The sequence below is a fragment of the Telmatherina bonti genome, assembly GCF_933228915.1.
Source record: "Telmatherina bonti genome assembly, chromosome: 2".
Taxonomy (NCBI): Eukaryota; Metazoa; Chordata; class Actinopteri; order Atheriniformes; family Telmatherinidae; genus Telmatherina; species Telmatherina bonti.
In genome coordinates this window covers 16,569,821-16,624,894 of record NC_136620.1, presented here as the reverse complement: position 1 = coordinate 16,624,894, position 55,074 = coordinate 16,569,821, and the positions used below count along the sequence as shown (strand labels likewise).

Genomic DNA, 55,074 nt, shown 5'->3' with positions numbered 1-55,074 from the left:
ATTTAGAATAAACATCACCTTCAATGGACCATAGGAGAAGACTGTAGACATGTACACATTTTGCAGTCGCTGCACTCGAGGCCACTCATATGTTCATGTCTTCAAGTATTTTGGTCATTGATGACCACCGTACAGTCACAACTTATAATACTCGTCTTTATCACTAGAAGTCAGTAATTCTATATATTGGACCTTTAAAACTGACGAGTCCAAATATGGTATTTTTGTGTCTTCATTGATCAACTTCATTGTACGCCTGTGTTCCTTCCTGTTGAATCCCAGACGTCCTGGTAGTTGGAGTCTCTTGTTCACGATGCTAAAAACCTTTTCTATTGCAAGTCATTCAGAAAGAGGTCTGATATCATCAGTAGTACCTTCATCCAGATGAAGTTCTCCAAGGACGCATATCTTTCCATCACAGTCCACCTCTGGATCTGGTGGTGGACTGTGACTCTTGGTCGTCCAGAGTCCATGCATCTGTCTCCGTCTTGTCACGATGCTTCCTGTCATTGTCCTCTCCACCTGGGATTTCCTCAGACTCTCCGAGTCTAGAAATATGGTTCAGATATATTTAAAAAATGACATATATAAGTTTTTGTTGTGGGGAAAGTTTTACCTAACTTTTTGGAGACGGTGTTTGTACATTAAGATGGAAACATCACTGTTTGGTGACTGACAAGTTTGTTGGGTTTGAAGTGAATCGTGTTCTTCATCTGTTCTTTGTTATAGCATGTTTGAAACTCTATTGATCGGAACTGATTTGTTTCCACTTCTGTGGTTCATGGAAGCAGCTTAGCTGAGTTTCCTAAACATGATTTTGCTTTTTTCTATTTTTGCGCAGCACCTCCTGACAGAGTTCCTGCAGTTTTCCTTTTAAAAACGTGTGTGCCCCTGCAGAAGTTCCTTCATCAATCAGATCCCAGTTTCCTTCTTTTATTGATGAGTTTCTGTAACTATAACTATAAGATCTGATAACCTGCTGAATCATTGCTATATTAAAACTGAGTGAGCTTTTTTTTTTAGCAGAGAAAGAGATGAAGCTCTCTTGTGGACCAAACATGATCACTGGTGGAGATTCTGATGAGGGATGTAAAAAGGACAGCCATCCTGCAGGATTCAGACATAAACTTGCCTCTTCACACCTGAAATTAAATGGATCTCCTCAAAAGGTTGTTCATCTCTGCACAAGACTGTTAATGAGCCTTTAATGTGCTGAATCAAGAAACATCTAAAACCTGCAGGACTGTAGTCCTCAAGGACCAGAGTGTGATATCTGGGGTGTAGACTACAAGCAGGTAAACAGAGGTGTGATAACATGATTTTTTTTTAATGCTGATCAAAATGTATTAGTTTTTTGTTTTGGTTCTTTTTTATTATAAGATGTGATGTTTTTGTCATGTGCCTGTGTTCACAGTTTAAAGGTTTTGTGTGTTCTCAGCTCCCAGAGGTTGTTATTCAGGTAGAGGAAAGGATTTTGGCTGTTTTAAAAGGTTTCAAGGTTTAAATTGTACTTTCACTCACTGAAAACTGTGACTTTGACATGTTTTGGTGTGTTGGCCTGAAGAATTTAACACTGCTCTGTGAGACAGCCTAAAGCCTCCACAGGCCAGACAGAACACATACAAACAGACATTAATGCAGACATATAGTCACATACGCTGACATGCTGCATGTCTGCAAAGACATTTTCACTCATGTAACAACGGAGAACTTGTACCACAGCGAGACTAACAGATCCAGGTCGCCCATGTTCCTCAGTCAGTGGTGACTCATGGATCTGTCACATCTCAGAAACATCTGAGCCAATCAGACTTCTCAGATGATGGAAGGAGCTGAAGGGAGGACATAGAGGGCGTGCATTTTAATTATCTTTTACCAAATCTGGAGTCGGCAGAAAATCCAACATGTCAAAGTGTTTGAGATGCAAAATATAGTTTTTAATGAGGAAATCATTGTTATTGATCAGCTGAACATCAACGTAACCTTCTAGTGAAACAGAAACCTGTCACATGCCTAATGTTTTCCTTTTTTTAGAGACACAAACATGATGTAAATTGTGTCATTCTGACACTGTTTTGCTGTGATCTCTACACATGTAAACTTCCAAATAAACATGGTTTTTATGTTTTAATTCTTTTCTCTGAGTCTGATTGAAAGTCAACTGAAAACTATGACAAAAATCTGAATGTCTGACTTGTCATCACTGATTCAACAAGGTGTTGGAAACATTGCTCCTTGTCCACATGACAGCATCACACAGTTGCTGCAGAGATGTCTGCTGCACAATCATGATGAGAATCTCAAAGGTTTTCGGTTGGACTGAGATCTGGTGACTGCAGCAGTACGCCGCATTCATCGTCTTGGTGGAGAAAACTGTTGGGGATGATCTGAGCTTTGGGACATGTTGATGTATCCATCATGAAGATGCTACACTGTGGTCAGAATGGGATGGACTTAGAGCTGTGGTGGTTAAATCATGTCATGTTGGTACCAAGGGGCCCAAAGTGGGCCGAGAAAATGTCCCCCACACCATCACATAGCATGGTGGACTGGTGGTGAGCACTGCGGCCTCGGTTAATTGGACTGGACAGGACAGGAGACCACCAGCAGCCTGAAGCGTTGTTCTAAGACAGGATGGATTCATGCTCTCATGTCGTTTCCACCATATTCTGAGCAGACTGTCTGAATGTGGAGCTGAAATAGAGACTCATCTGACCAGGCAAAGTTTCAGCATCTTCCATTGTCAAATTGTTGTGAATCTGCAGACGGTAGCATCAGTTTCCAGGCCTTAGCTGGCAGGAGTGGCACCCGGTGTGGTCTCTGCTGCTGGAGACCATCTGCTACAAGGTTTGATGTGTTGTGTGTTCAGAGATGCTATTCTGACCAACTCTGGATCAGTAATTATTTGATTAACTGTTGCTTTTCTATCATCTCCAACCGGTCTGCCAACTCCTCTGACATCGAGACATTTGGGTCTGATGCTGCTCACTGGATGTTTTCTCTTCTTCGGACCAGTCTCTGAACTCCATAGATGACTTTGTGTGAAAATCTCAGGTCAGCAGTTTCTGAAATACTCAAACCACCAACCATCCTGCTTTCAACGTCACTTAAAACCACTTTCTTCCTCATTCTGATGCTCAGTTTGAACTTCAACAAGTCATCTTGGCCATGTTTACATGACTAAGTACTGAGTGGCTGCCATGTGCTTGGCCGATTAGATCTTTGTGTTTAGAGGAAGCAGGACAGGTGGACCTGAAGCGGACAGTGAACAATTTGCAATGTGTCTTCGTTTTAATTATTGGATGTGAACACAAATCTTTTAATACCAAGTTTCTTCCATTTTTCTGTTGTGATTTTAGTGTAACTGTTTATAGCTGTCCACAACAGATCAGTCTTTTTTTTTGTTTGTTTGTTTATATTCAGACTTCCTCATGTCAATAATAAATTGCTGTTCTCAGACACATTTTACACATCCACAGTAAAATGTCACACCTTATGGCACTCCATCAATTTCATAGCAGGTCGTGTTGTGGTAAAAACAGCAAAGCTCAAAATTCACAAGGCTGAAATGGAAAAGAAATCACTGATACATGTTTCCATTTTTACAGTAGTATCACAGGATTGTCTTTAGATTTAGGCCAACTGCATTTGTATACAAGAGGAAACCTACAGAGAAGAGTAAAAATGTTTTAATTTACATGTTTGTCAGACAGCCTGCCACATGAAACAGCTGAAATTATCATCTATTGAATGTGTAATCCTGTTTTCATTACTTTATAAAACATTCCTCTGATCACATTAGTGTTTCTGGTGTTCATGTAGCAGAAACTGAAATCTTCAAGCATCTACTGCAGCTGTTTGAGTCATTTTCCTTCTTTAATCATCAGGTGTTGACCACAACTCAGTTTGTCTGATCCCAGAATCATCGGCCATGAACAGAGCACCAACCACAGTAGTTTATGAACAGAACAGAAAACATTTTCTATCAGTTCCTCTCTGCTTTTTAACCTAACCTTCTTTCTCTGCTCCAAGTCCAATGTGGATACAATTAAAGCAATATAAAAAAACATTCCGGTTTAATCAACGCTGCATTCTCTGGATGATCGACGTTCATGAAGGAAGACGTTTAGCAGCAGTTTCACGGCCAGCTGCAGGAAAAGTTGCAGGATAATAATGTTAAATCCAAAGATGGTTCAGACAAACCACACAGCTGAATAAAAACCTTGCAGACTTTATTATTACTATTAACAAACTGTCCAATTTTCATCTGTACAGAGCAACAAAAAGGAGAGAAAAAAAAATCGGGAGCTCAGGAGATTTAAACAGAAGTTTCAGATTTCATCACAATATTAAAAACCAAACATTCTCACCATCTGGACAACAAAAAGGGCGAAGACGCAGTCAGAGGTCCATCAGCTTCGACTGTTGACACACATCACACACTCAAACACACACACTCCTCTGCTGGGAGTGCAGGGATTCTGGGATGTTCTGTACAGGAGGATCCCATAGCGGGACGGTGATTAGGCACATTTATAAAAAAAAAATTTTAAAAAAGAAGAAGCAGAAGAAAAAGGTCTGACTTACAAGCATGGAGGGCAGCGCTCACCACAGCAAGCTTTAACAGTTAGAAAAGTAACGGTACATAGTTTACAGCATCACTCAGTATGATACACATGTACACACCTTCGGCAGGCGACAGTGTGACGATTCAAACTGAATCATCTCCCACAGAAACGTTGAAATGTTTGGTTTATAAAGTAAAAATACTACAAACGATGAAATGTATGACTCAAATGAGGCCATTTTTTTTGTTCGTTTTATCCCCCTTTTCTTAAATAACTAAAAACCAGCCTCAGAGGTGCTGAAAACTCCTCGCCTGGTTTAAGGTCACACAAAAGAAAGCTTGGTTAACTTCCTGGAGGAACCTGAACCTCCTCCTCCTCTCCTACTCAGCTGCAAGCAAAACACTCTGCTGAAGAAAAGGCAGCGAGAGAGAACATTCAAATCAAAGAGAAACAAAAAGTTGACCATTAGTAAACAAATAAATAAGGCGATGACAAAACAATATATATATATGTATTCAAAGATATAAAAATGTGCAATGATTCCAGTTTAATCTTTACACAAAAAACGTTCACATCTTTAGAACCGTTTTTACTTTATTTGTTTTTCCTGCATCACCTTTTTCTGTACCAACCCAACCCCTCCACCAGCCAAACAACAAACAGCAAAGACGGAGGCTGACCCGTCCACGCCGCAACATGGAAACATGAAGACAACTTGTTTTTTGTTTTTTGTGGGAATGGTGACGGCCGCCAACGGTGGCGCTGCGCGCGGAGGCGCTGCTGTTGTCCTGTTGGTGAGCTGGCCCAGACCGAGTCAGAACCAAACTCACTGGGTCAGCTGGGACATGAAGATCTTTAACACGTGTGCGTGTTGTAGGGCAGGGGGGCTGGCTTGTTGGCACTGTCTGCTTGGCAGTCTCCATGGCAACAGAAACATCACACATTTCAGCAAAGAAGAACAAACTGACCCCCTGAAACTTTGGAGAAGAAGTTGGTGGGTAGATACAGCTTGGATCACACTCTCTCTCTCTCTCTCTCGCGCACACACGCATGCGTGTGCGCACACACACACACACACACACACACACACACACACCATTAAAATACTGGAGTCATTTAACTGCTCTATACATGGACATTTCCCCCATCCCACTTTCTACACATTTACACTGAAGTCTCTATTCTCCTCCAGGAACCACTACCTGCCCACTACACACACCCATTTTCTCAACCAAACCACTACACCCCCCCCCCTCCCCAAAGTTAATCATGTGGGTGGGGGGTGGAAGGGTTAAAGTAATACTGCATCTTTAACTCAACACCTCATTTCAACTCAGAGGAGAAAACAGACAATAAAGGCGATGGCAGTGGGCGGAGATAACTGAAGGACAGGTGGTCACAGCAGGCGAGTCACTGGTCATGCTCACGTTCACCTGTGGGATTGTGGGTAATGTCATTTCCATGAGAAAGTCCCCACGGTGACGTGGAGCAATGAAGATCTGAAGTGGTTTTAGACGATGTGGACGTGGTTTCTATGGCACTTCAGACGAAGCATCAGGGGGGATTTTAAGATGAGGGAGTCTTTTCAGTGGTGGTCGTTTCTCCGGTGGCTCCATCCTGGCCCCAAACGTGGGGGTGTGTGTGCGTTGGCGGTGGGGGTCTACCTGTTCTTCAGCTCCTGAGTGACCCGCTTGGTAAAGCGTCCACAGAACATCCCCACAAGAAAGAGCAGCGCCACACCAGCACTAATCACAGTCAGGATGTAGTTCTTGGACGGTGATGTCATCACCTGCATGGCGAGGTCTGAGAAGCCGTCAGCGGGAGCCACCTGGAAAAGACCAATGAGGGGAGCGGCTTTAGAAGAAATCTACATTCTACATGTTTACTTCGTGGTGGAAAGGTCCCGAAAGTGTGTTACATCTTCTTGTTTCTTGTTCTTGAGACCCCAAGAAGAATTGGCTGATCTTTTTTCTTCTGGGGCTCTGAGAAGTATTGTGCGATTGGTCAGACATTTGAGGTGGGCGTGGTTAACACAGAAAAGCATGAATCCGACAGTTGCTGCTTCCGCATATTTTCTGTTGCAGTGATCCCTCCCCGCTGCTGACCAAGCTTCTCGTGGAGGATGACTGGAACAGATGAAAAATATTTTTTTCTTCACGTGGACAAGTTTAACTTTAGCTTTTATCACATGGCGTTCTAGCGGCCCAACAGAATGAATCCGTCCCAGGCCTTAGCTGGCTCTGTGATCCAAGACTCATCCCCCCATGCATTGACGTGTTCTTCCCACTCTCTTTTCTGATAGGTCCACTGCAAACCAGTGTTTGGGCAGGGATCAGGAAACACTTCTTCTAGTCCAGTTTGTCCCTTTCCAGCCCTGTACAACAAGCATCTGTTCGCAACCTCAGTCCTACATCCAGCTGGCAAGGAGTAGGAAGTGGTCCTCAACAACAACATGGAATAATCTGATCAGACTTATAAAATGTTTAAAGTTCCCTGGAACCACTTTTTTTTAGATATCTACAACTCATGCTTCCAAGCTACCCAGAGGGTCCCGCAAATGTGCAAAAATTTCTTAAGCTACATGCGTTTGGAAAAGACTTTATTTTTCTAATTTATAACACAGTGAGGACAACAAAATCGAGTGTATTTGGTCCACTTTAAAAAGGACCGTTGGTCTGATTCCCGGGGATGGTACGATTCAGTGGGAAGAGCTAAAGAAGCAGACGCTGGTCTGCTTGCTAGCCAGGGATCTCAGTTCACTTGCAAACAAACTACTCCAATTCTACCAACTGCAATAAAGCATCAAGAAAAAGAAAGAAGCGATGCAGATCACCGTTTGCGTAGGAGGAACAATGAAGCCGACAGCACGTGTTCATAAGAACGATATGCTCAACAAACCACAGTAGAATATGGAAACTAAGTCCTCCAGGAGAAGCTGGGAACAGATCCTGCAGACGTTTGTTCTCGGAGGCAGCGCCTCCTGAACTGGGGTAAAAGATTCCAGGGTGGTGTGAAAACAGCTACCCCCCCCCTTCTCCGGTCTCATGTACCTTTGCAGCGTAGCTCCACATTTCAATCCGATCCTGAAGTCTCTTCTTACACTCTGGCTGCAGACGGACACGTTTGTCCTGCAGAGCCTCCATCAGACACGACATCTCTGGAGAACAGCAGCACACGCAACTTCATCCACATGTTACAGAATATATATAAAATACAAGAAGATTATGATTTTATTCAATTCAAGATATTATTTCAATTGTCAGAATTATTTTTATCATTATAGATATTAGCATCACCATCATTTATTATTATTACTTTTTTTTATCTTCTTGTATTGTTCATCCTTTTTATTATAATAAATAAAATAAATTCTCCTTTTCTATGAAGGAAACGTCTTTCTACATAGTTCAGACAGATTTTACCCCAATTCTGTTAATAAATTAATTTTTACTTCTTTTAAAAGATTAACTGGCTTAATAATTTTTCATGTGGCTTCATCAGTATTAATTTCTCCACTTGCTTTGGTTTACTTAACACAACTTTTAGATTTTTTTTATTGATGAACAGAAGAAACTACTGGATTAAAAATAATGATTTTATTTTACTGTTTGCATTACAGACTCTGTAGACAGAAACCTGCTTGTTTTTCTCTCTAAACCAGTCTGATGAGAACAAGATCTGACTGTCCTATAAAAAGATGAAACCAATGAGTGACATGATTTGTGTAAGAGTGTGTTTGTGGACTCACGGCGGCCTTTTCCTGGTGGGATGGCAGCACAGTGGTGTTTGATGTCCAGAGCGCAGGCTGTGTGGAGGACTGGGTCGACAAAGATGTCTGCTTTGCTCTCCTTCAGCATATTCAGCACCTCCTGCAGGAAGGAGGATGAAGAGGAGATATTAGAGAGAGATATGTCCAGAAGAAAATCCATCTATTGTCCATAAGTGACCAGTAAAGGCATCGTTTGCTCTTATCTGGGACAATCAAGCGGCACTTTGAAGATCACAGCCTTGGATTTCTCAAGTGCTTTTAATACAATTTAGCTGCTCTGTTATGCGAGAAGCTCCATAAATCCCAGGTGGATACCTCCACAGGCACCTGGGTTTACGACTACGCAACAAAACAGTCCACTGTTCATGAGACTGATAGTTTGTACATATTAAACAGCAATCCTGGAGCACTTCAGCAAACTGTATTCTGAGTCCTGTCATCTGCAGAAATACTCTGAGGACTCTGCAGCTGTGAGGTGTATCAGTGATGGACAAGAAGGACACTGCTCAGTGAGCTAATGTGGAAACAACCACCTCATCTTGAATACCAACAAAACTAAGGAGGTTAATGTTGACTTTAGGAGGAACAAGAGTAAACAAAACACTGTCTGCATCCAGGAAGAAAAGGTGGAGGTGGTGGAGGAATACAAGTACTTCAGAGTTCAGATAGACGACAGACTAAACTGCAAATAGAACAGACCAGTCTACTTCTCAAGGAAGCCGAGATCATTCAATTTCCACACTGAAATGTTGCAAATCTTCTGTAGGCCTTGTGGAACGTGCAATCAGCTTCGCAGCCATTTGTTGAGGGAGCAGCATCAGAGTCAGAGACAAGACACTGGGCCAGATAATGGAGTAGACTGGTTCTGTGGTGGGATAACTCTGAAGCCACAAAAGAATGCTGCACAAGCTAGTAGAGATAACTAATGACTCCTCACATCCTCCACACAACACAGTGAAGTAACAGCGGTGTTTAACGTAAGGCTTTATCGTGTCCAATGCAATACAGAAAGGTACAGAGATGGTTCCTGCCAGCAGCATCTCCCTCCAGAACAAGGCAATATCATCTTCTAATTAATCATTATTGTTTTTAATCTTAAAAAGAGCGAGAAACCCATCATAAAACGCATTTTCCTCTGGAATTAATAAAGCATTTTTCATTTCATTTACCTTCTTACAGCTTTCTTGTTTGATCTTCAGCAGGTTGACTTTCAGACACTCCTCCACCTGGCCCGTCTGCTCCTGAGCTGCTGCTTCCTCTGGACAAAGGCTGGAAATCTACAAACACATGATGATGAAGAACGGGTGAGCCGTCAGAGGGGCCCCCTGCTGGCCAAATCCTCCCACTGCAGTGAAAACCAGTAAAAGTTAAAGAACGAAGCTGGGAACCTCCTGTGTGCAGTGGATCTGCAGCTGAGGGTCCAGTCGGTAGTCCAGAGCCGACTCCTGCAGGATGACCCGTATCTGATCCTCACAGTCAGGAGACAAACGCTGAAACACACACACATTTCAGCCTTTTAGGATTTCATACACACTCAGACACAACTTTAAACTCCTGACAGATGTTACACTTGCTTGCTGCCTAACCAGAAACCCCCCCCAGAAGGCATCTGTGTGAAGGAAGCAGCCTTCTCTGTGCCATGCATGCTGCTGCCTCTGGTTATTGATGGATTATTGAGTGTTTTATTGATCTAAGTTGGCGTAGACTGTGGTTCTGACCTGGTCTGCATATTTGAGCTTGAGGCAGGAGATGACCTGACCCTCCAGCTCGGTCTCCGGTGTGGCCTTGTTCAGTACGGACTGACAGAACTTTGGGATGTCGGCTTTACAGGCCTTCCTCAGAACCGGGTTCAACCTGTAGTCTGGAGACACAAACATCCTTTTCCACTTCCAGCTCTGCAGTAAGAACTGGGACCAGAGGAAAACAGTGGATTAGGACTCGCAGTCTGAGCTGGGTTACCTGTGTTCTGGGTGATCTGTCTCTTGGTGATCATCTGTTTGCATTTAGGATCCATCAGCTCGCTGTTCTTGTTCTGTTTCAGACACTGAAGAACGTTTTTCCCCTCCGAATCTGTACAGAAGCGCTAAACACAGAAACGGTGTTATGTTATCCTGCTATATAAAACCACTCGCGTCTCATTTCGTATCTGAAGTTGAGAAGTACTGCTGGAAATATCAGGAGGCACTTCTTTCCTACAACGTGGTCTCACCCGGATCATGTGCTTGCAGACTCTCATCAGCTGATAGTCCAGTTCAGGATCTGCCATCTCTACCTCCTGTAGCTTGAAGATCCTTTGGTGGCAACGCGGTGTCAGCTGCCGCTTGTTCTCCTTCAAACACTCGATAACCTGCAGAAAGAGGGGGATGTGTTACTAGTCCAGCTGGCTGAGTCCAGCTCCAGCTTAAACCTGTTGGTCTAACTGGAACCAGTCTTTGTCCCAGTTTATATGCATAAATTTATAAACACAAAGGATGTGAATTTAATAACAACTTACAACTCAATACAACGCCGATTTTTGGGGTGACGATTTGATTCAGAAGGGATTCAAACAGATTTTTGATTCATAATCATAACATTTAAGTAACAAAAGGCACTCATTTCCCAAGTAACTTCATTCTTCTATGAGTTCGAAAGAACTGAGAAATTATTCGGGCCGATTAGATTTAAATCGTGACGTGAACAAAACTTTTTATGCTCATCATTTTTTTTTATTTCAATTAGGAAAAAACAACAAAGTAGCCAGACTATCATAGTGCTGCTATAATGCCAAAGAAAACAAGTCAAAAGATCAAAATGACAAAAAATCTTAAAGTGGATTATTTTAATTTATTTTAAACAAAAAATATTTTTCAAAAAAACTTTTAAAATTGTGCAGCGAAAAATCCCAATTTTTCTATTTTTTTGACTCAGTTCTCCACTTCTCAGTTCCTTATCACAATACACTATACACATTTACACTCTTCTGCTCTTTGGAACATTTAAATAGAAATGATTTGAGCAGAGTTTTAAGGATTTTATGGTTTATAAATGAAACTGGATTTGATGGAGGAGTCATTCAGTTCTAAACCACATTAGTTGAATGAGTTATTTTGGGTTTGAAAGCTTGGATCTTCATGGACAGATATGTTACCACATGTTTGCTCCTCATCAACTGAGATGTAAAAATCTGGTCCCTGGAAACCAGAACACACAGACTACCCTGTTTAACAACTGCAGACATTTCCAGCACTGCCTTGCATCCCACCGGAGGTCACATAATTTGTCTTGTTTGTGAGATGAGGGGGATGAACGCTGCTGACCTGAGCATTTCCAAAGGCCACATTCTGACACAGCTTGTTGATATCCTGCTTGCAGGAGTCATAGAGTTCTGGTTCCAGACGGATGTCCTCAGACTGCACACAAACACAACACAGGAATCAAAAACTTATTTAATTCATTATAAAATTATCATTTTTAAGGAAATCTGCTTTGTTTTTTCTTTTAAACATGATGACTGCTGTCAAATAACCCGACGCTTCACGTCTGGATGATGGCTGACTCTGGACTGACTGAATGGAATAGTGTGTCCCTGAACATACCATCTCTACTTCTTCCACTCGCAGCTGTTTACGACATTTGACGGACACTCTCTGCTCTTTGGCATCCTGCAGCGTGTCGTTCCTCACTGTGGTGCTGAGGCAGATGACAACGTCCACCCTAGAAGACAGAAAGTTAGGTTCAGGGAACAAATCAGATCACTGGGGAGAGCTTCACAGTTTAACGGATCCAGACTAATTCAGTGGAAATAATCAAAGATCCAGTGAAACAGCAGGACAGTCCTGGAGCTTCACTTCTAATTTCGTTTTGAATAAAAGCTAAAACTGAAGGATCCCAGGAAAATTCTGCTGAAGATCTTCACTATATCAGGTTATACTGTAAAGGGCAGAGAGGGCTCTTGATTAAAACGGGGCTTCTTCACTTCTGGAGGACCAGATTTACAAGTTTGCTTTATTGGAGCTGTGTTCTTGTTGTTTAAATATTGACTTCATGAAAAAAAAAAGAAATTCTGTAAAATCTTTAACTGTTCTGTCAGCAGAGTTTTCCTGGTTGGAAACTAGAGACACAAATCTGCACCATCAGGTCGGATTTATTCACATTTATGACTGAAACTTGTTTTAAAGAATATTTGAAATTCTAAAGTGCTTTTCCACCATAATTCATTTAGGTTTCCTAAAACGCAGTTTTAATTGGAAAAATAAGTTAACATTTAAAGCGTCTTCATTTTCCCTCCAAACGCTTCCAGATCAGGACATGCTGATAAATAATGTTCCACTGCCATATTTAGAACAAAAGCAACAAACTGTGGATTTTCATTCAGATCTGTAGATTCGTCCAGCTGGAGTTAAAATAAGTCTTCAAATTTTCAAGCATCTTGTTTAACAACTTCTGCTCTTAATTTACCCATCCTGCAGCAAACTGTGCCATCACACCCAGACTTCTGTTTTGCTTTGTCTTTATCATCGACGTCTCGGCCAGAACATCAGCAGCAGCACGAGGAGGTCCTTATGCTCTTAGCTATGAGCAAAAGCTCCAATTCAGCCTTTAAATCCCTCAGTGTCTTTTCAACATGATCTTTCTGGCTTCTTGCTGATGTTAGCACGTTTCGTCCTACATCCCAAACATCTCTTTTTTTGGTGGGCTGCAATTCATGGGCAGAAATCCCAGTAAAACATTTTCCCCATAATACTGACAGAATTTCACAGGCTTGACTTTCTCCTTTAGATCTGGACTCTGTTTTCAGCATCGATGCTACGATTCAGCCACGTTTCAGGTTCGTACTCTAATCAGTGATTGACGGGTGATGTTATCTGGCAAGTCTAAAATCCTGGTATGTAGATGATCTGGACTGGATTTAATGAAACAAACTGAACACTGAGTGTAAATTATTATTTATGCGCTCATATCTATAATCATTAATATTTATGACATGATTATCAAATTCTACATGAATACATTTTTTGTTATTTTTCCGTTTTCTTTACATGCATGCATTTGAGAAGCAGTGTTTTCCAAGTATCTTGAGACTTGTAGAGATTATCTACAAAGTGAAAGGGAAAGAGGTGTTTCTTCTCTGACTGGCTCTAATTAGCGGCTGTGCACCGTGTTGAGTGTTGGTTTGTGACCAGCTCATATCAGGCATCTTGTGATGAAGAACAACACAGATTAGGAAATTGTTCATATGTGGGTGTGATTGGTTATCTCTGGTTTAAAACATTTTCATTGCTCCTGAACCAAACAAAGAAGAAAATCTTAATGAAATGAATGGATATCAAACCTCTGTAGCTCCTTTTCTGTGTGACATCACCTGAACTGGGAATCATTGTCCTCCAGGAGTTTTTGTCAGCCTGTTACGCAGAGGATAAGAGGCTGACAAAAACAGTGAAGATGTCCATGAAATGGACCAAGAGGTTAATATAATAATTTTAGGATCATTCTAAGTAGCCTGTTCAAAATGTTATAATAATCAATCTAAATATAAAACACCCACAAGTACAACTTGCTGTGAACTGATTCCAGATCACAAGACCAGAACGATGGACAAAGGAAAACAGTCTCCAGTATTTAGACTGAAAAAAAGGCGGCTGGCAGTTAACGTTGTAATTCAGTCCACAGTCTGGAGTGCAGGAGCGGTGGGAAATGCCCAGAAACACCAGAAAAACACAGCAAACAAACTTCAGAGCTGACCTCTGCACAGAGACCATGGAGCTAGAATATCCAGATTTAGTTTTTTCTTACTTCTTCTTTATGTTGGGACACAGTTTAAGGACGTCCTCCTTGCAAGCTGTCTTGAACTTGAAGGAGAAGCGGAAATCTTTGATTTGGATCTGTGGACATCGAGAAGAACAGCAGATGTTGGTCATCAGCCGATTCAGTTAACGCGTCATCATGACACTGAGGAGGGCAGAAGAACTGTAGCTGCATCTTCCTGCTGAGATGAATCACCATGGAAACACATAAGTCGCTCACCAGCTGGAAGTGTGTGACTCCCACTGCACACTTCTCATTCATCTCTTTCTGGTGTTTGTTCTGGACCAAACACTCCATCAGATCCCCGGTGTCGATCTGATTGTCAGCCACCTCCTGGCAGATGCAAAAACAGAAGAAATGCTTCTCAGTGATTCTGCTTCCTACAGATGCAATCTGCATTAAATCTAAAGTCCTGTCCAGGATCAATACTGGCACGCAGACCCCTCCATTATTCACGCCATATTTTTGTCATAAACACATGGAGCATTTACTAAATGGATATTATTTGTTATTTGATAACCTGATCATTACTGCTACTCCAGAACAACTTTTTATATGCAGTATTATGTTTTAATAAAAAATTAAAGAACGGCTTCTAAAACACCAAATATTATAAATAGAAATGTAAAGTTAGAGGCCCATGGTGACCCAGTGCTGTCAACTAAAAAACAATGAGTCTCACAGCTGCTTTTAAATAGTTTTGTTATTGTTTTGTTTTCATTTTCATAGCTAAATTAGTAAGAATTACATATTAACATATTATCATCACTATGGAAATATACAACAATGTGAAGATGGTGAATTAATGGAGGGTACAATTATGGTGAAACCAGGTGAAATGCTAGAAGAGACAATCTACACTTGTACATCTTCCAGTAATTTTAACAGTGTACTTACGTGGCAGTAGCCCTGAATCACGGGTTCACAAGCTCGCATCAGCAGCGCTTCAATCTGAATATCCTGAGAAGGAACACAGAACCGCCAAGTTTAAAGAAAATGTCCAGTTTAAGTGCAAAAATGGCCGAGTGGCTCCAAACCTGGATGTCAGGACAACTGAAGAGGGATTTTTTTTTTTTTTTGGTCATATCCCGAAGCCCAGTAAACAGTTAAAAACCCATTCTCACTCTACGATTAAAAAACTTCAGGTGACTTTTTATCAGGTCACAATTAAAGGTCAGAAACAGAATTAGAAGTTAGTTCATGTTTTCTCACTTCAAATCATTGACATTTCATTAAAGGCCCACTCCGATGAAAATATTTTTCATCTTGTTTACATGTTCATGTGGAATTTTTCCTGATGCTAGAGGACATATGAGAAAACTAAGCTCAAAATTACGTTTCAGAATATTTCAGCATTCAAATAACTGTAAACCAATGGCAGACCGTAAAAGGTAAGCTCAGGTAGACGGGCTTTCACACGTCACATAACCACGAAGCCACAAGCTCCTGCACCCTCAGATAATGAGGAGGAGCGAAGACAATGACGGACCAACATGTATGTGCTGCAGTGGTCGCAATGCTAAGTAGAAAGATACAGACATTAACTTTCATAATCTACCAAAACTTTGCTTTGAAAGAGCAATGAATCATGCTTCTTGGTCACAGTAATGTAAGTTTCACTAACTAGCAGCAGCAAAAAAAAAAAAAAAAAAAGGTCTTTACGAGCAAGTCAAGTGTGAAGCCGGATGCCTGGCTTTCAGTGACAGAGCATGTCCAAAAACGAACATTAGCAGACTGACTGGCCTGAAAGTCAAGACTTCACAAAAATAACATGATTACCATCCGGATGCATCCACTTGTGGACTAGCATATCCATGAAGCCCTTCGTCTTCCTCCTCCAGGCTGCGTTTGGCTAAAAGCTGAATGGCTGGACAGCTCCTATATTAACAGTCATTGTTGTTGTACCAGTCATATTGGGGTTTTTTTTTTTGGGGGGGGGGGGGGGGGGGGGGGGAGGATGCAAGAACTACTTGTGCTTTGCAGTAGCAGAGTCCTGGAAAATGGCACAGGTTTTGTGATTTTAGCTAAAAACTTCACTGAGAGCCTTTTACATAGCTTAAAAAAAAAAAAAAAAAAAAGGGAGCATCGGAATGGGCTTTTAAGTTTATCATTCAGAGGTTTAACTTCATTCAATTTTCAGTGGTGAAAAAATAATCTAAATTGACACTTGGGCCACGTTTACAACCCCCCCCCAAAAAAAGTTAAATCCATTTTAAAAGAGATGAAAAATTTCCACGTCAAACACCTAATTTCAAATTGATTAATTCCACTATAACGTAAACGTTCATTTTGCTCTAAGTTAATTCTGGTTGTTCTGCGCATGTTCAGTCGCGATGATTTGCATATTCCACACAGTCTTTTTCCTCCCATCTCTAGTACTCTATCCTCACTTCCTAATTCAGCTGCAGGAAAAACTGAAGTAGTATGCTCGTGTCGAGCCGGTGCATCAAAATTAAAATCAAATTCGAAGGGAAAATGGCTCTTTTTATGTGGTCTTCCTTGGAACGACCAAAAATAATATGAAGCAGGAAGTGATGGTTTTTTTTTTATTTTCAGTATACTTTATGTAGGTCACGTCCGTGAACTGTCCTATCAGAACCTTTCCTAACCCCCAGATCTAAAGTGCAACTAAGTAAAAGTGAATATGTTTTCCATGTAAACCTAAATTTAGATTTACTATTTCTGTTTAAACTCAAAGTGAATACTTTCATTCAGAATCATTTAATCCAGAACAATCAATTCAGAATTAAACAGCATCATGTAACCGTGGCCCTGGTGACACAGTCCATAAGAATTCCCATGATTCACCTCCGACTCCAGCTCTGTCAGGTTTCCCACCACGTCTCTGCAGTCAGACACCAGGACATCCAGATGGTCCTGCAGACACTCCAACTCCTGGCCAGTCTCTGTTTTCTCGCTGCACCACTTCCCCAGGTCGGTCATGCAGCGCCTCTGCAGCTCCGGGTCCAGCTTCACGTCCAGCGCCCTCTGGTGGAGGATCCTCTGTACCTCCACTTTACAGTCACGTGAGAGCTGTCAGGATAGGAGGTTTGGAAATCAGCTGACTGAGGAAAAAATTTCCAGGTAGCGTGGAGACAGGTGATTTTACCTGTCAGAGACTTGAGGAAAGAATTCCATTTTAAAAAAAAAAAAAAAAAAAAGGAACAAAACTGATTGAAATGTAACAGACTGACATGATAGCAATCTTCGCTTAAGATGCTGATGTTTCTTTCCTTGTATCTGATCTGAGCCGTTTGCCCCCATCTCTCTCATGTTTTACTGTCAAGCTGATGTATTTTGTTGACAAAATGCTTCACAGCTAGCAGCTGGTCAACCTTCTTTAACCCTCATAACTCCACGCATCGTTTAATATTTCAGCATGTTTAATATTAAAAGAGACGTGTAGATGCTCATCCTTTTTTATACCAGTAAACATTCATACATTTTTTTTTTTAAGGAAATCCTAAGTTGTCAGATTATGAAGCTAAAATGATGTAAAATTAATATATTACTGGCAGCACAAGTAAACCAAAACGACAAAACACAACCTGTTACCAACAGTACTTTCTAGAAATAACATCAATGAGCCTTTTTCATCTGCATATCATTCTCTCAAGTCTTGGCTTTTATGAGAAAGAATATTGGCAGTGCAATACACAATTTAAGTTATCCGATTGTTGCAAAACTTTAAAAGATTTATTATAGTTTCCGGGTGAAGATAGAAGTCTCTCAGCAATATAGCAGAAGTGGCTATTTTTTATGATAAAATGTGATAAATAATGGTTTCGTGGCTCACTCATAGTGTATTCACTGGTGGCGTCTAGTTGAGTTTTAAGGGTTAAAATGACTCAGTTGCTGACTGACAGTTAAATTTCCTCATTTTAAACAGACTTATTTGTGTTATGATGCTGTTCACCACAAAGAGGAATGATGCTGCACAACCTTTACATTTTCTCTCACGGTTTTTCCAGAGCAAAAACTGAAATCTGAAATGCATTTCTCACATTTGATCCAAATTAAACATTATTTGCATTTACGTTTCACTTTAAATGACAGAAATAAGACATTTTGATCCGAAAGCTTAATTTCTTAACGCTGATCGATCAGGACAACCACATTTTCCTTCATTGCAGCTTCTTGATTCTTCAGCAACTCACTTCAGAAAATTACAAACCAGCTCCCACATGCATTAGCCACACAAGAATTAATGGACAATCACTGCTCTTCCATACAACCAGAGATCATCATCATCATTGATCCGGTAACACGACATACTCACAGTCAGACCTGGTTTTCTGGTTCAGATGCCCGCTGCGAGCTACGAGAAGATTTACCGTTAGTGTTTGGACTTTTTTTTTTTTTAACCCAACTAGAAGTCCAGGGAGTTCAGGACACATTCAAATCAACTTTCAGTCGAGGAAAATAAAGAGCAATCGCAGCAGCGAGAACAGTGTGAGCAGATACAGTGTATGAACAGAGAGCAAAGGGAGGTGATCTGTGAAAAGCAATGAAGATATAAAATAAGTTTTGTAAACTACGTCTCCATAAACAACCACTTTAGTGACAAGTTGGCTCTCAGGAGGAGAAACAGACACAGAATGAACATTTTAACACAGCTGATGGTGGAAACTACTAATGTTTCACCACCGAGGGGAAGAGAGAAGAAGCCTAAAAAGTTTAAAGTTTAAGTTTAAAAAGGAGGGTTTGTGAACTTCTTGAGTGAAATTGGTCTGATGTGAACAAATGTGCACGTGTTAAAACAACTGAATTAGTTCTTTTGTAAATGTGACAAAAACCCAACAAAATAATGAATAATTAATGAATTGACAAAGAATAAGAGTCAGGGTTTTTCTTAAGTGTTATTTATCTGAGGCTGCAGAAATGTGCACGTATAGAAATATAAAAAAGAAGGGAAAAAAAAGGACGAGAGAACAAACCAACTGCATGTTTATGTGTTTATGTGAATTAATTTGAGATCAGGTGGGAAGTCTGAGACAACAGAAGAAGCTCACCCTGCGTCCCTGCTCCACAGAGCGATAGGCATGGCGGTACAGGCACGAGAAAATGGCGCCCGGCGGCATCATCTCACTGGTCTCGTTCCAGCCGTGAGTGTGGCAGAGTCGGGCTGCATCACCCTGACATTTCTTATAGAGGATGGGGTCCAACCTGGAGGACAACACGAGGAGAACTTTACTGAGAATCCTAAGCACTGTGGCAGGGCTCTTTGACTTCATCAAATATGACATTTGACCCCACATGTCAGTCGATGGTTGTCATCGACAGCAATGACAGTTTCTGATGCAATCCTAGGTTTGAAACTGACTGAAAATGAAACAGAGCTCATCTTACTTCCAGTCTCTGGCAATGAAGTACTGCAGCTCCAGCAGCCTGTGTTCACAGTCCACCACCATCTTCTCAGTGTACAGATGCTCCATCAGACATGACAGGATCCTAGACAAACACAGTATGAGCTCATTTCTGCTAACCATGCATTGAAAAACTCTCACCTTTAACACTAGTTCAGTTTTCTTTTTCTCTACAGAGATGCAGTCTTAAGAAGAATAAAATGTAGACACTGGTTATGGAGGGACCCGTCTACAAACCGCACAAAGTGGAAGAGCATCATGGCCGTCCGCCTGGTGAAAAGCATAATGGAAACTCACATGGGATCTCCACTGCGGATGTGTTTGCAGGCAGTTTGGATGACAGATTCGCAAGCTTCATTGAGTGCACGGTCTATCCGATAGTCTGCTCCGGGATCAGCTTCCTGAATCAGCACCTGAAGCTGAGGAAAGGAAAAAACAGAGATACAACATAAACACATGATAAACTAAAAGCTGCTTCTGGTGGAGGAAATGTGAGACATTTAGGAGGGATTTAACTGAGGCTGGTAGTTAGAGACCATGAAGAAAAGTCTCTGAAGGATCAGCTCCAACAAAACCTGCGATCAACCTAAACTCTGGCTGATGAACAATGTTTCTGTCTGATGAGACAAACTAAGAATGTTATTTAGTCCTAAAACGTCCTGAAAAGCCTTCAGTCGACTCAAAAAGGCCTCAGGAAGCAGACCAACCTCTCTACTTTTCACATCAGCATTTAAACTTTTCTTTCTGCTAAATCTTATAGTTACGTCTAGTGACCCTGATCCATCTCTTTAGCACAGCTGCTACAGGACAAGGCTGCTGGGGGATGTCCATAGACTGTATCTAAAGAGATGGACGTAGCCTCCGTGACGTCACCCGTAGGTTTCTGAAGAGCTGAATTGAAGCTCGGTGAGTGGTTCCTACCGTCGCCATGTTGGCACCGTCATGCGCGTCGTCTTGCCCGGAAAAAACAAATATGGGCAAAGAGATGGAGCTGGGGGGGAGGGGGGGGGCTGTGAGCGTCATGGTGGATGATTGACATCGAGCGAACTCCGAGCTTTCTGTAGCAAAGAGCTAACCCCGAGATAACGGAGCTACCCAGCTAACGGAGGTAAACAGGCTAAAGCTAAGTCACGTTGTTAACCGGCTAAAAACTGCAGTTGTTCGACATTCTTCTGACTTGAAGCCGGAGTTTGGTACCTGTCAATCAAAAGAACACGCCCCTAAATACGCCGAATTTTGACATTAAATTACTTTTTAACGGGCGAGTTAGAAAAAAATTCACTCCCCCCCACAGCTGTCATGAAGGTAAACCTGACCTATAAACCGAAACTGGATTTTTGAACCAGGCTGTAAACATGTTTATTTCTGCTGTGAAGTTGGCCTTTTTAACATGAGAGTCTAATGGGATTTGCTCTATTTTAGAGCCATCCCCTAGCGGATGAACAGGGAACTGCAGTTTTATGCACTTCGCATAGGCTTCACTTTTTACCGCCGGAGGTTGCTACTTGGGGATGTCCCATGATGCACCGTGCTCCTGTCTGCTCTCTTTGCTGTCCATGTAAAAATATCTGACGTTGTGGTCAACTTGTGTTTCTTTCCTCCTTCCTCAGACGGTATCCCTGGTCTTTGAATAATGCTGCTTGTTGACCCCTCTTTCATTTCCTCCCCAACTGGAACAGACAGATGGTCATCTGTCCTCGTTCTGATACCACTTTTCCTTCCTGGCTCTGGTTCTGATTGAAGTTTTCCTTGCTCTGTCTCCCCATGCAGACAGACGCTCCACATCGTCTAATGTGGATCATATAGGTGATTTTTTTAACTGGATTATAACTGGGATACACTGAAGTGTTATTTATTCCCAACTTACGGCTTTCTGGCAGTTGGGCTCCACAGCTTCCATGTCACCTCGTCCAACCCTCATCAGACAGTGCAGTGTCCGTCCTTTTCTGTGTAAGCCGGAGCAGTGAGTCTCTATCTCAGTGCGACAGTGCAGCACGATCTCCGGACTCAGGGAGAAATCCTCCATCAGCATCCGTCTGTAATCCATCATCTCACCCTGACACTCGCCACTGACCAAACGGCCTGAAACACACACATGCACGCACACACAGTTAACTCAGTTAACAAGCAGCTGTGGTGTCTTCCTTTTATAAAACTGAAAACAGACTGAAGTTCACCTCGATGCACGGCAGACTCCAGACACAGCAGTAGGTAGGACAGTCGAGCCTCTCGAGCTCGAGGCATGCTGGAGTCCACGCTGCAGCGGTACTTTCTCAGGTCTGACTTGCAGGCTTTAGCTAGCGAGTAGCTCACCTTGTAGTCCTGAGCAATCAGCTTCTGCCTGGTGGTCAGTGCTTCGCGGCACTGAGGATACAGAAAAGTCCGTATTAATCTTTTGCCAAGGAATTAAAATTTTATTGTAAAGTCAGTGATAAATTTTCTTAACTGTGAACAAAGCTCACCCTCTCAGACATTGCTTCCTCAAACTTGTGATTAAAGAGACATTTGTAAACACGGCCCTCTCCTGCCAGCGTCTGGAAAACAAAAAGATATCAGTCAAATATTTCACAACAATCAGATATCCTGTTATGTCTGGAGGAAGCTGAACTTCCAGTGTTATCTCACACTGCTCTAATAACCCGTAAAAAACCTGATGACATGATGAGCGAGGGAGCCTGCAGTGACTGACATCTTTATAAATGTTTAGAGTAGCAGCTGAAGTCCATGGAGTCAGATTTTTTCCAATTTAATCAAAGAAAACCTTCAAGTTACCAGAAGAAAATGAGATTACAGGAGAAAAATAACCCTGACATGTCAGAAACTTTCTGATCCTTCCCAGCATAGCCAGGTTAGTTTTTAAAGAAGTATTTTTTCAAATATAACTATAGTTTTATTATTTGTATACACTCCGTGGGTCTACATGTTAAACCGTAAAGCTGCTTTCACACATTCTGCAGTCCTGGATTGTTCTGGAGATGTTCTGGAGTGCGATCATACAACTACAGGACATCTACGCTTTTCAGTCCAGCCTTTCTGTGGAGGTTTTCATTGTGATGGTGGATGTCTGTCATTCCTCTTATCCTGTATGTTGCTTCCTGATTGTTCCTGGTTACTGAGGAGATGGAAGGAATCTCGTACGACGACAAATTTCCACCGTCTAAGTTTTACATCATCTGTTGCTCCTGCTGTGATCAGACTCTCCCATAAAAGATCTCAATGGAAAATTAACGAAACTCTGTGTAAACATTCTGAAATGATGGCCTGGCAAATTCATGATAAAGATACTCTTTAAAAAATCATTTAATTCCAGACAGATTTGATAACTTCTTTGTCATTATTTGCAAAAAATAACTGACCTGGCTGTTTCATAGATATGGGAGCATGGACAAAACTGTTGTAGGGAACATGTGGGACATGTTCCCCGCACTTTTTTCAGCCATTACAACCATTTAACTCACATGCAATATGTTTTTCTGAGCTGTCTTTAAACACATCGTGAATGTACAAATGCCCCGGTGGATCACGTTGGAGACATGCTGCGTAGCAGTGCTGCATGGTGTGTGTCAGAATTTTGGTTTAAGCTAGTTAGCACCAATGCTGACATTGTTGCCCATGTTGCATCCTTTACAAGTTTGTTCATACTGGGAATAAACCCAGTTCTCTTTCCTTTCTGTGCTGAATTTGTGCTCGCTATTCCTTTCCACAAATTTGTAAGAAACATTTTGTGCCACATTTTTTCAGAGGGGGGAAAAAAGCCCTCCCCCAGAGTTTCAAATATCCTGCATCAGTGAAGACAATATGATAACAATAATAACCATCAGTTCCTTCATAGAGTCTGATTTTTAAACACTAAACATCATCTAGTTCAATATGCTCACATTTTCACAGAAGCGCTCTCGATCGTCTCTGCAGGCGAAGTAAAGGTAGCGGTCGAGGTGGAAGTCATCTGAGGAGAGCTCTGCCACTCTCATGATAGCCTTCTTACATTCATCCTTGATATGGAGAGCGCCGGGCTGCTCCTCGGCCTCCCGGACAAGACCCTTCTCCAGACAGGCAATTACTTCACCCTGAGAGTGGATGTCCTGCACAGAGTCAGTTAAAATAAGTATCTGTTAAAACACAAAAGAGCTTCAGTTTAAGTTGATCCAGAACCAACACGGAGAATAAGACAACCAACTCCTTGCACTTACTCTGACGGTCTACACAGACCCAGCAGATAATTGAACAGGCATGCCTCTGGGCTGTGGGAGGACCATCAGGGACATGGGTCTTCTAACAATGCTGGCCTACATGTTCAATTTTTCAGCATTTGAAGAGGCAAAAATCAGGTTGTGAGCCATGACTGTCCACAAAGTATTTTCTAGCTAACAGAAATCAGCTGCCATGACAAATTTCTGCTAATGAAGCAGATTCTGCTCCAGCAGAGGAACCGTGTGCTCCAACTTCTAATCATGCCAACGTGATATCCTCAATAACTGTGTCTAACGGGCTTAAGAGGTTTAGTTTGGCTCAGCAGGAAGAAAAAAACGTTCAGTGATCAATTTATTCTGCTCTCCAACAAGCTGCTGCTAAACATGGCTGTTTTTCTAACCAAGTCATTGTTTAAATACAGTTTTCTTCTTTTACAATGTTTAAAGCTTCATAAGATCCACTACAACATCGGCTCCCAGTAAGAATGAAAAACACAAAAGCAAACCAATTAGACTTTTAGAAAACACTCATAAGTTTCCCCTTATCATCATTGCAGACCAGGAGTCGGCAATCATTCATTCAAATTTTAATACTTTTATGAAAAGTAAGAACTTTTCCCTCTAATCTGCATCACCAACACTCTCCTCAGGCTGCAGCAGTAAAAAGGTTCAGCCCTGCCTGGGCTGTATTTACACACAAAGCCAAAACTAAAACTAAACAGCTAAACAACACATTCACAAATTAAGCTGTCTGATTGTATTGTTCGTTTCAGGAACCACAGGTTGATGGAGCCTAACAACTTACATACCAATCAACTTTCAGGACTTCACTCCTGGTTTAAAGTGTGTAAACATGGGTCGGTTCACCAGAAAATACCAAAGCTCTGAGACCCCAGAACCAAACCAGTTTAGTCTGAAAACTCTCATGGATAATCGGTTGAGTAAGCCTGGAATCAGGATTTTAGCTGCACATATAACCACAATGAGAAATGCTGCTTTCAACGAGATACAGAAGACGCATTCAGCCCAGAAACTCTCGTTAAGAGATGATAAACAGCACCAGTCAAAAGTTCGCATATTTTTACATCTCATGTTCAGTGATGACTGTACTACAGGTAACTATCTCAATACTGTAAACATCTTTCTTCTTCTATGTTCATTGTAAGGCAATACTTTGAGCAAACAGTGCTGTATTAAACAAAGCTGGTACTGCAGTTTTAAAGCTCAGAGGGTTCTCTCATCACACACAGTTTGTCCATTCAGAGGCACCATTGCACAAATGGCACAGACATCACAGCTGATGTATGTGGACTCACAGCAGTAGATATAAATGGTTCATTCTAATAGAATAAAACACAACAGTTATTTTAGTACAGTGATCTTATTCCAGTCAAAACATAATTCCATTTATCAGGGATTTGTTTTTGACTTTGTTACACACTGCTCTTTTAAATGAAGGCAACATCCTCAGACTTTCTTCCAGAACTACAAGTTATTAGCAGAGGGACATGTAGACGGTCCAAATATCAACTAATGGACCCTTATTTGATATTCTGAAAGTTTACAAATTACAGGAAACTATGATTGCAGAAAGGCGAACACTGATGATGCTATATTCATGCAAGGTCACAGTGGTGGGGATCGTCTTTACCAGCAGTAGAGACTGATGGTCTGCTCAGCCACCAGTTGCATTCCCAACACCACTGTGCATTAAAACAAAACAGAAAGTATCTGATTTATGTTGGAGAAGCCTCACATGTACTCCACAGCAGTTGCATCTTCAATTACACCTGCAGGGGATTGCTGTCACAAGCTGACTGCGACTCAACTCACCTTCTCGCCGGTGCTGATGCTGCCGCAGCTCAGAGCGTTGATATCCTCACGACACTTGTCCATGAAGCCACAGATCAGCCGAAAGTTGCTGAAGATGATGCCGGTCATCTTGGTGATGTACTGGTTGCACTGGTAGTCGGTGATGTTGGTACGGTGATCCACCAGGCAGGACACCAGGTAGCCTTTTCCCAGCTCTTCTGCTGCACATTCCTTAATCTACAAGAGGAACATGGTGTGAGACCCTCCCATCCAGTTAAACTGGAGCTTTCAGTTTGTTGTCCATCTTCTACTTTAAAATACATTTAAGCTAACTTTACGCAACACTGTTCTCTGTTACATGTTTCCTTCTCATTATTTCACCCTATTATCTTCTGGGACGACCATTACTCACACTTGTTGACCAGTAAAGTGCACATAAAGCTGTTTCCAAGGAAACACTGATCGGATTAAACAACAGTCATTACAACAGAAAAATCAGAACAAGAAATCATTTTCATTTTTAACCGTAAAGTTTAAATGTTTTTAGCATCCTCAGTATTGAGCATATTATTCCAGCTGTTTATTTTTTTGACAGAATCTGATTGCCATCAGTGTTTGGTGGGAGATACGTAACTTCTAGGTCAATTCCACCAGCAATCTTAAGCACATCATGAACGAATGATAATTGCAATGTGATTATAAAACCATTAGTGATGCATTGTTTTGCATTGATGTACTGAACTTTCCAAGCAAGAAAACTAGGATTTGAATCCATAGAAACTGAAGTTCTTCCAAACACTAGTTTTTAACACGTTGGTCAGATTGCACGCCACAGACTATCCAGGGGTTGCACTTTGCCAATTTAGACTTCCACCATTTGCACTCCTCAACATTGTTTTTATTTCACAATTTTAAAGCAAAAGATTTTAAAATTTATCTTTTTTTCTGAATTGTCCATGCCCACATCATGATGTATCTAAAAAGTTACAACTTTTTCCGCATCCCACGTTTCTACCAGGATGACTGAACCTCTATTTGCAGGGTGTGACCATGCGAGATAAATAAATGTGAAAGGAAATCAGTTGTAATTTTCATTTACTTGGAACCAGTCACCAGATGTAAACACAGTTGAAAATATATGGGAGATAAAACGTGTTTCTGGATTAAAAAAAACCCTGAGAGATGTAATAAGAACACTTTTGTAGAGCACTGTAACAAAAAAACCGACAATGTCATCAAATAGATGTATGACGGTTTAAATTTGGGCCTGCAACATACTATCTGAAAGTAAGTATATAAGGATTTAATCCGGCACTTTGTTTCTTTAAAATAAGTGTCATTTTGTCATGGAGAAAATTAGCCAAACAGTCCTGCTTCCGACATTTTTTCTATTTAGATTTGATTATTTTTGTTATCTTTTTAGATCTGGTAATATTAGGTTAAAATGTAAAAACAGATGTAAGTAGGTGAAGACGCGCTGGAAAATAGTTGCAGCTCCAAACCAGGCCTCTGTAAACATACCAGTTTACAGAGGAACATCACAACTAACTGGGTGTTTGCTTGTGAAAGATGCTCTAACCTCAGAGATGGTGGTCTTGCAGACCTCCACGGCTACGGACTCAAACTTTGGGTCGGTGGTCAGGTTCAGTTTGTAGTTCCAAAGCAGCTGAAGTCGAAACAGGATACAGACAATGTTAATTACAGTCTGATTACATGTGATGAGAAACAGCTGATTTACCATTGTGACCATTTATTAATGTTGATTTTACAGCAGTTTTGTTAGCACAGTGTCTTCTGTGTCCCGCTGACCTTTCACATGCTGGAGCTCTACAACCATCAACAAGACATTCAAACATTAAAAAAGAGAAAATGAACTAGACAGACCATGTGACTGTCCTGTTCAGTTCTGCTGACACAGATTTAACCAGCATGTTAAATGGCACAACTCAACTATTTTACTTGCTAGACACACAAAGCTTTAATCTCTTCTTCACAAAAAGGGCTGGGCGATACGGCCTAGAACTGATATTCCGATATTTTTCTGGCTTTATCCCAATGCACGACATATTTCAGTGTTTCGAAATCACTAAAGCAGGAATTGTTGAATTCAACATGATCAGGAATAAAAATAACATCTGTAAGATTTACGTAAACTGATAAATTTCACTTCAAAATTTTTTTTTCCCTTCAACAAATTTCTTATTTTATGGACGTTTTATTATATTAGGGGGGCACTCGAACCCCCCAACAGCAGCTCCTGCCACCCCTAGAAGATCAGGTTTGTTTGTTTTAATTTGCATAATTACTCAACAGCTTATATAGTTTCTCATTAAATAACTTTATAGTCACTTATTTAATTTCTTAATGCTCTTAAGCTAGCCAGCTAGCTAGCGTGTTCACCACGAGTATTGTGAATAGGTGGGGGGAGTGAACTGTGAGCTGTCAGCTGTGTGGGAGAGAAAAAGAAAAATCACATGTAGAGGGTCACGATGCTGCTCTAACAGTTTGCACTCGATGCATTACTGTATCAGAGTAAATTCACCTGGAACACAGCTGAAAATGTAAAGAAAGCCACATTGCTTTCAGTGAAATCCAGAGGATCGCAGTCCAACTCAGCTAGGAATTAGTTAAGTATTCCTAGGAAACGGTAATGTAGTTCTGGGAATTATTAAAGCAATCCTTGGAAATAGTAAAGTGAGATTTGATTTATAACTTAGTGATTCTTTGTTTGCTTCTCTTTAGCTACGAGCTCGCAGGTGGAGAAATTAGCAGAGGTTTTAAAATGGCTAGTGCTGTTTACATGTTTTTGTTACATTGCTATGTACTCGTTTGGGGTCTGAACATGTTTGGCCTGCATGCCAATTCCCAGAAGAGCCTTTCAGAGTTTCTCCCCGTCATTTTGGTCTGATCTGTTTTAGGACTGCAGTTTCCTAATGTGTACATCTTTCTTCTGAACTGCACAGTCAATAAGAGGTTAAAACATAGCATAATCAGGTGCATGCTGGGAAATAAGAAGTAAAACTTACATGGTTGCATTCAGTAGCAATTTCAGTTTCCTGTAAAAGAAAGAGAGGAAAGGTTAAATATTAGCCTTTATTCTAAACTAAACAGAATTCCAAAAAAGGTTATAAAGGTGGAGAACTGGGACTGACCAAATTATCTAGAGCCAATTAACACGACTGATCTTTTTCATCTATGGAAAATATTTTTGATTATTTGGAAAGCACATAAAAGCTATCTGCTTTTATGTGCTGCAAACCAAGAGCAGATCTACCAAACAGAGGTGATACAGATATTTTGAGATTTTTTTTTTTTACTATATGTAAAATATGGAGGCAGAGCCTATCTGGACAAACACAGTCATGCGTGTTGGGGATGGATCTTACAATATGACAAATAAGCAACCGAAAAAAACAGCTCAGTATAAATTTTCCTGCTACTTGGATTTTCTAAAATTATATATTTAAAATGCAACTATATCAAAGATGACATGTTTTAACATCTGAGAAAGGCACGTCTAGTTTTCATTTTGAGCGTAGAAAATAATGGTGTCAAGAAAAAAAACATAATTTAATGTTAAAGGGCATCAGAGGGCTGCATATATCATGTTTTTCCAGTAATTTCACTCGTTATGTTGTTTACTTACAGCAGACACCTATGAGCCTAAATCTAAAGATTCATTCGTCAGTACAGATGGTAGCCAGAGGTTTGATGCTTTGTTACATGTTTTTGTATGCAGCTGCGCAAGGAGTTCCCTATTTATCCTGTAGAAACTGCCCTAAAATAAAAACTAACAACCAGAACAATATTTTATTTATTTTAGCTGGCATCACATTGTTAGAAGTTGATGAGGTCATCACGTTAGGCTATGTGCAGTGCACAGCAGTACAATTGTCACACAGTAGTGCCAAAAATCCACAGGAGAATACAAGGCCTGAAATTCCCTGCAGGAAGCACACATGATATAATGGATTCCTGTAAACATTGCTTTCATAATGCAGGAAGTCCTGCATAATATCACAGTAGTCTGTAATAATGTGGAGTAACGGTTTACATCAGAGCTATAAAACTAAAAAGGAAGTCTTCCGCTACAGATTTAATGAGCTCTTTTCTTGTCTCTCTCCCTGCTTGTAGTTCCCTCTGCTGTCACAGCATCACAGCTACTGGTGAACCAAATGCTACCACTGGATTTTTGACCAGTAAGACAAACCTACTCATATGTGAATCGAACTTTGCATCATTTGGAGAGGAAAAACACCAGAAGGAAAGATCAGAGCTAATAGTGGTGGTGTAAGTGATGCTGGTAATAGCACAAATCCTCCAGGTCCTCAGGTAGCGCCACCGCTAACTGGCCCAGAATATATTGGCCGATACAGGCTGATTCAGAGGCACGCTCGTGGTGTTGACAGAAAGTAAACAAGCTTTATAAAACTTTATAGCTTTAAAAGGAAAAAAATAAATAAACTACTAAGCCAGAAAAATAAATGTCTTTCAATGTCTCTCTGCGTATACATTCCCTCCTCACCCAAGTTCAGAGATGAATAACACTATATACATAAAGAAATTTTAAAAATGTGATTATATGTGATTGCTATAAATATATGATCCAAAAAGAATACTGGATCCTTTTTAAGCTGTAATACGATGGTAGTTTAGCTGTGCAGGTTCCTGTGATGGACATGATGTTCTCTACTAACAATGGAGGAGGAGAAATCCACTGGCTGCTCCTTGCTGGACCACAAACTTTTCCATGTTCAGCTTCCTGGGGGAGTTTTTTTTTTTAAATGCAACATGATGCAAAATTTGTCTGACTTTCCGATGGTTGACGCGTTTTCCGGCGTGCCTTCTGTCCGCTGATGGAAGTGTGGTCATCTGTCTGAACTTACACAGCAACAGAGAGGAGCTCTGACATGCCGCCAGCGTCTTGATCATAACCCAATATCAAAGTGAAAATCTTGTCATTAAAATGTATAAAAATGAGCTGTTGAGCATGACACTGTAAAAACTGGGGAGCACCTAAAGTTTTTGCTGGTTAGCACACCAGTGCAACCAATGCAAAACAGTCTGTAGCCCTGCTATAATCCTTTATCTTATCAGATCATGCCTTAGTTAGGCACATATGGGCAATTATGTAATTTGATTGTATTTTAATTCTGAGATTAATTATAGAATTTTAACTGAGCATAATGAGTTGTTGGTGCATTACTAACCATTCATGAAAGCGTAGCTCTGAGTTTGTTAGCTTTTTTTCACGCTGCACTTCTCAAACAAAATTAGACACATGTTCCACTCTCGATCAGAAGCAACGCTGCACAAAGGAAATAAGACAAGTCCCACACTGATAAAAAAAAAACTTGTTCATCTATTGACTAATGCAGAACTATGGTTTCTATTAGATAACAGCTAAATACAGTACTGCATCAGACACTGGCAGTCTTCGGTTCATCAGAATTCTATCAGAACTTTTACCAAATTCTTCCACATTTAACCATTTGTCCTTTCCAGAACCACCCATTGTCCCACACACACGCACACACACACACGCACGTACGCACACATTTTGGTTACGTTTACCCTTGAGTGTGTCTGCTGAATTCACAATGCAATTAGTTTTTAAGTCCACTTTCTGTATTTGGTCCACCTGAAGTAAGGCCTCCATCTGAAAGCAAACTGAGTCCACAAAAAGATGAGTGTGAGTGCGCCCTTAAACTACCAGTAGTTTGTTTACATTCAGACCCGGCCACAACAACTTCAACCCAGTATTTACTGCTTGGTTTGGTAGCTCCATTCCCTGTGTTGCTCATTAACAACTGTATTAAACTTAATATAACAAAGAAAGTGAAGCACTAACTGGTTTCCTGCAGACAAAAGGCCCACAGCTAAGTGTGGTCTTCAGAGCCTCCTCCCTCTGAACTCAGAATCTCCACCACGTATACAAAACCACAGCCACCAACAGCAGTGACAGCCGGCAGGCCAGGCAAACACAAGAATGCAACAAGTCTAAAAGCAGCTCTTAATATCACCCTTGAACAAGGCAGCAGAGAGGCGGCTGATTTACTGAAGGAGGACGGATTTCATGCTTCTTGCAGAAGAAACTCACAAAACTACTCCTGCCACCTCACAGCAGCATCAACCTGATATTAGGGACTGGAGTTTGTTTATATGTATAATGGGCTTGGTGGGTCAGTGGGTGTGAGGGGCCTTTTTTGTGTGCTCTGTATGAGTTTGTGAGAGATAATGAATGACTAGACGTGTATCTTTAATTTGTTTAGGTTATATGCTTGGATAAGTCAAAGCTTTTTTTTTTTTTTTTAATGTTGAAATTATTTTAATTTGATATTTTTTCACTGTTACATGGAGCATTTGGTACAAAACGCATCATATAAAACATTTTAATTAAGTTTTTTTCACTAAACTAAGATTGTTAGGAAAAATTAAACTATCAACAAGTTTCTCTTTAAATTATATCTCAGAGCCGCTGAGTCAAGAGTGACAATCATGTATTTGTTAACACGCTTACAGTTGTTTTTTTCCAAACATTATGGTGACTTACATTTGTCTTAAATATTATGTGTCATCGATATATGTCAAACTCATCTTAGCTCAGGTTCCACATTCAATTGGCTCTCCAGTGGGTTTGACCAGGGAAAAAAAAGGCACAACTCTTTAATCTTTACACAATGAAAACTCCACATCTTTCTCTGTTTTTCAGTAAAGTACCTTAATAATACCCAACTCAATACCCAATACCCAATTCATCCTGCGGGCTCAAGTTTGGCCCCTGGGCTGTATGTCTGACCCCTGGTCTAAACCAATCTTTAACTTGATTTTAACATGAAAACCTATTTCTGACCCTCAAAGATTCATCTATATCTGTTAGACTAATGAAACCAGTAGAGTGGGTTTCCAGTTTCTGGATACATTAAAAGCCAACAGCACACACACTGATGAAGAATTACTCAGATCTGATTTAATGGTCCAGGATCATACATCCACACACAACAAACAAAGGCAGGGAGCAAAGAAAGTGTAGCGGCCCCACCCTGAACAAGCACATGGTTCCATCCATGTTGCATAATCTGTTTTCTCCATGTGAACAACTGAAGAGTTTATCACAGCTGGTCAATTACATTCTGTTGTTTAGCAGGCTTGTTAAACTTACTGATTTTAGGATGTGTTCTTACTGCTTGTCTTGATAGAAAAATAATACATAGGTTTAAAAAAAAAATCACCTGATATAACTGTCAACATAAATTAAGCAGCGCCCAACATATAAACACCTGACAAAACAAAGATTCCAATATAAATATGCATGTTCGAGTCAAATTTTGACCTTAAAATGACCATTTACTGGTTTCCAATCTAAATAAGTCTACCAGCGGCCAGAATCAGGTTGAGGTGAATCAGAACCTGAAATTATTTAAAATAACATACAATGGTTTGCTTCATTATCAAACTTGGAACTGTGAGCTTTAAGGCCATACTTATAAAGTCCAAGAGGGTAAAAACATTGATAATTTACACTTGCTTGGCATTATGTTGATGCAACGTCAACACTTTATCAAGGACTAAAGGGCACCCAGTTTATATAAACACATTTCATGTCTCTGTCTTTTTGGCATTGTTTAGGCTAAAACTACTCCATATTTAAATGTAGTAGTACTTATCATTTTTATACTCTTCAAGGTTGTACTACAGGCTCACTGGTCTACATTGTCTTCAATCCATCTGAAGAACTTATACATGACTTCTACCATCCAAAAGAAGTCTTCAGAATGGACATAAGCAGACAAAAAGCACAATCCATGACCATCTGAGCTGCTATAAGCTTCTGCTGCTGACAAGCTGCCAGTGAGCTTCAGCAATAGAGGTAGCAGTCAGCTGCCAAACATCTAACAGCCACAGACTAAGGGTGATGTCTCAAGAAAGACTTGAATGCACCTGAAGGTCCCCAAACAGTAATGGTCATAAATGAGTTGCTGAGAAGACTGTGGAGGTAAATAAACCTATTTCTGGTTATCAACTTAAATCTAGGGAAACCAAAGTGCAGACCAATCAATTTGGGCCTGTTGCACAAACAAAATTAGTGGCGAGTAGTAGGATTAGTTTTAGGAGGAAATATTATCATCATCTGCGCTGGCAGCTAGTGGGATTAGTTGTATTAATGCTGCATTTAAAAATATGGTAGTGCTGATGTGGATCATCATATTGTACCACACATACCATGCTGCATTTACTTGCACTTGGGCATATGAGCCTTATCCAAATAAAAGGCCAGATAACATTGAATATCTGTTCAAAAAAATTTGATTGTGTACACTTGGCCTGGCCCCTGTGGTGGTGTTGTCAGATCACAAAAGTTCAGAAGGCCATTTCCTTTGCCCCACCGTTAAACTAACACTATTTAACAGGTTATCGTTTAGTGGTTTGGCTATAACACATGATAATACTATCAAGTTTAGCCCATTGCTTCTTACGAACATCAACACCCCACAACTAAACGTACGCGTGAGGTTTGCCAGTGTTGTAACAGAACATTCGTTCTTTACATTTTACGTTGTAAAACTATGTAAGCAATACATTAACTTTTTTTTAAAAATCTATCCCTTTTACCATTTTATCGTTAATTTTCAACGTCTAAAGCATGATGAGACAAGAAAACATTCAGGTTAAAGGGAAAATATCCAATGGTGACATCGTTTCATGCCATATGATGGCTTGCAAGAGTTCTCATGTTGAAAGTGGTCTCATGTTGGAAATTGCTGTATGTCAAACTCAAGGCCGGATTATCCAATGGGCATTATGGGCACAGGCCCAGGGGCCCATGTCCACTTGGGGCCCACGTAGGGCATACACCAGCAGTCTGGACATGAAACAAGATGTACATAAAAGCCAGATAGTTAAACCACAGTGTCTGGTGTATTGCTACTGATACCATTAGCTGAGAGATGTTAGCAATGTCGTTTCACAGTGTATCATTGGCAAGTTTTACAATGTTGGGGTGGGGAAGGGGGCCCCTGGGATACTCTGGGCCCAGGGGCCTGTGCACTTTAAATCCGGCCCTGGTTAAGCTGCATTTTGGCATGACGTTCTCGTCATATGCTAACAAGCAGCTAAGTGTGCCAGCTAACGCTGCTTCTAGAGGCACACCCTGCTCTACAACTCAAACAACCAGTACACAATCTTATTCACCTCCTTCTTGTCCTGAAGACACTCTAGTACCGCCAGGTTGTTGTTCCAGGAATGTTTAGGGCAAAGCCGGGTCAGGTCCTCCCTACACACCGCCTCCTCAGCCAACTTCCAGCCGGTAGAGCGCCTCCGAGTCAGCGAGGCCCCAGCGCCTTGGTTCCTCTCAGCGGCTGCTGGGTTCCCTGCAGCGGGTCCCAGACCTCCCGGTGGATTCTGTAGGTTGTCTGCATTGGCAGCAAGTCTAACGATGCCGTTGTTTTGTCCTCGAATTGGATGTACAGACGATATGATGCACATCAAAAGCAGGAGCAGAGGAACACGTATACAGTCCGCCATCTTCACAGAGCCACTCAGCCTGCTGCTGCGTTCAGGAGTTTCCGGAAATGTGGGAACTATGAGGAAGGTTGGGACGTCTTGGATTTTTTTTTTTTTTTTTTTTTTTTTTGATCCGGTGGGGGGTGTGGAGAGGTCAGGAAAGAGGGGTCAACAATCAGCCGAACTCGAGCCAGGGATACCTGGAGATGGATGAATAGAAAGAGATGGATAAGGGTCACCAAGCCAGATCTAACTATAAGATTTATCAGAAATTAAAGTTTAAAGACTGACTTTAAAGGTAGAGAGTGTCTGCTTTGTGAAGCCAAACTGGGTGCTGGTTCCAGGGGTCTGATCACAGACCGGCAGCAACAGAACATACTGATGGCTAAAGCATCCATAACTATGACAGTTATAGAAAAGGAAGATTTTATAAGAGACAGCGCCAGAGAGGGGATCTGATAACCATAGTTTCTCTCTGTCATTTTACTTTCAGAACATCTAAGAACCACATATAACCTGCAGTCTGAGAACGGAGAGCACTTTTGGGCAAATCTGGACCTCTGGATGAAGTGGAGCATCTGTTTACATCTTGGATGAAACAACAACCTGGACCTGAATCTTCAGCGACCAAGAAGGTGGACGTAGACTTCAGGAGCGATTCAGAGGAGAAAGTGAGTTGCTACCGGTACCTGGAAGTTCATGGTGCCCAGGACCTGTCATGGACTACACACATCACCACCCTGGTGAAGAAGACAAAGCAGCACTTGTGTCAGCACTGAAGGTTGAGCAAATCCAAGATCTTCACTGCGCTGCTAAAGTCCTACAACTCTGCCACAGAGAGGTCTGTGCTGTCAGGGAGCATCACTGCCCGGTACGGTTACTGCAGCTCCCGGGACAGAAAGCCCTGCAGGGTGATCTGGTGTGCAACACAAGGACAGTACTGCCTTGTCCCCTGGACATTCACACCAGGCAGTGTAAGTTTAAGGCAAAGTGGGTCATAAAAGTCATCCATCACCCCAACCATAGACTGTTGGAGCAGTTTCTGTCTGGCAAGTGACTCTGCTCCATCATGGTCTGGACTGAGAGGCTGAAAAGGAGATTCTTCCCCCAAACTTTCGACTGTTTGTGTATAATTCCTTTATTTGTTTATGTAACCCTTACATGATTTTTTTATTTTTTTATTTTTATTTTTTTATGTATAATGTCTAATGTATTCTCACATTTTTTTGTATCATGTTTTATCCTGTCAAGCACTGTGTCATGTATATTTGTACAGATCCTGGAGTAGTCGTAAGTTTTATTTCACTATGTCTGTACTTGTACATTCTATGCATGTGACAAATAAAACCTCTTATTTTTCAAGGTGATTTAAAAAGAAAATAATTTATTTTATTTTTGTTTGATTCGAACAAAAATTAAAAACAAAAAATGAACAATTCACAGAAAATCAAAGCTTTCAAAGTTTGAAGAGGGTTTAAGTAAAATATTTATCTAGCCAAAAAAAATTCTGTTAATGATTTTAAATATGATTTATTGATAGCATATTGCCACTTTCACAGCATTTCATCAGGATATTTATGCACATGACAAACCATAACATAGAATATCTCCTCATAAAGAAAAAATCGAAATACAAAAAAAACCCCATTATTTTGCAAAAGCTTCATTAAATTTTTGTACATTTTAGTTTCATTATTTTTTAAATAATTTAAGTCTACTTGTGGCTTAACACGTTCATGTTTCAGTGCAGTTGTCCCATATTTGAACCTTTGATAAAGATATCAGAGTTTAGTGTTTGTTCTTACAGCTGTGTTTTTTCCAAAATACGTTCATCTAATCAATTTACTTTAAATGGAAAAACTTTGGATCTTGTTCATCATTCAGTTCAATATTCTAATTAAAATTGATCCAGACTTCAAATTTTCAGTATTTTAAGTATGAGTTTGTTGGTTTTGTATGGGAGGATTTAGTGATTATTCTCATGTGTTCCCCTCACTGACACAATAAATCCTGTATGGTTGTATGAAGGAACTGTACAAATTATGCACTGATGACTGATTTAAAATGTCTTTGATTTGGTAAAAAAAAACAAAAAACAAAAAACAATGACATTTATTTTGATATTTTTAATTTAATATAGTTTGTTTTTCAAGGTCCGTTTTCATCTATTATTTCAAAGACTTTTATTTCATTGTCTATATTAAGCCTATTTATCTTTTTTTATTTTATTTTATTGATGTTCCCAAATGTTATAAACTTTATTTTAAGTTTAACATAGATTTATTAATGTCAAACTAACTCTTCTTCAACTTTGTTCAATTTTTCACTGAACACTTTAAACCCCCCCCCCCCCCCCCCCCCCCCCAAAGTACAGAGCAAAACATCAAACCATTTTTTTTTCTCTTTTTAATCATTAAACCATTTAATCGGTCTGGAGGAACTTCAGTGTGAAAACAATCCCAGACAGACCTACAAACAGAACCATCATCCATCAACAGCTGACGTTTCTACACAATCACTCGTTCACTAGTAGAAAACAAATCAAACACCAACCTGGTCGACTTTCAGACGCTTCTCTGGATTTAGGAGGCACCTGGATGGACCGCCTCACCGTGGACTCTCAGACTTACATTTTGTTGGCGTGGAATACATACAACTTGCTTATTGTTGTGCTTGGGGTCATTTTGTTGTCAAAACATTTCCCCCTCAACATAAAAAAAAAAAGAGAAGACACACAAAAACTCAAGAAACGTTTTTTTCAGTGCTAAAATTCTTCTGATTTGTGTTTTTAGCTTAGTGGTCATAGCCGAATACAACCTGATAACATGTCAGCAGTAAACATGTAAACATCCATGTTTACCACCTTCGCTGTCAGCATTTTGATTTGGCGTTTCAGCAGGAAAAAGTTCTGCTGACACTGATTTTTGTCAAACATGTTGACAGCATAGCTTACATTTATAAACAGTTTTATTACAGCTGTATTACAAATGCCTCTCCCTGAGCCGTCACCTTATCGTGGTGGAGGGGTTTGTGCGTCCCGAAGATCCTAGCAGCTATGTTGTCGGGGGCTTTATGCCCCTGGTAGGGTCACCCATGGCAAACAGGTGTCTAGGGGAGGGACCAGACCAAGCACGGCTCATAGACCCCTATGATGACGACCAACCTGGGCATGAATGTTCCCTTGCCCGGACGCGGGTTACCGGGACCCCCCTCTGGAGCCAGGCCTGGAGGCGGGGTACGAGAGCGAGCGTCTGGTGGCCGGGCCTTCGCCCATGGGGCCCGGTCGGGCTCAGCCCGAAAGGGTTACATGGGCCCCGCCTCCCGTGGGCTCACCATCTGCGGGAGGAGCCGTAGGGGTCGGGTGCAATGTGAGCTGGGCGGCAGCAAGGGGCGGGGACCCTGGCGGTCCGATCCCCGGCTGCAGAAGCTGGCTCTAGGGACATGGAACGTCACCTCTCTGGTGGGGAAGGAGCCTGAGCTGGTGCGCGAGGTTGAGCGGTTCCGACTAGATATAGTTGGACTCACCTCGACGCATGGCTTGGGCTCTGGAACCAGTACCCTCGAGAGGGGCTGGACCTTCTTCCACTCTGGAGTTGCTCATGGTGAGAGGCGCCGAGCTGGTGTGGGCATTCTCATCAGCCCCCAGCTTGGTGCCTGCACGTTGGGGTTTACCCCGGTGGATGAAAGGGTAGTTTCCCTCCGCCTCCGGGTGGGGGGACGGGTCCTGACTGTTGTCTGTGCTTATGCGCCGAACAGCAGTTCAGAGTACCCACCCTTTCTGGGGTCCTTGGAGGGAGTGCTGGAGGGTGCTCCTTCTGGGGACTCCATTGTTCTGCTGGGGGACTTCAATGCTCACGTGGGCAATGACAGTGAGACCTGGAGGGGAGTGATTGGGAGGCATGGTCCCCCCCCTCTGAACCCAAATGGTGCTTTGGTTGTTGGACTTCTGTGCTCGTCATGGATTGTCTATAACGAACACCATGTTCCAGCATAAGAGTGTCCATATGTACACCTGGCATCAGGATTCCCTGGGCCGCAGTTCAATGATCGACTTTGTAGTCGTATCGTCGGACCTGCGGCCACATGCCTCGGACACTCGGGTGAAGAGGGGGGCGGAGCTGTCAACTGATCACCACCTGGTGGTGAGTTGGCTCAGATGGTGGGGGAGGAAGCCGGTCAGAGCTGGCAGGCCCAAACGTGTTGTGAGGGTCTGCTGGGAACGTCTGGCTGAGTCCCCTGTCAGAGCGAGCTTCAACTCCCACCTTCAGCAGAGCTTCAAACATGTCCCGGGTGAGGCGGGGGACATTGAGTCCGAATGGGCTGTGTTCCGTGCCTCTATTGCTGAGGCGGCCAGCCGGAGCTGTGGCTGCAAGGTCGTTGGTGCCTGTCGTGGCGGTAATCCCAGGACTCGTTGGTGGACACCAGCAGTGAGGGATGCCGTCAAGCTGAAGAAGGAGTCCTATCAGGCCTTCTTGGCCTGTGGGACTCTGGAGGCAGCTGATGGGTACCGGCGGGCTAAGCGGCATGCGGCTTCGGCCGTTGCCGAGGCAAAAACTCGGGCATGGGAGGAGTTCGGCGAGGCCATGGAGAAAGACTTCCGGACGGCTTCGAGGAGATTCTGGTCCACCATCCGGCGGCTCAGGGGGGGGAAGCAGTGCTCCATCAATACTGTGTACAGTGGAGATGGGGTGCTGCTGACCTCAACTCGGGACGTTGTGGGTCGGTGGAGGGAATACTTCGAAGACCTCCTCAATCCTACCAACACGTCTTCCCATGAGGGAGCAGAGCTGGGGGACTCAGGGGTGGACTCTCCTATCTCTGGGGCTGAAGTCGCTGAGGTGGTCAAAAAGCTCCTTGGCGGCAAGGCCCCGGGGGTGGATGAGATCCGCCCGGAGTTCCTTAAGGCTCTGGATGCTGTGGGGCTGTCCTGGCTGACACGCCTCTGCAGCATCGCGTGGACATCGGGGGCAGTACCGCTGGATTGGCAGACTGGGGTGGTGGTCCCCCTTTTTAAGAAGGGGGACCGGAGGGTGTGTTCCAATTACAGGGGAATCACACTCCTCAGCCTCCCTGGTAAGGTCTATTCAGGGGTCCTGGAGAAGGAGGGTCCGCCAGATAGTCGAATCCCGGATTGATGAGGAGCAGTGTGGTTTTTGTCCTGGTCGCGGAACAGTGGACCAGCTCTATACCCTCTCTGGGGTCCTGGGAGTTTGCCCAACCAGTCTACATGTGCTTTGTGGACCTGGAGAAGGCATTCGACCGTGTCCCCCGGGGGCTCCTGTGGGGGGTACTCCGGGAGTATGGGGTACCGGACCCCCTTGTACGAGCTGTCCGGTCCCTGTACGACAGGTGTCAGAGCTTGGTCCGCATTGCCGGTAGTAAGTCCGATTCGTTTCCGGTGAGGGTTGGACTCCGCCAAGGCTGCCCTTTATCACCGATTCTGTTCATAACTTATATGGACAGAATTTCTAGGCGCAGCCGAGGGGTTGAGGGGATCCGACTTGGTGGCCTCAGGATTGGGTCCCTGCTTTTTGCGGATGACGTGGTCCTGTTGGCTTCATCTGGTCGTGATCTCCAGCTCTCGCTTGAGCGATTCGCGGCCGAGTGTGAAGCGGCTGGGATGAGAATCAGCACCTCAAAATCTGAGACCATGGTCCTCAGCCGGAATAGGGTGGATTGCCCTCTCCGGGTCGGGAGTCAGGTCCTGCCTCAAGTGGAGGAGTTTAAATATCTCGGGGTCTTGTTCACGAGTGAGGGAAGGATGGAGCGTGAGATCGACAGACGGATCGGTGCGGCGTCTGCAGTAATGCGGGCTCTGCGCCGGTCTGTCCTGGTGAAGAAGGAGCTGAGCCAGAAGGCGAAGCTCTCGATTTATCAGTCGATCTACGTTCCTACCCTCACCTATGGTCATGAGCTGTGGGTCGTGACCGAAAGAACGAGATCTCGTATACAGGCGGCTGAAATGAGTTTCCTCCGCAGGGTGGCCGGGCTCTCCCTTAGAGATAGGGTGAGGAGCTCAGTCATCCGGGAGGGGCTCAGAGTAGAGCCGCTGCTCCTTCGCATCGAGAGGAACCAGTTGAGGTGGCTCGGGCATCTGGTCAGGATGCCTCCTGGACGCCTCCCTGGTGAGGTGTTCCAGGCACGTCCCTCTGGGAGGAGACCCCGGGGAAGACCCAGGACACGCTGGAGGGATTACATCTCTCGGCTGGCCTGGGAACGCCTCGGGATCCCCCCGCAGAGTTGGCAAATGTGGCTGGGAAGAGGGAAGTCTGGGCTTCCCTGCTTAGGCTGCTGCCCCCGCGACCCGACCCCGGATAAGCGGCAGAAGATGGATGGATGGATGGATGGTATTACAAATGCTGAATTAAAAACCAAAACAATGGAGTCAAAAACTCATTTACACACAGACGTTCCATCACTTGTTTACTCTTCATTGCCAGCATCATAAAAAGGGGAAATCAGACACCAGACCATCAGAATATATGAATTAAAAATAACATTTTTATTACCTTTGAAGTTGTACACAAACATTAAGAAATATACATATGTACAGCTTTCTTTAAAAAAAAAAGAAATAAAGTAACATTTACACAGATTACTTTGGCACTTAATGTTGCTGTTGGAGTGGAGACATATCTGCAGTAAAGTGATGGTTTGGTTTCAGTAGTTTACAGAGGATGGCTGCTCGGAAGAGTTTAAATTAGCTCAGAGATGAACATCTGACCTTTCTGGTTCCCAATCATTATATTCACTCGTCACGTTCAATTGATGAGCTCAACTTTAAGAGGAGGCTAAAATCTGCACCCTGTGGTTCTAAGTTTCATGTCAAGTCAGATTTTCCCTCAATTTTAAGCCTCTCATCATTTGTATTAAAAGAATAAGAAGTGTGAAGATGTTGCAACCAAACTAAAATCTTAAAACCTCTTTGCACTTCCATAACTTCCGTCCAACAATGTCGAACCAAAAGAACTGACAAGCAGCAGACTGAACGATTGATTAGATGACAAAGTTTGGGTCATAACGTTCAATAAATATGAGCTAAATCTGCATGATCTGAACACCATGACCATCACATTATCTGACCGTCACACAGAAACAACGTGACGTGCAGTCGATGTGAATGTATGAAACCGGAACAAAGTGTCGTTCACTCCCAGTAATCTGTGTTTTCTGTGTAAACGTTTAGCAGCATGTCATTTTCCACACTTTGGCCAGTTGTCCTCATTCACTCCCACCTGTAGAGCTTCAGCATCTTCTCCGTCAGAGAGACCAGGAAGTGCTCCCCGTTCACTGAGAAGGGCTTGATGTCCAACACCGGTAGGTCGGCCGGAAGCTTCTGGAGCAGCGAGCCACTGCCAGCGTCCCACACCTGAGGTGGAGGATGAGACGAGGTTTAAACTCTGCTCCTAAAAACCATAAAACACTTTGAACCGTAGTGGACTTAAACAGGACAGACCATAGTAGAGTTGGAGGCCTCGTCTCCGGCACACACCAGCGTCCCACTTCCATCTGGACTCTTGAAGACGGCGTTCTTTGTGAGCAGTTTGCAGGACGAGCCGGCGCTGAACGTCTGCACTGGGGAGCAGGAGCAGCTGGGCAGCTGACTGGAGTCCTGCTGGGGGGTCCGGTTCAGAGCCATCAGCACGCAGCGCAGAGACGGGTTGGAGCGTCCTGCAGCAGAGACACAGCCGCAGAAAAATACAACCTGAGAATGTGTGCTGTTGTTTTCACAACAACAAAATTGTTTATGTTTCCATGTCGGAGTAATTATCTGCAAAACCGAACTTTCACATTGATTCTGTTAGAAACTAACAGATGGTGTCGGTGCTGGCCCTTTAAATTTTTATTGTTTGCATCAGTGTCCCTGTCCTGTCAGAGCGGTCGCTGGGCAACATGTGGAAACACTGCGGGACTCATTTCATCCACTTATGTAATGTTCCCAAAATGAGAAACACCCTGCCTCAGAGAGATGCAGAAAAACCAGCCTGTTGATCAAACTAATTCCTGATTATTGTTTTGTCCCAGAAATGTTCTGAGTCTCCATCTGATCCAAAATACTGCAGTGAAGCTTCTGATGAAGTTTATCAGCAAAGATCATATTTCTCCAGTTTTATCTCCTCTTTTTTGACTCCCTGTTAAGCCCGAAAGAGAATTTATAATTCTTCTCCTTGCAGATAAAGCTCCACCTGAGAAAGCTTCATGGGATCTTCAGGTCGAGCACATCAGCTTTTTAGATTTAAATCCTCGTCCGTTTGCTTGGAAAGTCTCCTTTGTTTTGTACTATGGGAGGAAGGGCCTTTAGCTATCAGGCTCCTCTCTTATGGAACTAGCTCCCACCGTGGGTTCAGGAGGCAGACTCCCTCCACACCTTTAAGATCGAGCTGAAAACCTTCCTTTTTCATGATTCTTATAGTTAGGATATGAGCATCTCCTGAGTTGGAGTCTGCATGTACGGGACCCAACTATCCAGGTTATGCTCTTTGCTCTTATAGTTATGGGTAGTCTAACCAACCTTTACTTATGTAGCAATGGGGACGTCACCTGATGCACTGAGAAGTACCTCACTCTATTACTCTAATATATTAATGCATAAATATATGCCAATATTGCCATCTCTAACTTATTTCTCCTTTTTTCCGCAGGTCTTTCTGATTAAGTGCAGTTGTACATGTTGATCTGTCTTTCCTGTCCTCTCCACCCCAACCAGTCGAGGCAGATGGCTGCCCTCCCTGAGCCGGGTTCTACTGGAGGTTTTCTTCCTGTTAAAGGGGAGTTTTTTCCTTCCCACTGTCGCCGCGTGCATGCTCAGAATGGGGGATTGGATTGAAGTCATGACTCGATGCAATCAGTTGGTTTCTATTATAGGATATGTATGAATTGGCTCGAACTGATGTGTATGTTGATTCATGTATGTAAAGGGCCCTGTGACAACATAGTTGTGAAGTGGCGCTACACAAATAAAGTTGAACTGAATTGAATTGAATTTTGGATATTGTGAAAAAACCAACAAATTCTGATTTGTATAAAAGAAGCAGAACTGCCCCACCTACAGACTCTGGATGCTTCAAGTTGACCAAATACAGGAAGCGGACTACAAAGCAAAGTGCATTGTGGGTTCAGTATACAGCATTATGGGTGAACACAACCAAAACATGTGCGTGTGGCACACAAGCGACTCTCTGTTGAACAGGAGAAATCGTTTGTGGTCAGATAGGTAAAAATCTGGTTAAAGTTCTGACCAACCCAAGACCCCTTGGATCTAATGCAGCTCCACATTTAGCTGTTATGTAATATAAACCATTGTTCTTCTGCATTCACCAGCAAACAAACAGGTTTTTTTTCCTTCATCATGTCTCTTCTTCTCCTTCAGACATTCTTGGTGCAGTGCCGTGTCTGCTGGAGAGCAGAACGAGTTATTTAAGGGTCCGATTTGCTTGAGAAATGCAGCGTGAAGGCAATCTTAGTCCAGAAGATTGCAGTTTCTTCTGCACTGCTGGTCTCTGACAAGCTCTGCACACATCCGCTATTCAGCCATTAATCTGTGTCAGGTGTGTTGCAGCAGGGAAACATCTAATGTTTGCAGCATAGAGAGGCTTGAGGACCAGACTTAGGGACCCCTGGCTTAGCTGACCCATGTTTGGACTTTTTGGGAAAGTAAACCCGACATAAAATACTCATCTCTAAAAGATTAGAGATAAACCAACTGACCAATCAGAGGCCTTCAGGGTAATGTGGAACTCCTAACATCTTACCGGGCCTGTACGTCACCAGGCAGTGTCGGCTCTCCGTCTCCACCTGGATGTCAGTACAGCTGCCGTTCTCCAGCGGCAGCAGGTGTGGTCTGTAAGTGGTCTCATTCACCTGCTCCCAGAAACAGCCCCCCTCCAGAGAGCCAGCGATGAGCCCCCCACAGGGGAAGGAGCTGGATGCCGCCCGTGGGACGTAGCACAGTGATGCTACAGGACACCTGAAAGCAGAGTTCAGATAAAATTAAGCTAAAGCCTGAAGAAGACTGGGGTCCCGCTGACACCGGGGTCTCCTTAGAGACAGCACGAGATTTTTTACAAGTACGTGGGTGTGTGTGTGTTTACCTGGAACGTAGCGGCGGCAGCTCCTGGATGTGTGTGCTGGTGTCTCTGGTGTCGTAGAGGAGCACGGACCCGTTACTTAGACCAGCATAGATGTAGTTACTGTTGTCCAAACACCAGCAGCAGCTCCAAACTGGTCTACCTGCATTATAGGTCTGAACCACTGTGTTGGTCAGCAGGCTGGAGAGAGAGAGAGAGAGAGAAAAAAAAAAACAAAAAAAACACACACACACACACACACACACACACACACACACACACACACACACACACACACACACAGTATGATCTACTATTACTACCTTTAACAGTTTTTTTTACAGAAACCATCTGACGTTAAGGATTGTTCAGTCTTATCTGCAGCACCTTCGGTCAACATTTATTCACCACCATGCTTCACATTCTTCCTGTTTCCTCCAAACGTTAAAGTGTCTCTATTACGCACATTTCAGTCTAATTTATTTTAATATGCAAGTCCAGAAGGGCAAGAAATAATCACAAACCCCTTCATCCATTTTATATTGATCCTCTCAGATCAGCCTCTGCCAGAAACAAGCGAACAGAGAAAGCTCCGCCCCATGTCCGGCCTGCGTCTGATTGGTCAACTGATAGGAAAAGCTACACTGAGTAGAGAAAGTGTGTGTGGCTTTCTTCTCATGAATGTTCACAACCTAGAGAAGATGACCAATCACTGAGTTCCTCCGTTGGGACGTCACTAAAAGTTTGAAGTAGAAAAAAAACCCCTAAAACCAATCATTTCCATCGCCACGGAAACCGAACGTAGAGAGTGCTGGAAAACTCAAACATGCACTTAAGTGATAAAAACGGCGCCGCTCATATGTCTGATGAGTATTCAACACTATAGCGCTGTAGAAAGCTCAAAAAACTAGAAATAGTATTTCTAGCCAAATGCCAACAACTTGGAAAACAAACTGCTGGGTGTTCATCATTCTCATCCTTTTCTTCTTTCGTGTTCTTTAGTATAATTCAAAGAATGTGTTGCACCACAATAACATCACACCATTACGTAGCTGGCCCATCTATCCCCATCCAGTATATATCAGGCCTATCTGGTGAGGTTATGATTGGTCGTGTAACATGCAACAGAGATCACATGGAACCCAAACTGCACCAGTATAACCCAGTGCAAAGCCTTTAATGTTGTGCATATACTACTTGAGACATGGCTTCTGAGACCCATTGCATTATTTTATGGTTAAAACTTCACACACAATACAATGTGATACTTGTTTTCTGCCCCCTGGGGGATATTTGTTTATCAAGCGAAACTTGCTCCAAAAATATTGGTATCACTTAATATTGTTATCTGAAACTATTAGTTGGACAAAATCGGTATATTGGATATTCGTTAAAGGAAAAAAAAGCAAATACTGAACATCCCTAATGCTAATTATTTTTGTTTGGGTTATTCACACAATTAAAAAATTGAAATAAGTCAAAGAGTTAAAATGAAAGATAAAAGGTAAAACAAAAACAAAACATAAAAATAATTACAAAACAAAGAGAAAATGGGAATAAAAGCAAAATAAAATTTAAAATCTGAATTCAATACAAATGAATATAAAAATATAATTATAACAAAGAACAAAAAATCCAATAAAACCAAATCAAAATTCAACAAAATAAGGAAAAAAGTAAACTAGAAGTAAAATTATTATAAAATAGAAATACTATGTGATTAACGCAACATAAAATGTTTTTGTTGAATGACAGCAGACAACAACCATCTACAAACATCTGAACTTAACCCGAAAGGAAGCTCGGAGTAGAAAAAAACTTGTCACAGCAGCTAGAAAATAAAAACCCACAAACCATCACAACATAAAGTGCTTAGAAGTACATCTATGTCTGACAGACGGCAGAAAGTTACTGAAGATCATTCCTACGAGCAGACATCATCCATCCGAACAAAGCACCATCTTTTAACCATTCACTGCTTTTATTTAAACAAAAACTAAATTTAAATTTTCCCTTTGGGATAAATAAAGTACTTTTAATCTGAATGGGATGGCAGCAGGTGTCCGTGTTGCTACCTGGTCAGTTTGATGGTGTTGTCCAGCGCAGCGGACAGAAGCAGGCTGTCATTCTGTCTGTTGAAGGACAGACCTCTGATCTGCTTACTGTGGATAGGGACGTACTGCGTGGCCTTCATGTTCACCACACTCACCTTCTTCACTCCACAGCCTAAGCAGAGAGACAAGACATCTTTTATGACACACAGGAACATCACTAAAACATTCCAGTCATATCCAGAGGAATCCAGGACTGAGAACATTTGTCTCTTCATGCATTTCATTTCATTTCATCGTTTTTATTGGATGGCACTGAGGTCTGCACGGAGGACATCTCACCCGGCACCAGCGTGGACTGAGGGGAGGGCTGCGAGGCCAGCAGGCAGCTCAGAGGCTCACAGTAGGATAAAACTCTGCAGCCGCCTGCCTGAGAGACCAGAACTGCCTTGGAGAAGCCGTACTGAGCCGTTCTGGAGCCTTCTGTCCTCTGAGACTGACTGAAGAGGAGGGACAGGGACGAGGAAGAGGAGGAGGGACCTGAGCTCATGCCAGTCTGAGCCATCAAGGACTTCAGCTCCTGAGGACGAGAGGTTAGATTCTAACTTGACAGACCTGAAGACCTTTCCTTCAGAAAAGTCCAGAAAACGGATCTAAATGTTACGGTTCTGAAACGCTCTGAAGCAAATCATGACGCCTCTGGGTCTCTGCTTCCTGTAAATGATCATGGTACACTACCACGGCAAAATAGAAGCCGCCATGCCATCAGAGTTTTCCTCCACGTTACTATGTAAATTAAATTGTATGAATGTATCAATATCAACATAAAGTTGACATAAGCGCACATTTACGGGCCATAATAAAAGTGTGAATCTGTACGAAGGAAATGGGACCCTGCTCTGCAAATGACCTCATTTAAAAACTAAACAATAGAGTCAACTTCCTGTCCAGAAGTAAAAGGTACCATATCTAAGCAACAAATATTTAGCTCCAGCCTGTCAAAATAAACCTAAAGTCAAGCTAAATGTTAATAATGAAACGCTGACGGCCGTAACGTTTTGCGCTAATGATACAAAGTGTCGCCTTAAAGTGTTGTTTCAGAGGAAGTTTACGTATGAAGCTGGCGAGTTCTACTGGGTGGTAGCGGGTGGAAATCCGTGGAAACGGATTGTAAAACAAAGAGCACAGTTATATAAACCGTGTCCACAGATTTCCACTGGCTTTTCTATTTTCACTCAGTGGAACTTAACGGAGTTTTTGAGGCGTAATCATTCGGGGTGCTCGCAAAACCGTGTCGTACTTGATGTGAACACAGACATGCAGGCAGGTAGAGGGGCTTCTGAGCAGCGAGAGACCACTGTGCACCAACCAAACGAGAGCGTTTTAAAGTAAAAACATTCTATCGGCCATCGGTGTAAAAAGGCAGATGCTGATAAGTTATAAAATTGTCTAATATCAGCCAATATTTTTGGCCAGGCAGATTACTGGTCGATCCTTAATCCTGAAGCTCAGTTTGAACTTGACACAGATACCTGGAGCTCCTGCTGCGCCTGTCCATACTGGTTGGTGACAACCTGCAGTTTCAGTTTGTACTGGGCCGACTCCAGTTCAGCTTTCCTCCTCAGAGACTGCTCCTGTTCTAGAGATCTACAAACAACACACAGAGCTTCATTATGCTTGGTCATACCTGAGCTTTTTCTTTCTGTATTTTCTTTTTTTTTTGTTTTGTTTTATTTTAGATTTTTGTTTTGTGTCCAGATTTTATTTATTTTTAATGTGCAGAGTTTGATTTTAAATTGTGCAGTGTTGTTGCTTTATTGTTCAGCTGCTGTTGTAGAAATGTGCTATATAAATAAACTTGAACTTGCCACATTTCAGCCGTAACGGCCTGCGGCTCTGTTCAGACCAGCTGCTGCAGGTAAAAGCAGCTTATTTAGCGGATCTCAGTCTGACAGAAACACCATCGCTCACCTCTTCAAGCTCTCCTGCTCCGAGTTGTCCAGCGCTCTCAGCTTCGGCGCATACAGCAGCACGATGTCCGACCGCTTCGCTTTCTTGTTGCACTGAGAACAACAAAGTAAATAAACGAATAAAGACTGGAAACAGACGGGCGGGGATGTCACGGGACTTGTCGGCAGGTGCATCTCTGACCTGAGGACATTTAGCTGCTGATCCCTGAGACTTCATCCAGCGCTGGATGCAGGTGTAACCGAAGAGGTGGCCGCAGCGCAAAGCACACAGTCGGTGTTCGCCCGCTGTCGTCCAGGCCTCAAAGCAGATGGTGCAGGTGTCGCCTTCGCTCTCGTCGCTGTGGGGCGGCGGGGCTGATGGCGGGGCTGCTGAAACGGGCTAACATTGGACAGGACGATGGTTAAAGGTGCTTCAGGTAGAACGGGTCAGAAATATGATCCTCTGCTGTAGCCGTTCCCGACAGAAGTGACATTCAATTTTAAAGGATACTGGCTTTTTGTTTAGGATTTATCCCAACATATTTTACCATCCAGGCTCTGCAGCTGAACCCCACAGCACCCACGTTGTCGGAATAAAAACACAGGAGACAGAATTCTGAATAAAATAGCAATCTGGAGACAATGGACAGGTCCTCAGAGTTACCTGGATCTGAGCTTCTGTCCTCTCACCGTCTGCTGCGTCGTTGGGATCTGTGCACATGTGGGGGGGGGGGGGGGGGGGGGGGGGGGGGGGGGAGTAAATAAATAAACACCCACAGAAATCCATGCATGAAGCAGCTTGTAGTCAAACTCACTGGTTGTAATGGCTTCTAGTGGCTGCGTGTGCTGGCTGAAGGGTGGATCAGCAGACACAACAGAGTTGACTGGCTCTGCAGCAGCAGGTCTGCCCTCTTCCTCTCGTTCGTCCTCATCCTCAGACTCGCTGACCTCGGTGCTGCTGCCGGATCCTGGCTGAGTTACGCTGGCAGCGGGCGCTCGGAGCAGGAAGTCCGGGAAGCCTCCGGAGGGCGCTGCGGTCTGACTGGGGTAATGCACAATCGGGCCCTGCCTGCAGCACAAACACAGTTAAACGCATCAGAATACGTCAGCATTCTCCAAGACTTCTCTGAAGTTCTGGGCACCTGTGTCTCCTTCTTATTGGCATCCCTTGAGTCCCAGAAGGTGGAGCTGCGGCCCCATCCACCGCCCGCTGGCTGAACGCCCAGGTAGCAGGAAGTCTGAGAGGCGTACGAGCTCGTCCCTGTCCCGCACCGTGCTCATCCTCTTCGTCCTCGTCGACTTCAGTGCTGCTGCTGGAGTCTGAGATGACGTCAGGAGAACCGGCAGTGTGAATGGCAGCTTCAATGACAGCCTCTAGTTGCACCAGGGGGTCTACCTCCATGGCCTCCATCTGCACCATACAGAGAAGAAATTAATGATTACTTTCATTTTTTATGTTCACGTTTTAACCTTTTGTGTTTCAGTTTCTTAAAATCTTCAGCCTTAAAATCTTCCACAATACTATTCCTTCCCAACTTATCAGGAGTTAAAAACTTTAAAATATTAAAGTCTAAAATGAGAAACACTGACAGTGAGACCACTGTCAAACCAATGTCTATATATTTTTTTTTTTTTTGCCAGGGTTTATTTTTTTCGTTCCAGACATTATGTCTGAGTTAGAAGCTCTGATGGCAAAACTATCCCTAAAGCTCCATATTTACTCAAGTTTATCTAAATCCATTCATAACGTTTCGAGTTAAGTTGCCAACAGACGAAAAAATACCCCTGATCCAGTAAAACCAAAGCAGCTTTAACTCTTTAACACTCCAACACATCTCTGTGTGCTGTCATTCACATGTTAACAATTTACCAAGAACGATAGTGTGTAACTCCGAGGGGCAAATTGTCACTAAAAATTTACCATTTAAGTAATCTACGGATGTTTTCCAGACATTTGTCCACGAGGTTTATGATGGAAAAATTTCGTAATTATGATATTGTGAGCCTCTGAAGAGGACAGAGGTAAAGAATAATGTTTGTAGAGAAGTTCTTATCTCGTACTTCAAGGTCTTTCTAGAATACAAACATCTACAAAGGATATTAACCCCCCGCAGGAGGGGTCCTACACCAAGAACTGTAATGATGATGTTCCCAGAGGGGGTCAGGGGAAAGAGTAAATAAGGGTGTAATTCTAAGTGTGATTCCCAATTTGATTGTTAGTTTACCTTGTCCACTGGCTTGGGCCGCTCTGTTTCTCGTGAACTCCTTGCAAGTAAAACTTAACCTTCTCACTGATCTCAGTGTCTGTCCTTCATTGGGAGATTTTTCTCCAAGTTTACAATCCGGCTGCAAAATAGTGTGTGAGGGATCCATGACACCACCACCTCATTTCATAATCATAAAATATCATTAAATATGTTGCTTGGAGACCTCTATTTTGATAAGCAAATTATGAAGAATCCACTTCCTGTCAAACTTCCCAGTAATCCCATACCTTAAATGGAAAGTAATGTCCAATCAGGAGCAGCCATAGATCAACAAGTGAGTAGAAAATTGTAAATTTTCCTGAAAAGAAAAATAACTCGTCTATGGCTGGAATAAAGCAAAGATGTTATTTGATGCGTTTTCATTTCTGTTGCGTTTGTGCAACGCTCATATTTTTTCTCCAAAAAGCCAAGACTTGAGAGAATTACATGCAGATGAGAAAAAAGTTGGTCACCGTTGATCTGTGTGTTATCTATAAAGTTCTGTTAGTCATAAGATATGTTTTGTTTTGATTGGCTGTGATGCTTCAATACTTTTAATGTTTTAAGTAAAGCACTTTGAATTGTCCCGTGCATGAAATATGGCATACAAATAAACTTACTGGATTGATATGTTAATTTTCCAAAAATTTTAGCTACCGTCTGACAACTGAGGCTGTCCAGAAAAACTAATGTCTGGATGCTGACTGGGATTAAAGGGTTGACTCTAAATGAAGTTGTACTCTGTGAGGGAAAAATTAAAACAAAATAAACAGGCTTATCAGATGGCTCACATGACTTGGACTTTGTATTACAAAGTTATTTCATTAGCAGGAAAAACTCAACCAATGGAACCAGTTAATTGATCTTCTGATCATTAAGGCAGCTTATACAGCCAGCACGTTCAGCTAACGTGGATGAACATCCTAACAAACTAATCCATAATTAGTTATTTCTTAATAACAAACTAAATCCTCATAGATCAGTTTGGGTTTCTACCAGCGGTGAGCTCCACGTGCGTGGGCGCTCCTGATCCGGCTCGTTACAAACCACAGCCCGAGGTCGTGCAGGCCATCCTACCAAAACAATCCCATAGTCGCTGCATCTTCAGCTGTTGTGCTTTTTTTTCTTGTGCTAATTAAACTGGAGGTTTGTTTCAGAGCACCGGGAGCAAATGTTTGTTTTTGTTGTCATTCCGCGTTTGAACCGTAACATCTACAGTAGCTGGAACTCAAAATGGCTGTTTTGAAGGTAAATACTATTAAGAATCAACTCATGTCTTCAACTTTCAAGCTTTTAGACCACATAAATAATATAACTATTACACAATTACAGTTTCCTGTTGTGAGTATAATGTAAATACGTTTAGTAAAAGGCTGGATGTAGTTGGAAATAAAAGGGGCTAACAGACTGGCTAACTCACCTAGCCGTTCTCCTGTTAGCATCCGCAGCGCGGTGAAAAACACTCACCTATAAAGGTTTGCTACTTGACAATCCGGCTCTAACAAAGCTCATCATGCATCTACATCGTTTTCTGACACACATACAAGACAAAATAATGCAGTTACAATGCACACAATGGTTGCTTCCACTTTACACAAGAAGAAACACCGCGGTCAGGAGTCGAATCTCCCGGCTACAGCCCGCTTTTCCCGCCCCATCCTCCCCTTACGTCACCAACAAAGAGTGTTTATTGTCAAAATGATTCACTCTCTTATCATCAAAGAGTGTTTGTTTTCAGGATGATTCACTCTTCCCAAAGGAAAGAGTCTTTGGCATTCCCAATTTCATAATATAAAAGTGTTTGATCTGATCTTAGAGTGATGCAGAAAAACTAGTCCATGCTTTTGTTGTTTCAAGATTGGATGACTGCAGCTGTCGCAAATATGTCCCAAAAAAGCCTCCAGCTGATCCAAAATGCTGAAGGAAGGGTTCTGGTGAGAACTAGCAGTGGAGATCATATTTTTCCAGTTTTTAAACTCTCATCATTGGCTCTCTGTTAAATCTGGGATGGAATTTAAAACATTTCTCCATTGCATATCAAATATCCCGCAGTACTTCCACATTTTCTCTGAGACAGCAGGTTTACTTGTGGTTCCCAGAGTCTCCAGACCCTTATTTGCATTACAACGATTTGACAATAAAACAGAAAAGTTCAGTTGTGCCCTGGCCGCTGTTTTACATGGTTTTTACAGAGTTTTGGGTGGATAAAACCACAAACCTTTTTCAATGGCCTCCAGAGTACAATGTTGTTGTAACACAAGTCCCATTATTCTTTCACATCATCTTAAAGGTGTCACTCAGACCCTGTGTAACCCAGGAAAAGCACAACAACTATGACAGACCTCCATGTCATGTTTGTGCAGCTGCACAGATTTAATTAATCTGGTCTGCCAAAGCAAAACCTGTTTGAACATTTATGTTGTCAGGTTACATGCAACAAATAACTAGTGGTTATCATGCAACGCTTCTGTTGTGTTTATGTGAATGCAGCGCACACCTGGGCGTGTCATTAAAGTTTTACTGAACACTAGAGGCCTGTCATATGTACACACCGTTCCCAGTCTTATTGGTGCTTTCCTCTGAACGAAGATATTTGTCATTTTGTTGTGTGAATGCATTTTTTCTTTCAAATATGCAAAGAAAAAAGTTTAGCATTTTGCATGGAGACATGGTGTAAACAGGGCTGAAGAGTAGCAACAATGGGAGGCAGGACCTTCAGCAATCAGGGCCCTCTCTTATGGAAACACTTCCATGTTTGGGTTCTGGAGGCAGACATCCTCACTACCTTTAAGATCAGTCTCAATTCCTTCCTTTTAAATAAATTGTATAGTTAGGGGTGGTCAAGCCATCCTAGATAGATACATACATACACATACACACACACACACACCCAGATGGATACACAGATAGAACCTCAGTACTTTATTAATCCTGTGAGGGAAATTTCTCACACTGCCTACACAACCATCCAGATGTGAGTGAGCAGGCAGACACCAACATGAGGCTAATATGCAGACTGCAAAGGGTCCTGCATGGATTCCAGCTGTTGGATAAAAACAAACTCAGACTTGAATCAGGAACGACAGAACAATGGAATCTAGGTAGAGAATATTTATTTTGCGAGTTTACTTTCAGCACAAATTCAGATACAATAAACAGTAAACAGGATACAGTCAGCTGAGAACCGGGCGTGAGCAAAGAGCAAAATAAAGAACAACAAAAGAATCCTGGCTTGTTTACAGCTTTTGCACCCAACTGTACAAGTGTTTCTCTACTGTACCCTCAACAGCAGGAGCAAGCAGACACAGAGAACAGTCTTTGTCAGATGTTACATGAATGTTATATGAACTTCCTGCAACATGTAGTAAGCCTTAATCTGCATGTGTGATAATGATGGTTATCATGCATGCAGACAATGGTTGATGGTTATTGTCAAGCTGATTGAACTGCTCTTTTATTTAGTCTACGGTTGCCACAGCGTTTGCACTGCTCGCTCAACAACTGACAGTTACCCCTCCAATTGAATTCCTTGTGTGAGTTGAGTTTTTTTTTTTTTTCTTTTCTGATTATCGCTGTTGAAGTGTGTTAGCTCATGCACCGCTGTCTGATCCACATAGGAAGTGGACGTCTACATGAATCGTTGGAGTAAGCACCCTAAGTGGAATACAGTATGTAACATTTATTTATAAGTCTTTTGTTGATGTAGTGTGTGGTTTGTTTTCTTTGTTTTTAAGTTTATTTAAGAAATGTGTGTTCACTGTCAGA

General features: G+C 42.4%; 2 protein-coding genes across 2 annotated transcripts; both read right to left on the bottom strand.

Annotated features, from left to right (window-relative positions):
- Positions 1–4,221: 4,221 nt before the first annotated feature.
- glg1a (golgi glycoprotein 1a) lies at positions 4,222–35,017 on the bottom strand (the record flags this gene model as incomplete). The annotated part of the gene is made up of 25 exons (XM_079259505.1): positions 4,222–6,396; positions 7,619–7,725; positions 8,317–8,437; positions 9,507–9,614; positions 9,726–9,827; positions 10,056–10,198; positions 10,297–10,420; positions 10,547–10,684; positions 11,637–11,729; positions 11,916–12,033; positions 14,113–14,201; positions 14,344–14,457; positions 15,022–15,084; positions 16,933–17,157; positions 19,137–19,290; positions 19,474–19,575; positions 19,788–19,909; positions 21,358–21,572; positions 21,668–21,854; positions 21,953–22,024; positions 23,369–23,572; positions 25,514–25,729; positions 27,072–27,158; positions 28,519–28,548; positions 34,685–35,017. The coding sequence occupies 25 exons, from the start codon at positions 35,015–35,017 to the stop codon at positions 6,229–6,231; spliced, it is 3,435 nt and encodes a 1,144-aa protein (XP_079115631.1). The 3' UTR covers positions 4,222–6,228.
- Positions 35,018–41,604: 6,587 nt separating this feature from the next.
- rfwd3 (ring finger and WD repeat domain 3) lies at positions 41,605–52,849 on the bottom strand. Its single transcript, XM_079260441.1, has 13 exons — positions 52,730–52,849; positions 50,206–50,474; positions 49,879–50,132; positions 49,728–49,774; positions 49,266–49,463; positions 49,086–49,177; positions 48,647–48,761; positions 47,457–47,694; positions 47,139–47,289; positions 45,088–45,264; positions 44,749–44,963; positions 42,453–42,667; positions 41,605–42,365 (listed from the first exon to the last, which is right to left on the bottom strand). Exons 2-13 carry the CDS (start codon positions 50,472–50,474, stop codon positions 42,222–42,224), a joined length of 2,115 nt encoding a protein of 704 aa, XP_079116567.1. The 5' UTR covers positions 52,730–52,849; the 3' UTR covers positions 41,605–42,221.
- Between the last annotated feature and the right edge of the window lie 2,225 nt (positions 52,850–55,074).

Coding starts and splice junctions, on each gene's coding strand:
- rfwd3 (XM_079260441.1), bottom strand. CDS start 50,474: ATGGAGGCCATGGAGGTAGACCCCCTGGTGCAACTAGAGGCTGTCATT. Junction 50,133..50,205: donor CCAATAAGAAGGAGACACAG/GTGCCCAGAACT, acceptor TTTGTGCTGCAG/GCAGGGCCCGATTGTGCATT. Junction 49,178..49,265: donor CAGCAGCTAAATGTCCTCAG/GTCAGAGATGCA, acceptor TGTTGTTCTCAG/TGCAACAAGAAAGCGAAGCG.